The sequence below is a fragment of the Phyllostomus hastatus genome, unplaced genomic scaffold (assembly GCF_019186645.2).
Source record: "Phyllostomus hastatus isolate PE091 unplaced genomic scaffold, TTU_PhHast_1.1 phas_contig_80, whole genome shotgun sequence".
Classification (NCBI taxonomy): domain Eukaryota; kingdom Metazoa; phylum Chordata; class Mammalia; order Chiroptera; family Phyllostomidae; genus Phyllostomus; species Phyllostomus hastatus.
Genome location: NW_025333960.1, coordinates 16,875,118 through 16,947,206, shown reverse-complemented (window position 1 = coordinate 16,947,206; position 72,089 = coordinate 16,875,118). Strand labels below are relative to the sequence as shown.

The following is a 72,089-nucleotide window of genomic DNA, read 5'->3' as shown; positions in this document are numbered from 1 at the left end:
TGGCTGCCAGGTTACATCGATGTTGTACAAACCATTCTTGTCATACTGACAATGGCTGGACTTTTTCCAGACAGACCTCGTATAGCTAAGTGTGCAAATGCAGTCATAGATATGCATATATGCAGCTTTAGGAGGTAATTCCAGTTTTCAAAAAAGGTTGTACCATATTATGCTCACACTGTGGTGCATGAGAATTCCCTATCACATCATTTACCTCATATTTAAATGATCAACATACACATTCATCCTCCTTATGTGGTTGATACAATGTGTGGTTAAGTTGGTTAGAGTGTCCTCCTGTAAACTGGAAGGTCACAGGTTGAACCCTGGTCAGGTCACATGTCTATGTTTAGGGTTTTGTCCCCTAGGGCACATAGGAGAGGAGACTGATTGATTAATGTTTCTCTTCACATCAATGTTTCTCTCCCTCTTTCTCTTTCTCTCTTCCCCTCTCTCTAAAATCAATAAGCTGTCCTTGTGTGATGATAAAAAAAAGAAGGGAAAAATAGGAAGACAACATCAGACACAGGCAAAACATAAAAATTAGTCTAAATATGTGAAAAAAATCATGTGCACACAGAAAATGACATCGGACAGGAGCACAGTTCAGTTCTAGGTGGGAGTGGGAGAGGCAAGTTTCCATAATCATGGGTCCCCCCATAAAGCCCCCAATTGCCAATAATACAACTTGAGATTCTTCCAAGAACTTCATATACCAAGACTATTCTCAGGGGAATTTCATACTTTTCTGGCTCACAACTATTCTGAAAGCTCTGGCTAAATACCTTTCTCTTCACCTTGGGCAAGCAACTAGAAATAATCTGAATCCCAATACATTCCTCGGTAAACCATATTCTTAACCAAAAACCCACATGAGATATTTTCTTGTACTTCTCCAATAAACTGTAAACTCCTCAAGTACAGCATATGTGGTATTCATCTTTTACCACAAATATTAATGCAGTCTATGGAACATAGTATGTGTTCAACAAATGCTTTTTAAATTGAATGGGGTAAAGCAATTATTGTTATTCCTACTTTAGAGATAAGCATGGTGCCAAGCACGTAGTAAGTCCCCTCATTATGGTAGCTTCAACTAAATCTTACTCCTAAGCAATGCTCTCTCTACTACACCAGACTGGAAATCTATTTATTTTGTATGACACCAAGGAACAAAATAGGAAAAGAGATTTCACTTTAATATAAAGAAAACATTTCTAATAGAGATGTCTAAATATAATTTGCTTCAGGAGTTACTACTAATAAAAGTGCCATTTGTGAAATATTTACTATACTTACTCCATTGAACACAGTACAGATTTTGAGTATGCTGAGGAAAGCAGAAACACTTCTGGTCTGTGTGTTTATACAACTGGCAGAAAATGTATAATCACAAAACTAAATGTAAAATTGTAACTCTGATAAAGGTACAAGGTCTCTGATATACTGGAAGGGTAAGGAGACAATCTAAGTACCACTTAAAGTGATACTTAAATTGCCATCAACTGACTGGTTAAGAGTTACTAGGAGAAGATAAAAGGGGGCAGGGCGACTGTTCTAAGCAAAGGCCCCAAACCAAGAGGAAGAGTGATGTGCTTGAGCAGCTACAAGATGGCCATCATGACTGGAACAGAAGCCTAAGAGCAGGGTAGAGGGACACTAGACTGGGCCGGTTCACAAAGAGTTGTGCAGACCTTATTAGAGATTTGGGTCTTTATCCCAACATGAGTAAGTGTAGATTTACTCACTGTAACATTATGACCTTCTCTAGCAATTTTTGGTGAGCATCAAACAAAAACAAGGACACAGAAGGTTGATAATATGAGAGGAAGAACTTTAAGAGTCTGGTAACGACTTCATTGTGATGGTTAATGGCAGGATCACAGCCAGTAGGAAAACAAAATAAATCGGAAGGAATAGGTAATGAGGGGCAGACAAAAATATTGGACTGTTACAATGGGAAGAAATAATTCAATCAACAGGAATAAGCAAAGGTAAGGAAACTATTACCGCCAAAGAAAATTTCAGACTTTACCCACTTTCAGACTAATTTTTATCAAGAAGTTTGGAATGGAAATGAAGGTGACTAAAGAACATCAAAAAAGTAGTATGAAGCCATAATTTTAGAAGGATTGACACCATATAAGTCAGGGCCACTAAAGAAGACTAAGGAAAGAAAGAAGTGGGTAATTTTCAGACAGATGTTGAAGTCAATAAGTAATGTGATGAGAATATCTTGAAGGACAGGAGGTTTGAGTTATAAAGGATGGAAAGGGAAATGTGAGAATTACCAAATAGTATTTTTAGATATTGCTCAGACCTCAAGTCAAGTGTTAGCCAATCCATCACAATGGCAAACAACCCCTCCTAGAAGAATAGCTTCTTTTATTTTTTTTTATTGTTGGCCAATATAGTTGTCTCCATTTTCACCCCTCCACACCCCCCCACCTCAGCCATTCCCCCCTCCAACCCTCAAACCTACCCCCTTTGGCTTTGTCCACATGTCCTTTGTACATGTTCCTTGATGACCATTCCCCTATTATCCCTCTCCCCTCTGCTCTCTGGTTACTGTCCGTTTGTTCTTTGTTTCAATGTCTCTGGTTATATTTTCCTTGCTTGTTTGTTTTGTTGATCAGGTTCCACTTATATGGTGGAGATCATATGGCATTTCTCTTTCACCACCTGCCTTATTTCACTTAACATAATGCTTTCCAGTTCCATCCATGCTGTTGCAAAGGGTAGGAGCTCCTTCTTGCTTTCTGCTGCATAGTATTCCATTGTGTAAATGTACCACTGTTTTTGGATCCACTCATTTACTGATAGGCACTTAGGTTACTTCCAACACTTGGCTATTGTAAATTGTGCTGCTATGAACACTGGGGTGCATAGGTTCTTTTGAATTGGTGTTTCAGGATCCTTAGAGTATAGTCCCAACAATGGAATTGCTGGATCTAAAGGCAGTTCCAATTTTAGTTTTTTGAGGAAATTCCATACTGTTTTCCATAGTGGCTGCACCAGTCTGCATTCCCACCAACAGAGCACTAGGGTTCCCTTTTGTATACAGCCTTGCCAGCACTTGTTTGTTGATTTGTTTATGATGGCCATTCTGACTGGAGTGAAGTGGTATTTCATTGTGGTTTTAATTTGCATGTCTCTGAGGGCTAGTGATGGTGAGCATCCTTTCACATGTCTCTGGACCCTGTGTATGTCCTTGTTGGAGAAGTGTCTGTTGAGGTCCTTGGCCCATTTTTTAATTGGATTTTTTGTCTTCCTGGAGTGGAGTCATGTGAGTTCTTTATGTTTTTCAGAGATCAAACCTTTATTTGAAGTATCATTTGGAAACATATTTTTCCATATTGTTGGTTCCCTTTTCATTTTACTGATGTTTTCTTTAGCCTTGCAGAAGTTTTTTAGTTTGATGAAATCCTATTTGTTTATTCTTTCCTTTATGTCCCATAGTCTATGGGACACATCAGTGAAAAAATTGCCATATGGAAAGTCTGAGATTTTCCTGTCTGTGTTCTCATTTAGGACTTTTATGGTGTTGTGACTTATATTTAAGTCTTTTATCCATCTTGAGTTTAATTTTGTGTGTGGTGTAAGTTGGTGGTCGAGTTTCATTTTCTTTTGTTTTTGTTGTTGTTGGCTGTAGTTGTCCAGATCTCCAAACTGCATTTGCTGAAGAGGCTATTTTATCTTCATTTTATGCTTGTGCCCCCTTTGTCCAATATTAATTGACCATAGAGGCCTGGGTTTATTTTGGGGCTCTCTATTCTGTTCCATTGACCTATGGTTTCTTATGCCAGTACCAGGGTATTTTAATTACACTGGTCTTGTAATACAGTTTGATATCCAGTATTGTGATGCCTCCTACTTTGTTCTTCTTTCTTAAAATTGCTGCTCCTATTCGGGGTCATTTATGGTTCCATATAAATTTTTCAAATGTTTGTTCTATATCTGTAAAATATGTCATTGGTATTTTAATAGGAATTGTGTTGAATCTGTAAATTGCTTTGGGTAGTATGTACATTTTGATGATGTTAATTCTTCTGATCCATGAACATGGCACATGCTTCCATTTGTTTGTATCTTCCTTATTCCTTTCTTTAGTGTTGTATAGTTTTCTGAGTACAGGTCTTTTACCTCCTTGGTTAGATTTATTCCTAGGTAATTTATTTTTCTTGTTGCTATATCAAATAGGATTTTTTCCTGATATCTGTTTCTGATATTTCATTGTTGGTGTGCAAAAATGCCTTTGATTTCTGAATATTGACTTTGTATCCTGTTGTTTTACCAAATTAAGTTATTAGGTCAAGTAGTTTTTTGGTGGAGTCTATAGGGTTATCTATGTAAACTATGTCGTCATTTCCAAACAATGACTATTTTACTTCCTGATTTCTAGTTTAGATGCTTTTTATTTCTTCTTGTTGTTTCATCACTGTGGCTAGGACTTCCAATACTATGTTGAATAGAAGTGGTGAAAGCGAACATCCCTGTATTGTTCCTGATCTTAGTGGGAAAGCTTTTAGTTTTTGCCCATTGAGTATAATGTTGGTTGTAGGTTTCTTGTATACGGCCTTTTTATGTCGAGGTATGCTACCTCTACTCCCACTTTGCTAAGTGTTTTTATTATAAAAGGGTGCTATACTTAATCAAATGCTTTTTCTGCATCTATTGATATGATCTTGTGATTTTTGTGTTTTTTTTTGTTAACGTGATAATACAATTATTGATTTGTGAATATTGTACCATCCTTGCATCTCTGGGATGAATCCCACTTGGTCATGGTGTAAGATATTTTTAATGTATTGGTGCATGCGGTTTGCCAATATTTTATTGAGGATTTTAGCATCTACATTCATGATTGACATTGGCCTGAAGTTTTCTTTCTTTGTTGTGTCTTTATTTCATTTGGGGATTAGGATGATGCTGGCTTCATAAAAAGAGTTTGGGAGTCTTCCATCTTTTTGGATTTTTTGGAATATCCAAAAAATGTGTCAAAAGTATGTGAAAGATAGGGGTTAGCTCTTCCTTAAATGTTTTGTGAAATCATCCTGTGAAACCATCTGGTCCAGGGCTTTTGTGTGACAAGAGTATTTTGGTTACTGCTTCAATTTCATCAGCTGTCATCAGTCTGTTCAGGCTTTCTGCTTCGTCTGCATTCAGTTTCAGAGGACTATATTTTTTCTGTAGAAACTTGCTCATTTCACCTAGGTTTTCAAATTTCTTGACATATGGTTCTTTGTAGTAACTTACAATTTTTTGTATTTCTGTGGTATCAGTTGTAATCTCTCTTCTTTCATTTCTGATTTTGTTTATTTGGGTCCTCTCTTTTTTTCTTGATGAGTCTGCATAAAGACTTGTCAATTTTGTTTATCTTTTCCAAGAACCAGCTCCTGGATTTATAGGTCCTCAGAATTGTTCCTTTAGTCTCTATGTCATTTAATTCTGCTCTGATCTTGGTTATTTCCTTCCTTCTACTCACTCTGGGCTTTGTTTGTTGTTGTTTTTTCTGTTCTTGTAGATGTAGGGTCAGGCTGCTTATTTGAAATGTTTCTGTCTCTTTTAGGTAGGCATGTATCACCATGAACTTCCCTCTCAGGACTGCCTTCTCTGTGTTCCATAAGTTTTGGACTGTTGTGAGTTCATTTTCACTTGTTTTCAGAAGATTTTTGATTTCTTTCCTATTCTCATTCTTCACCCATTCATTGTTTAATAGCATGGTATCCAATCTCCATGAATTTGAGTGTTTTTAGTTTTTTTCCTTTAGGTTGCTTTCTAGTTTCAGACTCTTGTGGTCAGTGAAAATGCTTGATATGATTTCAATTTTCTTGAATTTGTTGAGGCTTCTTTTGTGTCAAGTCATATGGTCTATCTTTGAAAATACTTCATGTGCATTTGAAAAGAATGTATATTTCACCTCTTTTGGAAGAATGGTTCTATATATATCAGTTAAGTTCATTTGATCTAGGGTATTGTCCAATGCTGTAATATCCTTGTTGATGTTTTGTTTGGAAGATCTATTCATTTTTGATAGTGGGGTTTAACATCCCCTAGTGTAAGTGTGTTGCTGTCTATATCTTTCTTGAAGTCCTCCAAGATTTTCCTTATATATTTGGGTGTTCCTATGTTAGGTGCATTTATTTTTATAATGCTTGTGTCTTGGTGGATTCTTCCCTTGAGTATTAGGAAGTGTCCTTCAGTGTCTGTTTTTATGGTCTTTGTTTTGAAGTCTATTTTGTCTGATATAAGTATTGCTACCCTGCCTTTTTTTGCCTGCCTGCCCATTTGCTTGGAATGTTTTTTCCAACTCTTGGCTTTTAGCCTGTGTAAGTCTTTTGTTCTGAGGTGGGTCTCTTGTAGGCAGCATATATGTGGGTCATATTTTCTTATCCATTCAGCTACTCTATGTATTTTGATTGGAGCATTTAATCCATTTACCTTTAAGGGGTTTTTAAAGTATTTTTTATTGATTATGCCTTACAGTTTTCCCAATTTTTCCCCCTTCATCCCCCCTCTCCCTGCACCCCCAACCCTCCAGCATTCCCCCCTCCTTAGTTCATGTCCATGGATTATACATATAAATTCTTTGAGTTCTCAGTTTCCTATATTATTTTTATCTCTCCCCATCTATTTTATGCCTATAAATTACACTTCTTCTTTCCTGTGTCTCCCCCCCATTACTCCCTTCCCCCTCCCCACTGAAAACCCTCCATGTGATCTCCATTTCTCTGATTCTGTTCTTGTTCTGGTTGCTTGCTTAGTTTTTGTTTTCATTGTTTTTCTTTTCTTTTAGGTTCAGTTGTTGATAGTTGTCAGTTTGTTGTCATTTTATTGTTCATATTTTTTATCTCCTTTTTCTTAGATAAGTCCCTTTAACATTGCATATAATAAGGGCTTGGTGATGATGAACTCCTTTAACTTGACTTTATCTGGGAAGCACTTTCTCTGCCCTTCCATTCTAAATGATAGCTTTGCTGGATAGAGTAATCTTGGATGTAGGTCCTTGCCTTTCATGATTTGGAATACTTCTTTCCAGGCCCTTCTTGCCTGCAAAATTTCTGTTGAGAAATCAGCCGATAGCCTTATGGGAACTCCTTTGTAGGTAACTGTCTTTCTCTTTTTCTGCTTTTTAAGATTCTCTCCTTATCTTTAATGTTGGGTAACTTAATTACAAAAGGTCATGGTGTGTTCCTTCTTGGGTCCAATTTCTTTGAGACTCTCTGAGCTTCCTAGACTTCCTGGACTTCCTGGAAGTCTATTTCCTTCACTAGATTGGAAAACTTTTTCTTCATTATTTGTTCAAATAAGTTTTCTATTTTTGTTCTTCCTTTTCTGGTTCTGGCACCCGTATGATTTGGATGCTGGACCTTTTAAAATTGTCCCAGAGGTTTCTAAGCCTTTCCTCATTTTTTGAATTCTTGTTTCTTCATTCTGTTCCAGTTGGATATTTATTTCTTCATTTTGTTTCAAATCCTTAGTTTGAGTTCTGGTTTCCTTCCCGTCACTGTTGGTTCTCTGTATATTTTCCTTTATTTCACTTTGTATAACCTTCATTTTTTCCTTCATTTTTGTGACCAAGCTCAGTCTTTTCTGTGAGCATCCTGATTAATAGTGTTTTGAACTTTGCTTCTGATAGGTTGGCTGTCTCTTCATTGCTTAGTTCTTTTTCTGGAGTTTTGATCTGTTCTTTCATTTGCGCACATAATTTTTTTTTGCGCACTGTTTATATTGTAAGGGGTGGAGCCTTAGGTATTCTCCAGAGTGGGCCAACCTTGTGCTGCATTGTGGCACTGTCTGTGGGGCAGGGGTCAGAGAGGGAACAATGGCACTTGCTGGCTCTGCTCTGGCCCCGCTTTCCATCACTTGCCTCACTTCCCAGAAGTGGATTGAGTCCTTTCAGGTGCTGATTCACAGGTGGGTGGGTTTGTGTACATTCTAGGACCCTGTGGGCATCTCCCACAGACTCTCCTGTGAGACTAGGCGTTTTTCTTGCTGCCGCAGCCTCCACAGATTTTTACATCCAGACGTTTTGAGTCTTTATCTTCCCAATTAATTAAGCAGTGATTGTTAAGGACTCTTGCTTCCCTGGTTGATCATGCTCTTGTGTACAGCTGTGTTCCTAGCCTGATGCCCCCATTTGCAGGTCTCTCTTTCTTGGCCCTTCAGCAGAGGTTTCCTCATAGTAAGAGAAGGGGAAGACCTTAAGGACACTTTCTTCCATTCTGACTCAGTATCTAGTACTTTTCTTCTGTGAGAGCGTCCCACTCCTTTCCTCTATCCCTTGGGTCCATAAAACTGCAGGAACATTTGTCTAGGTCTACTTTGTAGTGAGATGACCCCTTCTGTGCTGATTCACTTGACCCTGGATTGGCAACTGGCACTTGTTCCATGGGAGAAAATGGAAAAGGAAGAAGTTGACACTTTCTCTGGCATGGCTGTTACTTTCACTTTGATTTGTTGTCTTAATTGGCTACTCTGATACCTGACAGCTCCACTCTTGTTAGTCCAGGTCAGGCCCTACAAGCACACTAGCAATTTTGGATTTTTTTTTGCAATAAGAGATTATGCTCTGCATGTTGAAAAGTAAGAAGCTGAATAAAGTAGAATTTTGTAGAGATTGACAATATTTATCTTGTTCCTTTGGTGCAAACATCAAATTTCTCTCCAGAGGATTCTCCCCCTTGAATCAAAATATTTTTTGAATCTTTTAGCTTTCAGACAAAGAATTAAGAGTTTTCATTAACTTCTATTTTCCTCTCAGGAATGGGAAAGTAAAAAAAAATTTCCCTGCATATTCATTTGGAGTTTTGTTTTAAATGGAAAAATGTCCTGGTTCTCAAACTGCTTAAGATTTAGTTGAAATAAGTTTGAGCTACCCAGTGTCCGGAAGATATTGAGATAAATATTTGTTTATTCTACTTTATACTCTTTGTGCATTTTTACAATGTTTACATGTTTTATATGTTTTGTGTAATATAGCTGGTCTTAGATTTTCAACATGTATATCTCTAAGCTGATGGTTATGAACCTCATATATGTCTTTCTGCTACCCTCTGTTTTGTTTCCACATTTGATTTACCATCACAAAATCTTGGAATAATAAATAGCTCAGTAAAAATGATCTGATTTGCCTATTATTCAGAACTTTACAGAAAATCATTATAAGTTTTAGATGAAAAAATACTGATGGACAACGTTCTCTGCTTTTGCCACCTACCTCTGCCATTGTATGGCATTGTTCAGAGACTTGCCTCATGAATCAGACAGAGCTGTTGTGTCATCCTGTTCCATCCAGTTGACTGGGGAGGAACTGGGGAAGCATTATGGTGAAAAATGGTGGAAAACACTAATGCTGTAGTTCTCTCTGAACAAATGGAATACAGAGTAATACAAAAGAAAGAGGAGTCTCAAACCAGAACTATGGCTGGTATTTGTTGCTCCTTTCATCTTTCCCCTCCTCTCCTCCTGCATTTAGACGTTTTAAACTGAGTTACCATTAGCTTCAGAGTGATTTTTATTTTAGAGAGCTAAGGGAAGAAGAAATAGTAGGACTACCCTTTTAGGAAAGAATTTAGGTCTCAAGAGAAGCAGAGTAGAGCTTTTAAAAAGTTTACTTGTGTTTTCTCCCATCTAGACCATCTGGGTAGAAAAGAAGGATTCTGGGGAGAATATGCAGAAGTTAAAATTGTATATATATCTTAGTGGTTCTTTGCTCCAGAGTTCAAGTTAATACCACATGAATAACACTGAGCTACTAAATGTAATATAGCAAACTCATATGACTTCTTTTCCTTAGTAAATTCTTAAAAGTTTTTAAAAACATTTTTTATGCTGTTCAAGTACAGTTTTCTGTCTTTTACCCCACCCTTCCCCTCCACCTCAGCCTTCCTCACCTCCTTCCCTTGTTTCCACCCTCCATTGTTATTATCCATACGTCCTTTACAATTGTCCCTGTAAACCCTTTACTTTACCCTTTTCTCCCATTATCCCCTTCCCTCTCTCCTCTAGTCACTGTCAGCCTGTTCTCAATTGCAATGTCTTTGGTTATATTTTGCTTGCTTGTTCATTTTGTTGATTAGATTCCAGTTAAAGGTGACATCATATGGTATTTGTCTTTCACTGCCTGACTTATTTCACTTAGCATAATGCTTTCCAGCTCCATCCATGCTGTCACAAAGGGTAGGGCCTCCTTCTTTCTTTCTGAATAGAATTCAATTGTGTAAATGTACTATAGTTTTTTGATCCACTCATTTACTGATGGGCACTTAAGTTACTTCCAGGTCAAAAGGTGGTTCCATTTTTAGTTTTCTGCAAAAATTACATAATGTCTTTCATAGTGGTTGTATCAGTCTGCATTCCTGCCAGCAGTGCACTAGGGTTCCCTTTTCTCCACAACCTCTTCAACACTTGTGTTTGTTGCTTTGTTTATGATGGCCATTCTGACTGGTGTAAAGTGGTATCTAATTTTCGTTTTAATTTGCATCTCTCTGATGGCTAGTGATGCTGAGCATCTTTTCATATGATCTGGGCCCACTGTATGTCCTCCTTGGAAAAATGTCCAGATCATTTGTCCATTTTTTCATTGGGTTGCTTGTCCTCTTAGAGTGGAGTTATGTGAGTTCTGTATATATTTTGGAGATCAGACCCTTGTCTGAGGTATCATTGGAAAATATATTTTTCCATATGGTTGGTCCTCTTTTCATTTTACTGATGTTTTCTTTAGCCTTGCAGAAGCTTTTTATTTTGATGAAATCTCATTTGTTTATTCTTTCCTTATGTCCCTTGATCTATGGGACATATCAGTGAAAATATTGCTCCGTGGAATATCTGAGATTTTCCTGCCTATGTTCTCAGCTAGGACTTTTATGGTATCACAACTTATATTTAAATCTTTTATCTGTCTTAAGTGGGTGTAAATATTTTTTGTGTATGGTGTAAGTTGGAGGTCGAGTTTCATTTTTTTCCTATAGCTTTGCAGCTCTCCCAACACCATTTGTTGAAGAGGCTATTTTTTCTCCGTTTTATGCTTTTGCCCCCTTTGTTAAATATTAATTGACTGTAGAGACTTGGGTTTATTTCTGGGGTCTCTATTCTATTCCATTGGTCCATGTCTGTTCTTATGCCAGTACCAGGCTGTTTTGATTACAGTGGTCTTGTAATACAGTTTGATATCCAGTATTGTGATCCCTCCTACTTTGTTCTTCTTTCTCAAAATTGATGCAGCTATTTGGGGTCATTTATGGTTCCATATAAATTTTGAAAGTGTTTGTTCTATGTCTGTGAAATATGCCATTGGCACTTTAATAGGTATTGCATTGAATCTATAAATTTCTTTGGGTAATATGGGCATTTTGATGATGTTAATTCTTCTGATCCATGAACACGGTATATATTTCCATTTTTTTGTGTCTTTCTTAATTTCTTACTTCAGTGTTGTGTAGTTTTCTGAGTACAGGTCTTTTACCTTGGTGGTTAGGCTTATTGCTAGGTATTTTACTTTTTCTCATTGCTATATCAAATGGGATTTCTTTCCTGATTTCTGTTTCTGATGTTTCATCATTGGTGTACAGAAATGCCTTTGATTTCTGAATGTTGACTTTGTATCTCACTGTTTTACCAAATTCACTTATTACATTGGATAGTTTTTTGGTGGAGTCTATTGGATTTTTTATGTACACTATTATGTCATATGTAAACAAGACAGTTTTGTTTCCTCTTTTCCAATTTTGATGACTTTTATTTCCTTTTCTTGTTTGATTGCTGCAGCTAGGACTTCCAATACTATGTTGAACTGAAGTGGTGAAAATGGACAATCTTAGCTTGTTTGTGATCTTAGTGAGAAAATTTTTAGTTTTTGCCCATTGAGTATAATGTTGGCTGTAGGTCTCTCATATATGGCCTTTATTATGTTGAGGAATGCTCCCTCTATTCCCACTTTGTTAAGCATTTTATCATAAATGGGTGCTGTACCTTATTAAATGCTTTTTCTGCATCTATTGATATGATCATGCGATTTTTGTCTTTGCTTTTGTTTATGTAATGTATTACATTTATTTACTTGCAAATATTGTACCATCCTTGCATCCCTGGGATGAATCCCACTTGGTCATGGTGTATGATCTTTTTAATGTATTGTTGGATGCGGTTTGCCAATATTTTCTTGAGGATTTTAGTGTCTATGTTCATCAGCGATATTGGCCTGAAGTTTTCTTTCTTGTGTCTTTATTTGGTTTTGGGATTAGGATGATGCTGGTTTCATAAAAAGAGTTTGGGAACCTTCCATCATTTTTGATTTTTTGGAATAGTCTGTGAAGACTAGGGGTTAGCTCTTCCTTAAATGCTTTGTAGAATTCTCCTGTGGAACTATCTGGTCCAGTGCTTTTGTGTGCTTGGAGATTTTTGATTACTGCTCAATTTCATCAGCTGTTATCAGTCTGTTCAGGATTTCTGCTTCTTCATTGAGTTTTGGAAAGTTATTAAATTCTTAAGAGTGTTTAAATTGAGATACAATATATTTCAATAAACTACACAGCTCAATGATTTTTTTATGGTCATTCAGTTACAATTGTCCCCACTTTTCCCTGTTGTTCTCTCCTGCCCTGTCCATACCGTACTCCCAGAGACAATCCCCACCCCATTGTCCTTGTCCATGGGTACTTTGTACATGTTTCTCTCCTTGTCTCTGTTACCCACCTCCTCCCTCCCCTCTGGGCCCCATCAGTTTGTTATTTCCATGTCCCTGGTTCTTTTATGCTCCTTTCTTTTGTTGATTAGGTTCCACTTAAAGGTGAGATCACATGGTATTTGTCTTTCTCCAACTGGCTTATTTCACTTCATAATACTCTCCACTTCCATCCATGCTGTTATGAAGGGTAGGTGTTCCTTCCTTCTTTCTGCTGTGTAGTACTCCATTGTGTAAATGTACCACAGTTGTTTGATCCACTCATTTACTGATGGGCACTTAGGTTACTCCCAACACTTGGCTATTATAAGTAATGCTGCTATGAACATAGGGGTGCATAGATTCTTTTGACTTGGTGTTTTGGAATTCTTACGGTATAATCACAGCAGTGGAATTGCTGCACCAAAAAGCAGTTCCATTTTTAGTTTTTTGAGGAAATTCCATACTGTTTTCCACAGTGGCTGTACCCATCTGCATTCCTACCAACAGTGCACTGGGGTTTCCTTTTTTCCACAACCTCAACAGCACTTATTTGTTGATTTGTTAATGATGGCCATTCTGACCAGTGTGAAATTTTTATCTATCTATCTATCTAATCTCCAGGTATCAAGAAACAGAACAAAAAATAAATCAAGACAACATTTCTTTGACTATAGAAGGCTATCTCATGACCTTTCCCAACCAATATTTCCCCACTCTGATGTTTCCACTATCTGGACTTCTGTTCCCATAGATTATTTTCTTATTCCTGACCTTTATGTAATTGGAGTAATAAAATATGTACTTTGTGCGTTATGACTTTTCAGTCATCATTATGTAGATGAAATCCATTCAAACTTCCTCTAATACATTTTTCCTAATATTTTATTTAAAAGTTTCACATATACAGAGACATTGAAAAAATGATTCAGTGAACATACACATACCATCAGAATCTACCCTGCTATCACTTTTCCATACCATCTGTCCATCCATCAATTTGTTTTCCTTTCTTTTTTTTGATGCATTTCAAAGTATGGTGCTGGCATCCTTTATCACAGACCATTTCAACATGCATATGTTCCCTTCAGTATATTCTTATTTCTGAAAAATGTTAGTAAAATCAGTGTGTAATTTTGAGAGAAAAGGTGAAAATTATTGGAATACAGTACTTGAATTTAGGAGTCCTTGTTCTAACATATCTTAACCTGAGCTTAAACATATTTGCCTGTAAGGTAGGAGCTGAAGGAGGAAACAGTTTTGATTTATAGCTTGTTTTCTCATTGGTAGTTGGAGAGAAATGGGGGCCTTCTAGAAGCTCAGGGAGGAAGTGACAGGATTCAGAATTCAGAAAGGGGGATGATGAGATGCAGCAACATAGAGAAAAAGGAATGAGATCTGAGTTGTATTTTCTGGTTTCAGAAAATAAAATTTAGGGAATAGCCTCTTTCACTTAACCCTTAAACTTTGCTCTGGCTAAGTGCATTTTGTTCAGAGGAAAAACTGCTGAAAATAACAGATGTTTAGTCAAAGCATAACAGATGTGTATATAGAGAGTTATTGAGGATAAAATACTTTTTCTCAATTTTTACTTCTAAGGTGGGTAGGCAAGTAGGAAAATATGCAATTTGTTTTTGAAATGAACAGTGGATTTAAAGGGACTTTAGAGATCATGCAGTCTTGATTCAAATTAGAATACCCTCAGGAGGTTTTTAAAACCACCACAGAGATTCTGATATAATCAATCTAGTGTGATGCCTGGACATATGCATTTTTATAATCTTTCCCAGGTGATTCTAATGTGCAGCTGGTTTGAGAACTGATGCAGCTCAAACTTTTGGTGTCTACTTTTGCTGATACTTTAAAAGATCAGATGTAAGAAGGTAAAATGACACTTAATGCTATTTCTTGGTTAACAAATGCACAGTTAAGACCAAGCACAAAGTAAAAAATATTAGTCACCAATTACCATCTGAAGAGAAACCTTTCCACAAATATCTGTGCTTAGAAGAATAAATGGCTTGTTTTCTGATGTCAGCAAACATAATCTATTAGGAACAGGATGTCATGCCACATAAGAATGGTAATAAAAATGGGATGATTCTTATGAGCTTCATTGCCATTAAAATTACTATGTTAAGTATTTTATTTTGTATCCTTAAATTCTAACTTTAAGTCTAATAGATATTTTAATCTACTTTATAAATAAATGAGAAAACTGTGTCTTAGAGAGGAATTTCTTTGAGGTCACACATTGATAGAAATAAGACTCAAAGTCAGTCTGATTTCAGCACTAGAACTTTTACTACTGCCTCCTAAGAAAAAACTTTCCACCATATTTTATTGGTTGCCCCCCGATTTAGCTGCCTCTATGTTCTGTCAGAGGGAGCTTTTACTACTGAAACTTTAAGAACTCTTTTAACTGTAAGATCCAAAGCTGCATCAGAAATGGACTCTGGTAGGTCAAGCTGATACTATAGCAACTTGTGGTCAAGAATACGAATTTTGGAGTCAGGAGATTCAGGCTCATTTCCCAACTACATTCCTAGTATTCTAACTCTGGACAGCTTTGCTTTTCAAGTTCTCTCCTCTCATTTATGAAATAAACATAAAAATTTCTACTTTTCATTATTATTGTGGATATGGAGATAATTTATATAAAGTGCTATTCAGTCCTGACTAGTGTGGCTTAGTTGGTTGGGCATTGTTTTCCAAAGTGAAAGGCTGATGGTTTGGCTCCCAGTCAGGGCACGTGCCCGGGTTTTGGGTTCAATACACAATTGTGTGCTAGGATGTGTGCAAGAGGCAACCAATTGATGTTTCTCTTTCATGTCGATGTATCCTTCCCTTTCTTTCTCTCTCCCTTCCCTACTATCTAAAAATAAATAAATACAACCTTTAAAAAAATGAAGTGCAATTCAACATATAGTATCATCATTACTTTTCAACCTTATTTGGCGTGTGTATTTAGGATGATCATCACAGGTATGATTGTTGTGAGTTGGTGGAGGGGAATGAAGAATTTAACTATTCATTAGACTTTTGGGAAAGTAAGCTGCAAATGAAGTTTCACAAGGTTTTCATATCCTAAATGAATATGAATGGTTGTTTTGTACTGGAAAAACTGATAAAAAATCAATATAGTTACTTTGAAAGCTACCATTTTTTATTATGAAGAGTGTATGTATAATTATTTGTAATCAGAGTTCTCATCCTCTCAGAAAGGGAGCCCATTAGTCTGCAGAGTTCATGCCTTAAAATTGTCCTTTAAGTCAGGAAGCTTGTTCATAAAAGCACACCATTTTGACTACTTAAAGAAAAATAGAAATCTAATTTGCGCTTAGGTTAATTTCCAATCAACTGTTAGCTTCTTTTAAATCTTCTGTGCATAGATAGGGGCCAGGCCTCTTGATTTGTAGGTGTAAATGAGTAACTTTTTAATTATTCAATAATTTTCAATTATTACTTAAAAAGCAATTAGTATAGTTTATTCCACTGTATCTTTTACCTTTTAAAGTGAAATTTCAATAAGAAAATTAGATAAATTAGATGATTTTCTTCATGCTATATGGTTATATAAAATAACAGAAGAATCACTGGCATTTTTGCCAATGATTGCCGAATTGCCAATGATTTGCCAAGGGTGATATATTTCTTTGTAGGACTTCATTTTTTTCTCCACTGAGTATTCCTGATTCTTAGGGAAAAATCATCTGGAAAGCTTTATATAAAAGAAAGCATTTCTTTTTTTGGTGTTTTGAAAAGAGACCAGGGGACAATAAGAGAAGCAGAGAGTTGAATAAAAGAAGGGAATATGTCAGGCTTGGAGATGGGTGTATGTATGACTTAGTAACTATTGAGTTTCATTATCAGTGAGTATTTCATTGTGGGGAACTATTATCCTTAAAAAGGAACAGTCAAATTTTGTTTCATGGAGAGCAGAGTTAGTACATGACTCTAGACTTGTAATTTAGGCCTTAGCACTCAAATTAGCATCGCTGATGAATTCATAACCCATTAAAGACAAAAAAATAATTCAACCCCACAGCCTGGCTGATATCTTCCCCCAAGAGATGGCCCCATTTTCTTCTCTTTCACCTAGTCGTTGGTCCTCTTTTATTCTTGCTTTATAATGCCTGTGTAAAACCCCTTTCACCACCTAAATGTATTTCCTATTTATATCCATTTCTTACTATTGTCGCTGATACTATTCTAGACACCATATGTTTCCTGAGTTACTGTAATTGCTTCCTATCAGATTTTACTCAACTGCATATGTCCTTCTCTAAACAGTTACCCTTACTTGCATCTGGAGTAATCTCTTCGAAGCACAAATCTTAATTCATAACCCTCTTTGCTAAGAAAACTCCAGTGGGTTCCATTGCTTTTAGGATAAATACTATGCCCTATATGGCCATGTTGTCTTACCATGCTCCCTTCACTCTTCCTCTCTAGTCATGCCGGTCTTTTCCATTCTCTCTCAAGTATCCTTGTTTCCTACTGTTCTGGGGCATTTGCATATGCTTTTCTCTCTTCCTGGAATGCTCTTTCCTCCCTTTGTCTAGTTAATTCCTGCTAATGGGTCCTAACTTTTCTTGAGAGAAACATCTTTTTTACACACAAATTTATAAGCCAAAATGCAATGGCATATTTAGTCAGCTGACATGGTATACACTAGTGAATTCCAAGCTAACTTCAAATGATTTCATAATACTCTGAAAACATCTTCATTATACTCTCTAATTGTCTTAAAGAGACTTTGTATCAATGGTTTAAAACATTTTGACCAGCAAGTTAACACCCTTTGATCATTCAGATTAACCCTTTCTCTTTGAGTCAATTAAATGACACAAATAAAATCAACTTTTAAAAAATATTCAGGTTAAAAAAATTAAAATGGAGAAGGGAGAATGCTTCTTTTTATCAAATGTATTAGAGCAACATTAGTTAATATAACCACCTTAATTGCCATCACTACCAACACAAATCTCCTGCTTAAATGTTCTCCAAGCACTGGGTAGCTCTCCTTCATTTCACATTAGTGGTGAAATTTTACATTTTTGTAGTTTGTATAATGTCTAGCTCCCAACTAGATTGTAAGGTCCATGAGGGTAGGGTCTTTGCTCTTGTTCACTATTATATTTCTAGCACCTAGCACAATATTTGAAACAGAGCAATTTCTCTAATATATCTTTGTAAATGAAAATTTATCTTGATTCATACTTTATTTCAAGGAAGTATATCTTGCAAAACATATGACTGAGCCATCAACTTTTAGTTCAAGCTCTGTAATCAAGTTTCTTCTAGCCTCAGTGCTTAAATCCTTGTCTCAGCTTTCTGCTCAGTATCCCAGTCCATTCCTGTGTCTCCATCTGGTGATTGCAGGTTTTAAATCTTAGTTCTGGAAACCCAGTTCCTGTGTTTGCTCACTATTTTCCTTATACCAGAGGAGTTAGCTGTTGATCTTTTTTCCATTGGATCCCATTTGGTCTGTTCAGCTACCAATCTCCTACAGTTTTGTTGTGATATTTACCTTAAAAAAAACTCCTCAGAACTATAATTAAATATGTATAAATAACTGTCATACACTGCTCTTTAATTTAAAAAAATTCATTTGTAACTTTACTAGTGAGTCATTGGAAACTGTGACTCAAATTGAGTGAAACCATGAAAGAATACTGTCTCATAACTGGGAGTCCAGAGGTCTTTCAGGGTACTGACATGATGAGGTCATGGGCTCAGTGATGATGCCAATGTCCAGGGTTCTTTAGTGCCTGTTCTCTGTCATCCTCACTGTTTTCTTCACCCTAAGGCTGATGTCTTTTGTGATTTCAAGATGTCCACTAGCGTCAATCAGAGCTGTGTATTTTTTGGTTCATGTCTAGCAAAATAAAGAGAAAGGGACAATTTTTTTCTCCTCAAGCATACAATACAAATTGATTTCTTCCGTTTGATTATACCAACTTTGGTTATATTTCCACCTTGACCAATAATAGTCATCAAATAATACAATGCATTTACTAGCTTAGAAATTACTCAAGACGCCCTCTGGAATTACCTGAATAAAGTCAGGGTTCTGCTAGGATGGAGAAAGGAGGGAGTGGACATTGGGTTGGTAACAGTGCTCATTACAAGTAAGTACTATGGGCAAAGGGCTCAGAATGACACCAAGAGAAAATGACAAACAGAACTTTTCTAAGTTTAGAGACAGACAAGTGAAAAAATAAATACAGTAAAACGTCATGAGTATCAAACAGAAGTGTAAACCACAGGGAGCCCTTTCCTTTTGGAGCATGAGGGTGGGTACAGGGATAGGGAAATCAGTTTTGCTGTTTGTCTTATAGAGTCCTACCTATTCTGTGGTTGATACATCCTGCTGTTCAGTGGCCCTCAAAAAGGAGGACAATTAGGTGACCACAGCAATGGTATTTAACTTTCCCTGCCTTCCCAGCATAAATCTGCATGAAAACTACATTTACAAACCTGTAAATTTAAGCAGTTCTCTAATGAGTGGTTCAGGTAATTTTCCCAAACCATGCTGAGTTTGGGAGAAATTCAGATCTAGCTACATTTTCCTTTGAACCCCATAAAATGAGACCCAACTGCTTAAACCTTGATGGCTGTCCCACATGGAAGCTCATCTGTTTTCTAACTCTTTCTCCCCTGTTTTACTTTCTCTTTAACTTGTTCCCTGTAGGTGTCCTCAGTGCCCTTCTTTTCTCCAAGATATATCTTGGCATGTTCTATGCTTCTCCCTTTCATCCTCTCAAATATTTGAGTCCCAATCCACTTATTCTCTCCTTGTGTTTTACCAATTTCACTGCTTCCATTGGCTAATGAATGTGAACATTCTCTTCTGCTCAGCTCTGCTGGCTTTACCAAGGAAGGGATTGAGGGCCAGCCCTCAAATGAGTACAGCTGGGGTTAGGGAGCAAAACCATAAGGGGTTTGATAGCTGGCTTTCTCCCTAAACCTGAAATTGCTGCCTCTTTATTAGAGAATTGATTTTTCTTCTACATTAAATAAGAAATTAATATTTTAAATATCAACTAAAATATTTAGAATATTTCTTCCTAACATTTTAAAGAATGACTTGGCTTGCCCTCTCTGGTTTATAGTATAAAGCACTGTTATGCAAACTGTTAATGAATGGTATCACACCCAAATTACTTCTCTTGAATCTCTAGGTTTAGTTTATGACCAGTGAGGAGAGGATAGGAGTGGGAACTACAAAAAATTATCTGTAATCTGGTGGTAAGATATGGGAAGTTTCTAGGAGGAAGATGACTTTGGACTAGGCTTTAAAGACTGAGATGTGGAGTTAGAAAAGGTGTGAGGATGGGAAGTTCTGGGACTTAGAGACCAGTAGATAGAAAACATGGAAACATAAAATTATATATTCTCTGTAAGAAATTTATCCTTGAAAGACTGAAATTGCATTTTGATAATTTGGTGATTGTCTCCTCAAATCTTTCTTTATCCTATACAAAACACTTCCTTGTGAAAATATTTTTAGCTGAGTCTAGTATGGCAGTGTTCCCCCAATCTTATTTTTAATTCTTGACTTGATTCTGTAGTCTGAGTGACAAATGAAATTGTGTTTAATGACATTAATTCTTCTAGTTCAAAAATAAAGGTAGGTGATGACATGTTGTGAGTCAAAATCTTAAGAGTAAAGATGAGGATTGGTGAGCAGGAGTACAAAGTAATTTTTGCTGAGGAGAATTATGGCTACTTCATTTTAGTTATGTCTTAATTCTTCATGTGCCAAATTAAAGTTCCAGGCTAAGAAATTAATTTCATATCCTGACGATTTCCCCAAAGTATCAATCATTATATGGTAATTCTCTTAAAGTCTGGAAATATAAAACAAGTCATCCAAATTCTACTTATCAAAATCTGATTGTCTTCTTTGCTGTCTTTTATTGCTTCTCATCCTTTTCTCTTACCTATTGAATACTTTACTGCTAAATGAAGTGAAAGAAGCTAATAGACACCCTGCTCTTCCATTTCATGGAAAGTACAATTAAAATACCTGTAGAAAATCTGTTAAAATCCTTGGTTAGATTTGGGGAGAGTTAAATATGTGTTCTGGCCTGTCTTTTGATGATAATAGAACATTAGAAAGAAATGTAAATAAAATAAAAGGGGAGACTTCTTCATCTTTGGATGGTTGCTTGGTTCTGTGTTTTTGTGCCTGAATCATCTAGTTGGAGAAGATGCTAAAATACTCTGAAGCCTATAGGTAGTTTTGGTTAAAGAATGGCCATTAGTAGATTAATGTTCTCTGAGATCTTCAAAGGAAACTTTATCAAATTATTACAGGGTCATTTGTTATTCTCTTGACCTCCTATCTTAAATCTTGTAAAAAATGTGTTTATATTCTAGCTTTATTGCCAATTACATTAAGTGCCTGACCCATCCAATATTAAATTTAGAAGAGATTTAAGACATCACTCTCTCCATCTTCCTCCTTTTACTCATGGGACAGGCTTAGAAAGTTGGAAGCAATTCCAATTGCATTTTGAAGGATAGATTTAGTACTTAGGAAATAGGATCTTTGTTTTGAGTATCTTTGGTGTAAATCATGGTTCTCCTCCATAGGTTAGATTTGAAAAGTCAAAAAGCAGCAAGTAAACCTGAAGGCTAAGAAAGTCTAAAGGAATATCATCAAAGCCAGGAAAAGTTACATTTCAATTTACAACATGGCCTTAGCCATATCAGGGTGGGTAGCTGATATCCCAGTATGGATAGCTCCATGGGGTGGCTGGGAGAAAATAGCCAACCATAGTAAATGGTAAAATTAAGTTTTCAGAAATCTTTCTTCCCTACTAATCTGCTCCACTACTAAAATTCAAGAATGCTCAATCTTTTATTTTTTCTTAAAAAGCCAAATTCATGTGTGTTTTATTTAATAATATTGGTCTGTTTCTCCTCCCCTCCACAAATTGACTATAAAACAAACTTCATATCATGAAAATTTTTTCACCATGACTGGCATAATGAATTGGAAATATTCTATCAAGGAAATTTGTGGGTCTTAAAATGAAATACAGAACAAAATGAAAACTATATACATAAAATAATCTATTGGCTTTTGGAAATTTATATTACATAGAACTGAAATCATGTGAGAGGTTAATGACTTTAGTCTCAATATGCAAATACCCTGCCAGAAATTTTATTCTCATGGGAGTAATTTAAAGACAATGATCTTTCAAATGATCTTACCTGGAGGGTCAGTCTTTAGTGACAGAACAGCATAAAGGAATGTTGCTACATAACAAATTACAGTAAATGTAGTGACTTAAAACAAGGTCTAACAAGGCTGAGATCAAGGTGTTGGCTATGCTGGACTCCTATCTATAGGTTCTTGGTAAGGCTTTGCTTTTCATCTCATTCAAGTTGCTGGCAGGATCCATCTCCTATAGGCCTGAGGTCCTTGCTGGCTGTAAGCCAAGGACCACTCTCTGCTTCTAGAGGCAATCTGCATTCCTTCTCACATGATCCTCTTCATGTCCAAAGCTCCAAGGGTGGTTGCATCAAGTCCTTTTCACACGTGGGCTCTCTTTAACTTTACCTTCTGTCATCATCTATAGAAAACTCTCTTTTAAAGGGTCCCTGTGATTAGATTGGGCCCACCTGGTAAACTTCCATATTGATTTATAAGGTGACATAGGATATTTGAGGAAAAAAGAAGGCAGAAGTGTAGGAGGATATATTGCATACCTTCTCCCAGAACCAAATTGGAAATAAAGCTAAAAAGAGGACTGGACCCCTCAAATAAACTCAAGACTACCCGCAAAGGAGGCTTTTAACCAAGGATGGGGAAAAAAGCAAAAACAACACAACCTGTAGGAAGGGCTAGGTCATTAAAGGGGGCTGATGCATTCACAAGGGCAGCAGGCTGAGGTGGTGGCATGGCTGTTAGAGCTTTCTCTTCAAAGGAGAGAAGTGGGAAACACAAACTGGACTCCCAAACAGAGCACCGGTACCAGAATCCGGTACCAGGCCTGTACCAGACCAAATAATACCCAGCAGTGGAAAGACTATGGTTTGTCTCTGCTGGGGACACGCTGGAGGCAAAGCTACTATTTTTTTTCTTTTTAAATTTTTTGAAATAATTTTAAAATTCATTTTTAAATACAGTTGTCTCCATTTTCCTACCACCACTCTTTCTTAATTCTTAAAGAGACCAAAGCACAGGTTTTGCAACTACTCACCTTGGGTCCCAATTAAGGGAAGGTTGTGTGGACTGCAGTTTCTTAAGGAATGCTTGGTGTGGGAGGCACTAGGGAGCTACGTGAGGGAGTGTTTATGGGGCTTTCTGTGTTGGGATATACCTGGATTCTTCAGCAGCCATCTAGCTTGAGAAGAGTAAGCTCCTCCTAGGTCAGGGGGGTCAAATCCATTTTCACCAGGGGCCACATGAGCCCTGAGGTTGCCTTCAAAGGACCGAATGTAATTTCAACTCCTTAACAGTTAAGGAGTAGTTACACTTATACAGTCCTAAAATTATTTTGGCTCTTTGAAGGCAACCACGAGGCTGATGTGGTCCCTGGTGAAAATGAGTTTGATACTTCTGTCCTAGGGGAAAACAATTACTGCACCCTGTGGGATATTTCTCTCCCCAACCTCTGGAATCTTGCTTGCTGAACCCTGCATCTTTTTTTAAAATGTGGTTTGTTTGTTTTGCTTTGTTCCATGTGGGTTTCTTTTCTTTTATTCTCTTTCCTCTCATTGTGCATCTTAACCCCAGCTGAGGAGACAGCAGCATAAACAGACTCAGGTAAAAGACCTGTACTCAGAAAAGTAAAGGACACTAAAGAAAGAAATTAAGGAAGATACAAGTAAGTGGAAGCACATACTGTGTTCATGTGCTGAAGAATTAACATCATTAAAATGTCCATACTATCCAAAACAATCTATAGATTCAATGCAATTCCTGTTAAGATAGCAATGGCATATTTCAAAGATCTAGAACATATGTTTCAAAAGTTTATATGGAACCAAAAATGACCCAGGATATCCTCAACAATCTTGAGAAAGAAGAACAAAATTGCAGGGATCACAATACCTGATATCAAACTACACTACAAGGCCACTGTAATCAAAACAGTTTGGTACTGGTATAAGGACAGACAAACAGATCAATGGAACAGAACAGAGAGCCCAAAATCAACCTGTGTCTTTATGGTAAATTAATATTTGACAAAGGAGACAAGAGCATACAATGGAGTAAAGATAGTCTCTTCAATAAATGTGTTAGGAGAACTGGACTGGTACATGCAAAAAAATGAAACTAGACCATTGTCTTATACCATACATCAGAATAAATTCAGAATGGATGAAACTTAAATATAAATCATGATACCATAAAAATTCCAGAGGAAAAATAAAGGCAGTAAAATTTTGGATGTCTCACATAGCATTATTTTTGTCAACATATATCTTAGGGCAAGGGAAATAAAGGATAAAATAAACAAATGGGACTACATCAAATTAAAAAGCTTCTGCACAGCTAAAGAAAGCATCAAAATGAAAATGGAACTGACTGCATGGTAGAACTTATTTGCCAATGACATGTCTGACAAGAGTTTAATCTCCAAAACATATAAAAAATTTATGTGGCTCAGCACCAGGAAGACAAATAATCCAATTGAGAATGGCCAAAAGGTCTGAATGGGCACTTATCCAGGGAGAACATACAGATGACCTATAGACATATGAAAGGAGGTTTAACATCACTAGCCATCAGAGAGATGCAAATGAAAAACCAATGAGATATTACTTTACACCTGCCAAAATGGCTATCACTAATAAATCAACAAACAACAAGTGCTGGTGAAGATGCAGAGAAAAGGGAACCCTAGGAAACTGTTGGTGGGAATGCAGACTGGTGCAGCTACTGTGGAAAACAGCAGAAAACTAAAAATGGAACTGCCTTTTAATGCCATGATTCCACTGCTGAGAGTTTACCTGAAGAATCTTGAAACACCAATTTAAAAGAATTTATGCACTCACATGTTCACAGCAGCACTATCTACAATAGACAAGATTTGGAAACAGTCTAAGTGCCCATCAGTAGATGAGTGGATTAAAGAATTGTGGTATATTTACAGAACAGAATACTGTGCAGAAAAAAAAAGAACTCCTATCCTTTGCAACAGCATAGATGGAACTGGAGACTATGATGCTAAATAAAATACACTAGTCATTGAAAGACAAATACCATTTTGACTTCACTTATAAGAGGAATACAATGAAGAAAATAATTTAGTGAGCAAAATAGAATCAGAGGCAGACAATCATGGAAGAGACTGGCAACTGGAAGAGGGGTGGGAGGAGATAGGGACTGATTGAAAGAAGGTGAAGGGATTAGTTAAAGAACATATATGAGGTCTCTCTGGGAAGGAACAATGTTCAACCACTGTTAATGTAATAAGAATGTTTTGTGATATGGATGTAACTGGCATCCACAATGAGTGGAGTGGAATACAAATGGCTGACAAATGATGACTTCACTGTACTAGTCAGTGGGGATGGAAGATGTCGTTGCATGAGCTATGCACTGTGTGGCCATCACATTCAAAATTACTGAGTGAGCAGAGCAATGATTCTTCATCAAATTTTTCATTAAGCTTGAACTTTCCTCTGCAGAAACCACTCAGATGATTCAAAAGGCCACAGGTATGAACAACTGGTGATTGGCAGTTTTATCACGACAACGGGCCTCCTGATGCATCATGTCTCATGCAGAGTTTTTTTGTGAAACATCAAATCACCCAGGTAACTCAGCCCCACTACAGCCTAGATTTGGTACCCTGTGACTTCTGGCTGTTCCCAAAACTAAAATTATCTTTGAAAGAGAAGAGATTTCAGATCATCTCTGAAATTCAGGAAGAAAGGATGGGCAGCTGATGGCAACTGGAAGAACTGTGTGAAGTGTCATTGTGATACTTTGAAAAAGACAATGACTGAGGCATCATTGCCCTATGTATAATGTTTCTTGTATCTTGTATCTTCTTCAATAAATGTCTCTATTTTTCTTATTTTGTGGCTGGATTCTTTCTGGATGGGCCTCGTCGTATGAAGGACCCATTGATATGGACAATGGTGAGGGGACTGGTAATGGAAGTGGGGCATAGGCTGGGTAGAAGTGAATGAAGAGGAAAAAAGTGGGACAACTGTAATAGCCTAAACAATAACATATTTTAAAAAATAAGGCAACATAGGCCATATTTTATCACATTTATGGGGTCTACCTACACTTAAAGGGGAGGGAGTTATACAATAATGAGGGTCATTGGAGGCCATTTTAAGAGGTCTACCCACCACAAGAAATAAGCTTGGATTTCTATAACCCACATAAATACTTTTCTTTAAAATCCCAAGGCCTGAGCTAAAAATTGAACAAATGTTAGATTTTGCATGTTTTTATCCCTAAAGTGTTTTCTGTAGATCTGTACTCTGAAGAGCTTTAAGCTTTTAAGTTTTTAGGCCAATTAATTTTTTAGTTTAGTATTTATTTCTTCCTGGTTATGAATAAACTGTAGTCATATATTGATATAATATGTATACATGGATGTACATAAGGAATATAAATACCTATACTAATATTTCTGCCATATTTAATTTTAATCTTATTTTCTGTGCACATGTGTCACACATTAATTTTCATTCATATTTTTGGCCACACTATCTATATTTTTGCATCATTAGTTTTCTTTATTTTTATATCATAATCATTCCCCATTCCATGTAACACTTTTTTTTTAAAAAAAAGGTTTTATTTATTTATTTTAAGATAGAGGGGAAGGGAGGAGAAAAGGAGAATGAAACATCAGTGTGTGGTTGTCTCTTGTGTGCCCCCTACTGGGGGCCTGGCCTGCAACCCAGGCATGTACCCTGACAGGGAATCCAACCAGCGACACTTTGGTTCACAAGCTGGCACTCAACTCTCTGAGCCATACCAGATAGGGCCCAAGTCACACTTTTCATAGGGCATGCTATTAATAGCTGCATAATAAATGTTGCCTGTTAATCTGTTTAATTTGTGTTTTGTTGATCTAGATCAATACTAACTTTCCACAAAATGGAAAATATCTACTACATTTTAAAGATTCATGCTTCTACATTATTTGCATAACAGTGAATTTTTTTGCATAATGTCTTTTCTATAAGTGGATGCTTACTACCTTTTTGTCAATCACATATATGTACAGATGGTAGGAAGTTCTCTAGTGAAAATTTAAATTCTTTCCTTATACAATTTTCTTTATTTATTTAGAATAAATTTAGTACAAAAGTAAAAAAAGAATGATATGGTTAAAAATTTAATCAATCTTTGATTTATCCTTGAATAAAACAGATCTGTTCAATAATAGCACATTGAAATATGTGGCTTAAAGTAATTTTCGATTGCAAATGGAAAGGAAATGAAGTCTCTAGGAGCAAGTTGCTCAGCATCAAGTTGCATTGCCATTTAAAGCAAACTTATCTTTGTATTATGATTATATATTCCATAGTATGAAATTTTCTGAATATTTCAGTTTCAGTTCTGTGGAGTTTCTATTGTCAAGCTATTATTTGTTATTTGTTCACTTTAACTTCATTAACCTCGAATAGTACATTTTTGGTAAGAAAAGACATTCCTTATATTATCCATGAATTTTTATTTTTGAAAAGGATTTCTTATGTCTCACATTAATTCTGAAGACTATAATGACATGGTTCATATTATTTTATTAAACTGGTAGTATTCCAAACTTGATAGTTTAAACTTTGTGAATCTGTAGTGGTTTCAGAAAATTTTGTGGAATCACAATTTTAATTTGACTGCCTCCTCTTCATTTTCACTTCAGATTCCACTTGCTCTGATTTTAAACTATTTAAGTCAGTAGATTAAGAGAACACAAATATATTTCCAAGCCACAATGACCTCACTCCCCAAAATAGATTTCCAAAGAAGAAGAGGTAGAATGTGCTTATTCTGTTATCCCCTAATTGCTTTTAGTTCCTGCAAAAGTTCTGTTTTGTCCAGGTGGTTGTTTTGTAGCATGTTGTGCTTTCCAAATCTCTTGAAATATTTACAGATGATGAATCTGCAGCCAAAAACACTCAATAAATAGCACCTGCAGAATGTAGACTTGGTCTAAATTTGGAAGTCAGAACTGAGGACTGGTGGTTTAGATAGGTCTAGGGAATGTGATTTATGGAGGAAAATTTCAGAAATCTGACATATAAGCTTGAATCATATTTATAACCTAACTGCTAGATTTTATAGCAGCTTATTTATACAGCCTATTTTGTACAGCCTATTTTATCATTTTATTATAGTTTCAATTGTTTTTAAATGAAACATATCAGGTTACCAATCTTTTAGTAATTAAGAGATTTTGTAAATGTTACATATTTTCAGAACTGTACCTTTAAGTTAATGTGGAGCTGAAATTAAGGTTTCCCTGTAGTTATTACCCAGCCGAGTTGGCTGCTCTTTGTCTCTGTTCTCATCCTCCATCCAGTAATGTGCTTGTAAAATATTTAACAACTGGTTGGAAAAATAAATAAAGAAAAGCCCTGATTTGTAGTATTTGCTGATTTCCATGTAATACTTCCTCCTGATTTCAAGATACCAAAGATTTAACTGCCAGCTTGCAAAATTTCTGAAAATTTAATAATTGGCTGATGAGGTGGTATGATGAGCTGGTGTAATTACGAACTGCTTTAAGTCTGCTACAGCTCACCACTGCCCGAATCTGTACCATCTCCTGACATGTACTCACCTGTCTTAGACATTCACACTTTAAGAATATTTATCTTCCACACATTTTGGTAATTTTTCCATGTTATTATTGTGTTAGATTCATGGAAAAGGTGAAACTTTAAGAAGGTTTTCACACTTCTAATTTTCATGCAACAAAAGTACCAATAGCAACTGCCTGTCTTTGAATGGGTCCTTTGTGTTGAGAGCAAGGGATCCTATTTTTAGGGAGAAAATAAAGTTTATTATCCACCCAGCACACCCCACCCCGAAGAAATAAATAAATATGTGTGAGAGAGAAAAGGAAAGAGGAATTTTAAACTAAAGATAAAGTTTAGTTTAGTGCTATTTATTTCACCTTATAGCATTTACATGAACTTCTGAAGTGTAGGTACCTTGTTCCTGGCAAAGAGTAGGTTCTCAGAAAAGCAAGCTGAAAGAATGAGAAGGTTGCTGTCTGGCCTGAAGATGGTGAGTCACTTAGACTCCTCTAGAAGCTACAGGAGCTTTCTGAGAATGTTTTACTGAGAGGTCTTATGATAGTGAAGCAGAATAAGAGAAAGAAAATAATGTGAAAATGGTGTTATCCCTTTCTCACTGCTCTCATAATGAACTAGACCTCAGAGGTTTGGGGCTTCAGTCTTCAGCTGTGATTTATTAGGCCACGTAAAGGCAAAGACATGGTAGTGAGAACTTTTGAGCCATTTAGTCAATTCTGGTTAGGTCAACTAGCAAGAGAGAATGAAGACTGCCCAATTTTCTGTTCTCTTGGCTCTGTCAACATGTCATTTATTTACTAGTATTTTTGAGTGATTGTGATTTAATTCACCTGGGCTCCCAGAAATACATGATTTTATTGTATGGACCTCTCCAGGAACATTGAAGGATCTCAGTGATCATCAAAGCCATGGCTAATATTTAATATAGTGAAAATATGAGCCCCTTTACATTCTCTTAGATAAAAATAATTATTCTTGTGATGCAGGTAGCTCAGGTTTTTGCTTAAGTTGTACTTTCACCATGATTAGTTTTTTTCTTACAAATTAAAATTCAAGGAAAGTGGAATTTTTGGGTGCATTTAGTATAATGGGAAGACTTGAAGTTATGTTGGAAACATAACTTCAATTTTAGAAATTCTTATTGTATTTTTGTTCCCAGAAACAGTTGCATATGCCATCAGAATTGGATTGATTTTTCGTTATAGAAACATGAAAATAGTCTTTGTTAATTTCTCTATTCCTTAGGCAGGATAATAGAGTCATCAATTCAAATCAAAACAAAGGTTTTATAATTAAATCTGAGGGAATAATTGGGTTAAAATGTGACTGAGTAAGTAAAGGTTGGAAACAGATGGAGCTCAAAAGCAAACAAATTTAATCATGGAGATTAAAGTTGTCAATATGTATGTAATATTCTTAAACTTAGAATAAATTTCACATATTTAAAACTCATACAGATGTCTAGTCACTTTTGACAGGTTTATTGAGGTATGCTGACATGCAATAATGTATATGTATTTAAAATAAAATGTGGTTCAACCCTCACCCCTGTCCTAAGGCAATCATTGAAATAAGAATATTCTCAAATTTTATATAAATTGAAGAATATAATATGTAGTCTTTTTTGTCTGCATTCTTATACTCAGCATAGTAATTTTGAAACTAGTAAAAATTTAAAAAAAGATTTTACTTATTTATTTTTAGAGAGGTGGGGAGGGAGAAGGAGAGGGAGAGAAACATTAATGTGTGAGAGAAACATCAATTGGTTGCCTCTCAGATGCCCCCAGTTGCGGACCTGGCCGAAAACCCAGCCATGTGCTCTGACCAGGAATCCAACTGGAGACCTTTTGGTTTACAGGTTGGCACTCAGTCCACTGACCCACACCAGCCAGGGCCTGACCCATGTTTTTTGGTGTGTATTACATTTTATCACTTTAAAAAATTTTTAAAAATATGTTTTATTGATTATGCTATTACAGTTGTCCCTTTTCTCCCCCTTTATTCCCCTCTACCCTGAACATCCCCTCCCACCCACATTCCTCCTCTTTAGTTCATGTCCGTGGGCCATATATATCTATATTTCCTATCTATTCTTAACCTGCCCCTGTCTATCTTCTAGCTACCATTTATGCTATTTATTCTCTGTACCTTTTCCCCTCTCTCCCCCTCCCACTCCCTCACTGATAACCATCTATGTGTTCTCCATTTCTGTGATTCTGTTCCTGTTTTAGTTGTTTGCTTCATTTTGTTTTTGTTTTCTTTTAATGTTTGGTTGCTAATAACTGTGAGTTTGTTGTCATTTTACTGTTCATATTTTTTATCTTCTTTTTCTTAGATAAGCCCCTTTAACATTTCATATAATAAGGGCATTATGATGATGCATTCCTTTAACTTGATCTTATCTGAGAAGCACTTTTCTCTCCCCTTCCATTCTAAATGATAGCTTTCCTAGATAGAGCAATCTTGGATGTAGGTCCTTGCCTTTCATGACTTGGAATACTTCTTTGCAGCCCCTTCTTGCCTGCAAGGTCTCTTTTGAGAAATCAGCTGACAGTCTGATGGGAACTCCTTTGTAGATGACTGTTCCCTTATCTCTTGCTGCTTTTAGGATTCTCTCCTTCATTTTAATCTTGGCTAATATAATTATGATGTGCCTTGGTGAGTTCCTCCTTGTGTCCAACTTCTTTGGGATTCTCTGAGCTTCCTGGACTTCCTGGAAGTCTATTTCCTTAGCCAGAATGGGGAAGTTCTCATTTATTATTTGTTCAAATAAGTTTTCAACTTCTTGCTCTTCCTTTTTTCCTTCTGGCACCTTTATGATTCAGATGTTGGAACGTTTAAAGATGTCCTGAGGTTCCTAAGCCTCTTCTCATTTTTTTGAATTCTTGTTTCTTCATTCTGTTCTTGTTGAATGTTTCTTTCTTCCTTCTGGCCCACTCCATTGATTTGAGTCCTGGTTTCCTTCCTGTCATTGTTGGTTCCCTGTACATTTTCCTTGATTTCATTTAGCATAGCCTTCATTTTTTCATCTAATTTATGACCAAATTCAACCAATTCTGTGAGCATCCTGATAACCAGTGTTTTGAACTGTGCATCTGATAGGCTGGCTATCTCTTTGTTGCTTAGTTGTATTTTTTCTAGAGGTTTGATCTGTTCTTTCATTTGAGCCATTTTTTTTTTTTTGTCTGAGGGTGCCTGTTACATAGTGAGAGGCAGAGCCTTAGGTGTTCACCAGGGCGAGGCAATGACCTCGCTGAGTTGTGATGCTGTATGTGGGGGAGGGGTCCGAGGAGGAACAATACATTTGCTCTACTCTCTGTGGGATTTCAGTCACTTTCCCTACTACCCACAAGCAAATTGGGTCCTTCTGGTGCTGGTTTGAGGTGGGTGGGTTTGTGTATGTTCTAGGATCCTGTGTGTCTCTCCAGCAAAATCTCCTGTGAGGCTGGGAGTTTCTACCACTGCTGCTTCAACCCCCACACATGTGTTCAATCAGAGGTTTGAGGCTTTATTTCCCTGAGCTGGAACCCTGGGCTGTCTCACTCCACAGTTGTTCTTCCCAGTTTATCTGCATGGGAATGTGGGACTGCACAGTCCACAAGCCTCTGCCTCGGTGGGTCTGCCAGCCACAGCCTTGTTGTGAGTCCTCTCTGCCTGGGTGCCTATGTGCACTCCTCCTACCGGTGTGAATGAATGTTTATTCTTTAACTCCTTGGTTCTCCGACTTCCATACAGTTAGATTTTTTTGTTAGTTCTGGTTGCTTTTTGTTTTTAAATTTGTTGTTGTCCTTCTTTTGGTTGTGGGAGGAAGCACAATGTGTCTGCCTATGCCTCCATCTTATACATTTCATCAGTTTTCATTGCTAAGTAGTACTTCATTGCATGGATATGCCACAGTTTATTTATCCATTCACTTGCTGAGGGAGATTTGGATAGTTCCAGCTTTTGGCTATTACACAAACAGCTGCTATGAAATTTTGGAGACAATTTTAGGAATGGAATAGTTAGGTCATATGGTAGCTATATGTTGAAATGTTAAATACTTTTTTGAAGTGGCTTGCACTATTTTACCTTTTTACCTTCTCATTAGTAGAGTGAGAGAATTAACTTGTTCTAAATCCTTACTAACACTTGGTACGGTTAATCTTCAACTTTGGTTATTCAAATACATGTGTAATGGTATCTCATTGTGATTTTAACTTGCATTTTTTCCTATTGCTTTTGAACATTTTTTTGTGTGCTTATTTGTCCTTTTATATCTTCTTTGATGAAATGTCAAAATATTTGCATTTTTTTAGATTGGAATGTTTGTTTTCTTATTTTTAAGTTTTGAGAACTCTTTATATATTCTGGATATAACTCCTCTATCAGATATGTGATTTACAAGTATTTTCTTCCAATTTGTGGCTTGTCTTTGCATTCTCTTAACAGTGTCTTTCAGAGCAGAAGGCCTTAATTTTGATAAAGCTTAATTTATCAATTTTTCTCTTGTGGACCATGATTTTGGTATTCAATAAATCTTTGCCTAAGTTAAATTTAAAAAGATATTTTCCTATAATATTTTCTAGATGCTTCATAATTTTATGTTTACGTTAAGTCTATGAATCATTTTGAATTATATTTATATCATGTGACTTATAAGTTTAAGTTTATTTATTTATTGCATGTGGACATTTGACTGTTCCAGTACTGTTTTTTGAATAATAGTAATAGTATTTGTCTTTACTAAATTGCTTTTGTATCTTCTCAAAAATCAACTGACCAAATATGAGTGAGTATCTTTCTGGGCTCTCTATTCTGTTTCATTAATCTATTTGACTATATACCAATACTACCTTATCTTAATTACTGTAGCTTTAAAATAAGTCTTGAAGTAAGGAAGTGTGAGTCTTCAAATTTTATTCTTGTTATAAAGTTGTTTTGAGTATTTTCCTATTTCCTCCAGCTCCAGCCACTGGCAATCACTTTTCTACTCTCTGTTTCCGAGTTTTGCTTTTTTTTAAAACATTTTTTATTTTTTTTTAAGATTTCACATGTAAGTGAATCCATCTGGTATTTGTCTTTGTCGGGGTTATGTCACTTAGCATAATGCTCTCCAGTTTCACCAATGTTGTTGCAAATGGCAGGACTTCTTTCTTCTTTTTAAGAATGAATAAGAGTCCACTGTGTATGTGTGATTCACATTTTCTTTCTTCATTCATTTGTCAATGGACAGTTATGTTTTTTCCATACATTGGCTGTTGAGCATAATGCTGCAATAAACATGGGAGAACAGATATCTCTTCAAGACAATGATTTTACTTCCTTTGGATATATATCAGGAAGTGGAAATTGCTGGATCATATGATAGTTCCATTTCAATTTCTTGAGAAACCTTTATACTGCTCTCTGTAATGTCTATACCAATTCACATTCCCACCAACAGTGTATAGATGTTCTCTTTTCTTTACTTTCTTGCCAGTATCTGTTATTGCTTATTGTGAAGTGATATCATATTGTGGTTTTGATTTGCATATCCCTGATTCTTAGTGATGTCAGGCACATTTTCATGTACTCTTTTGGCCATTTATGTCTTCTTTGGGAAAAGATCTATTGAAGTACTTTGACAAGCTTTTAATTGGGTTATTATTTTTCTATTGAGTTGTATTAGTACCTTGTGTATTTTGTATATTAACCCCTTACTGGATAGGTGGTTTGCAAATATTTCCTTTTATTCCACAGTTTGCCTTTTTATTTTGTTGATAATTTCCTTTGCTGTGCAGAAGCTTTTTAGTTTTTAAATTTTTTTTATTTTAGTCATTGTTCCAGTACAGTTTTCTGCCTTTTGTTCCCATTCCAGCCCACTCATCCATCCCTCCCCACCTGCCTCCCATTCCACCCTCCATAGTTTTTGTCCATGTGTCCTTTATATTTGTTCCTGTAAACCTTTTCCATTCTCCCCTGAAATTCCCTCTTCTCTCCCCTCTGGTCACTGTCAGTCTGTCCTCTATTTCAGTGTCTTTGGTTATATTTTTCTTGTTTCTTTGTTTTGTTGATTAGGTTCCTGCTAAAGGTGAGATCATATGGTATTTGTCTTTCACTGCCTGGCTTATTTCACTTAGCATAATGCTTTCCAGCTCCATCCATGCTGTTGCAAAGGGTAGGAGTTCCTTCTTTCTTTCTCTGTGTAGTATTGCATTATGTAAATGTACCACAGTTTTTTGATCCATTAATTTACTGATGGGCACCTAGGCTGCTTCCAGCACTTAGCTATTGTAAATTGTGCTGCTATGAACATTGGGGTGCAAAGGTTCTTTTGGATTGGTGTTTCAGGGTTCTTAGGATATAGTCCCAGCAGTGGAATTGCAGGGTCAAAAGGCAGATCCATTTTTAGTTTTCTGAGGAAGTTCCATATTGTTTTCCACAGTGGTGGTACCAGTCTGCAATCCCACCAACAGTGCACTAGGGTCCCCTTTTCACCACAACCTCTCCAACACTTGTTGTTTGTTGCTTTGTTTATGATGGCCATTCTGACTGGTGTGAAGTGGTATCTCATTGTGGTTTTAATTTGCATCTCTCTGATAGCTAGCGATATTGAACATCTTTATATGTGTTTCTGGATCCTCTGCATGTCCTCCTTGGAGAAGTGTCTGTTCAAGTCTTTTGTACATTTTTTAATTGGGTTGCTTGTTTTCTTAGAGTGGAGTTGTGTAAGTTCTTTATATATTTTGGAGATTAAACCCCTGTTCGAGGTATCAATGGCAAATATAGTTTCCCATACAGTTGGTTCTCTTTTAATTTCGATACTGTTTTCTTTAGCTGTGCAGAAGCTTTTTATTTTGATGAGATTTCATTTGTTTATTCTTTCCTTTATGTCCCTTGCTCTAGGGGACATGTCAGCAAAAAAGTTTCTGCATAAAATATCTGAGATTTTCCTACCTACATTCTCATCTAGGACTTTAATGTTGTCATGGTTTATATTTAAGTCTTTTATCCACCTTGAATTTATTTTTGTATAACGTGTAAGTTGGTACTTGAGTTTCATTTTTTTTGCATGTAGCTGTCCAGTTCTCCCAACACCATTTGTTGAAGAGGCTATTTTTACTCCATTTTATGTTGCTTCCCTCTTTGTCAAATGTTAGTTGACCATAGAGACTTGGGCTTATTTCGGGGATCTCTGTTCTGTTCCATTGGTCCATGTGCCTGTTTTTATGCCAGTACCAGGCTGTTTTGATTACAGGGGCCTTGTAATACAGTTTGGTATCAGGTATTGTGATCCCTCTTACTTTGCTTTTCTTTCTCAAAATTGCCGCAGCTATTCAGGGCCATTTATGGTTCCATACAAATTTTTGAAGTGTTTGTTCTATGTCTGTGAAATATGCCATTGGTACTTTAATAGGTATTGCATTGAATGTGTAAATTGCTTTGGGTAGTATGGACATTTTGATGATGTTAATTCTTACAATCCATGAATACAGTATATGTTTCCATTTGTTTGTGTCTTCCTTGATTTCTTTCCTGAGTGTTATGTAGTTTCTGAATACAGGTCTTTTACTTCTTTGGTTAGGTTTATTCCTAGGTATTTTATTTTTCTTGTTGCTATATCAAATGGGATTTTTTTCTTGATCTCTGCTTCTGCTGTTCCATTCATGGTGTATAGAAATGCCTTTGATTTCTGGATATTGACTTTGTATCCTGCTGTTTTGCCAAATTCATTTATTAGGTCAAGCAGTTTTTTAGCAGAGTCTACAGGATTTTCTATGTACACTATCATGTCATCTGCAAACAGTGACAGTTCTGTTTCCTCCTTTCCAATTTTGAAGCCTTTTGTTTCATTTTTTTGTCTGATTGCTGTGGCTAAAACTTTCAATACTATATTGAATAGAAGTGGTGAAAGTGGACAGCCTTGTCTTGTTCCTGATCTTAGTGGATATGATTTTAGTTTTAGCCCATTGAGTATGATATTGGCTGTAGGTCTCTCATATATGGCCTTTATGATGTTGAGGAATGCTCCCTCTATTCCCACTTTGCTGAGTGTTTTTATCATAAATGGGTTCTGTACCTTATTAAATGCATTTTCCGCATCTATTGATATGATCATGTGATTTGTCTTTGCTTTTGTTTATGTGATGTATTATACTTACTGGTTTGTGAATATTGAACCATCCTTGCATCCCTGGAATGAATCCCACTTGGTCATGGTGTATGATCTTTTTAATGTATTGTTGGATGCGGTTTGCCAATATTTTGTTGAGGAGTTTAGCGTCTGCGTTCATCAGTGATATTGGCTTGAAGTTTTCTATCTTTGTTGTGTCTTTATCTGCTTTTGGGATTAGAGTGATGCTGGCTTCATAAAAAGAGTTTGGGAGTCTTCCAACATTCTGGATTTTTTGGAATATTTGTGAAGGATAGGGATTAGCTCTTCCTTAAATACTTTGTAGAATTCTCTTGTGAAACAATCTGGACCCAGACTTTTGTGTGTTGGGAGTTTTTTGATTATTACTTCAATTTCATCTGCTGTTATTGGTCTGTTCAGGATTTCTGCTTCTTTTTCATTGAATTTTGGGAGATTATATTTTTCTAGAAATTTGGCCATTTCATCTAGGTTTTCAAATTTCTTGGCATACAGTTCTTCATAGTAATTTCCTACAATCCTTTGTATTTCCATGGTGTCAGTTGTAATCTCTCCTCTTTCATTTCTGATTGTGTTTATTTGGACCCTTTCTCTTTTTTTCTTGATGAGCCTGCTTAAAGGCTTGTCGATTTTGTTTATCTTTTCAAAGAACCAGCTCCTGGATTCCTTGATCTTTAGAATTGTGCTTTTAGTCTCTATGTCATTTAATTCTGCTCTGATCTTGGTTATTTCCTTCCTTCTGCTTGCTCTGGGCTGTCTTTGTTGTTTTTCCTCAAGTTCTTGTAGATTTAGGGTTAGGTTGTTTGTTTGAAATGTTTCTATCTTTTTTTAGGTGGGCCTGTATCACTATGAACTTCCCTCTCAGGACTGCCTTGGCTGTGTCTCATTAATTTTGGGTTGTTGTGAGTTCATTTTCGTTAGTTTCCAGAAACTTTTTGATTTCTTCTCTTATTTCATTCTTCACCCATTCATGGTTTAATAGCATGCTATTCAATCTTCATGATTTTTAGTGTTTCATGTTTCTTTCCTTGGGGTTGGTTTCTAGTTTCAGTCCTTTGTGGATGGAGAAAATGCTAGATATAATTTCAATTTTCTTGAATTTGTTGAGGCTTGCTTTGTGTCCTATCTTGTGGTCTATCTTTGAAAATGTTCCATGTGCATTTGAAAAGAATGTGTATTTTGCTTCTTTGGGATGAAGGGCTCTATATAAATCAGTTAAGTCCATTTACTCTAGGGCATTGTTCAATGCCACAATATCTTTGTTGATATTTTGTTTGGAAGATCTGTCCATTTTTGACAGTGGGGTGTTAAAATCCCCTACTATAATTGTGTTGCTGTCAATATCCTTCTTAAAGTCCTCTAAGATTTTCATTATGTATTTGGGTGCTCCTATGTTGGGTGCATATATATTTACAATGTTTATGTCTTCTTGGTGGATTCTTCCCTTGAGTATTTTGAAGTGACCTTCTGGGTCTCTCTTTATGACCCTTTTTTGGAAGTCTATTTTGTTTGATATGAGTGTTGCTACCCCAGCTTTTTTTTTTCCTGTTCGTTTGCCTGGAAAATTTGTTTTCAGCCCTTCACTTTTAGTCTGTGTAGATCTTTTGTCCTGAGGTGGGTCTCTTGTAGGCAACGTATGTATGGGTCATGCTTTCTTATTCATTCAGCTATTCTATGTCTTTTGATTGGAGCATTTAATCCATTTATGTTTAAGGTTATTTCTGATAGGTATTTATTCACTGCCATTTTCGTACCTGTCTTTCTCTCTCGCTCTCTTTCTCTCTCCTTTTCCTTAAAGCAGGCCCTTTACCATCTCTTGTGGAGCTGGTTTATTGGAGGTGTATTCTTTTAGACTTCTTTTGTCTGGGAAGCTTTTTATTTGACCTTCTGTCTTGATTGAGAGCCTTATTGGGTAAAGTAGCCTTGGTTGCAGACTTCTGGTTTTCATTACTTGGAATATTTCTTGCCAATCTCTTCTGGCTTGGAGTTTTTCCATTGAGAAGTCAGCTGCTAAGCTTATTGGGGCTCCCTTGTATGTTACTTCCTGTTTCTCCCTTGCTGGTTTTAAGATTCTCTCTCTTTGTCTTGGTATTTTGCCATTTTAATTATGATATGTCTTGACTTGCTCCTCTTTGAGTTCCTCTCGACTGAAACTCTCTGTGTTTCCTGGATTTGTGTGACTTTTTCTATCATCAAATTAGGAAAGTTTTCCATCATTACTTTTTCAAATGGGTGTTCTATTCCTTGTTCTTCTTCTTCCCCTTCTGGTATCCCTATTATACGAATATTATTATGTTTCATATTGTCTTGCATTTCTCTTAATCCCTCTTCATTCTTTCTGAGCCTCTTTTTTTTTTCTTGCTCTTTCTAGGTGTTTTCTTCTACTTTGTCCTGTAGCTTGCTGATCTGATCTTCTGCTTCACCAATCCTGCTTTTCATTCCTTCTACTGTGTTCTTCAGTTCAGAAATTGTATTCCTCATTTCCTCTTGGCCCTTGTTGAGAGTTTCTATTTCCTTTTTCATGTGGATGAGTTTTCAGTGAGTTCATTGTAGCTTCCCTGTAGTTTCTGGTAGCTCATTGTGAGCTTATTGAGCTTCCTGATGATCTTTGCTTTGAACTCAATATCTGATAGTTGAGTTACCTCTATTTCATTTAGCATTCTTTCTGAGGCTTCATCCTTTCCTTTCATTTGGGGATTGTTTCTTTGTCTTCCCATTGTTTGTGAGACACTTCTTGTTAGACTCAGCTTCTTAAATTGGTCTGTTCTGGCTCCCTGGTTTTGTGGTGTGAACTTCTGTGGTAGAATAGCAGAGAGTTTCAGGGGTGCAGTTTCCTTGATCTCCCGAGCTCACTGGTCTTAGGCTGTGATTTAAGTTGGCTTTGTGTTTGACTTTGGGTTTTGATTCTTGTTTGGTCTTTCTTTGGTGGTTCCTTCCCACCCGCTGGTTAAATAAGGGTCTCTCTGTCCACCACCTCTTGTATTTTATTGTGCTGGTGAGGGCAGGTTGTGTTGAAGCTGGTTCTTCCATGTGTATAAGGTTTTAAGAACTGTCTCTTGCTGTTGTTCAGTTGCTTTTATTGGGTACTGTCTCTACTGTTTAGTTGTATTTCCAGATAGGTCCTGGATTGAGGTTTGTGTGGTTACTACTCCCTCCTTCACCTTCTTCTGTTGTTATCTTTTAGTGGTTCCTTTGTTGTTGGGTTTCCTCTTCCAGTGGGTATCCTGGTATTCACCACCTCTACCTACTCTTTTTTTGTGATCAGTTGGAGGAGTAAGGCAAAATGGTTTAAGACAGCAAGAGAGTATTCTATGATATTTACAGTAGCAGCAAGTAGAGAAGAGATAGGAGATCCTTTGACTATGTATAGTGTTAACCATGATCTTCCACCCAGCTTGCTGATTTTTAGAAAGGATGGAAAGAACATAAGACTCTTGTTGGGGAATAAAGGATTGTGAGTTGGACCTAGAAAGCAGTGAGGTTGTGGGAGGTCAGATTCTGAGGTAAGCATAAGGTGAGCCTAAAGGATAGTAAATAGGTGTAGTGTGTGAGAGAATAGAGTTAACCACTACAGTAATAGAGTTCAGAAAACTTTGAAATGGGCTAAGATCTGGGAGGGGTGTTGTGAAGTAATTACAATCGCATGGAACTGCAATTATTTACAATAATATTAGGGCAATAGTCATATGATAGAATCTATGAGATCTAGGTAACAAAAATAGGGAGTACAGAACCTCGAGTAGTGTGCTAATGGGACACAGGTGGGTTAAAGCATAGTAGATTAGCAATACACTATGAAAGAGATATCAGAGGAAAGCTGTCAGTTCATATAATATAACCAGCCTAGCAAAGCAGACTATACAAAAAGAAGAGGGATACAAAAATACTATTTGAAAAAGATGTAAGAATACTGGAAAAATAATAATAATACAAATATGCAATAACTTGCAGGTTCTCTGTAATAGCAGAGTGAAATTTGTCTCACTGTCCCAGCTATTGTGATGCCCCTTCTTTGGGTTGAAATTTGGTCTTTTCACAGATCCAAGATTTTGTCTCACTTGTAGGTATTTAGAAAAAAATGTTAAAAAATAAAAATAAAAAAGGCAGATGAAGAAAGGAAGAAGAGATAGAATTGGAGGAAAGGAAGGAGGAAGGAATAAAATAAGAAAGCAGGAAAGAGAGCAAAAAGAAATCAAAAGAGAATAAAAACAATAAAAATTAAAAAATTAAGAAGTCTTAAAAAATAGAATAAAATTAAAAAGTCTCTTGGTTTCATAGTGGCCAAACCAGTTTTTCTGCTCTTGCTGGCTGCGGCAGGATGAGGGGTGATTAGTATGGATTTTCTTCCTCAGACAGTGGTGCGTGCACTGGCTTCCGCACTGTCTGGGAAGCTAACGTGGGTCCTTAGCCTTGCGCTCTGGGTGTGGGAATCAGGCCTTTCCCCAGGGTTACTGCTGTGGACTGGGGTGCGGAGATGCTTTTTCCATGCTCGCAAGTGCCTGTGCGCCCTATGCTGGGTGGCAGGGAGGCTGGAGCAATTGATCACTTTAGGAGAATTCCCCAAAGAGTGTCTGTCTTTTCTCTCCTTTCTCTTGAGAAATTCCTCCTGTTCAAGCCTGCCGCTCCACTCAATGGCCTGGCTTCTCTTGCAGCCAAACTCTCCAGCCAGACCGGTGTCTATGGGGATCAGGGCCCCGCTGCGCGACCCAGCCCCTCTGGTGTCCACAGCCTCCAAAGGTGCTCACAGGCCTTGTGTGTTTGCGAGCACCTGGATTCCTCCCAGTGCCGCTCAGACCTTATTTGGCTGGGGAGGGAGCAGTTGTCCCGGCTCTCTCCCAAGGACTCTGTGGCAAACCCAGCAGTGGGCACTAGGCCTGGGGCTGCAGCCCCCCGGACCCTGCACTGGTCCCTGGGACCCTACCTTGTTGCAGCACTCTTCTTAGGGTCTGTTTTTTCGGTCCTGCCACAATCCTTGTTCCCCTGTTTTCACATATGCTGAAGTATGTTGGTTGCTTGCTTCTCTACTCCATAGATCCGCCAGGATTTTCTCCCCTGAGCAGAAGGAAGCTGAATCTGTTCCTTCCTACTCTGATGCCATCTTTGCATTCTGACCTGTAATTTTAATGAGCACTTTCAAGTTAGAAAAACTGTAGCTATGTCCAACAACTGTAATAGAATAACAATAAAAAATGATTAAAAATAAAAAATAAATTAAAAAAATGAAAAATACTGTAATCATAAAAATATTTGTTTCTGCATTGTTCTCCTACTATTCTAAAAATACTTTTGTTAGACTTTCCAATGATTTTAAGTTATAGTCTGTGGATCAGCTTTTAATGCCAATATGTAAAGAATGAAAAGACCCAAAATTTGAAATGAGACTTAAAGGATATAACTTGACTAAAAGGAACAAATATGTACAAATAATAACAATATGGTATCTAGTAATTAGGTTTAAAGTAACCCAACTCTGAAATATAGTCACAATTCTCAGAATGAATAGAGGCAAAAACTCTGAGTAAATAATTGACACAAAGGTCATGCATCAGAGTTTATGTATTATGTCTTTAACTTTACAAAGTCTATGAGCTTTTACTTATAGTCTGTTTCTGCGTTTGGCACTAAAAAACATTTCAGAAGTTGGTAGAGTTAATAAATGGTCTAAAAATTTAAGAAAATAGTGGCTAATTTGACAACAAGAGAATAGATAGAAACCTATAGATGTAGATATGTAAATTAAGAGTGCCTCTGTTTGGGCTCTTCAGTGTAGGGCAATGACCTTTGAGAGCATTATATTATTTTGCTATATATTATTGATATATTCATATATATTATGATATATTCATTTATAAAGATTACCCTGAAACATGAAAAAGGACGAATAGGTGACGCAGACACTGGCCGGCAGTGTCCATGGCATTATGGATGAGACATGAGACATTCACACAGACTACCGAGTGCTGTGGAGGAAAAGGGATGGCACGGCTACCCTCTCAAGGGAAGGGCACCTCAGAGTTGCCTGGCACTCTCTCAAGAGGAGAGCACCCTGATCCTCACTTTGATAGGTTTTTATTGGGTTCGTTTGGACAGGAATGCAGGTAAAGTTCATTAATCATTGTCAGGCAGTAAGGATCAAATAATAGATAGCATTCAAAGAACTACCAGGGCTTATTCTGAGTCAGGGTCTGTTAGCTGAAGAACCATAAAACTTTGAGGAACAAACTCATTTTCTGATCAGACCCTTATCATTTGAAAGCATTCTTATCAAAGCAGGTTTCACAGGAGTTTACTTGTTCTTTCTTAGATCACCCAGGGATCCCGCCCTTTCCAGCACTGGGATGCACCACCCTCTGTCATTGTTTCAGGATTAAGTCAGGCAGAGGAAGCAAGGAAGCCAAGAGATTAGGAAACTTCTTGCAGGCAGAATGAGGACTCAGGCTTTGTCAAAGCCCAGGGGTGAAGATCCATCACCCCCTTTCTCCATAGCCCCCCAAGTCCTTCCCTGGGGCCTCCACATGATCATGCCTGTCTTAGGCCGTTCCCCCCTTGGGGAATCTTACCATCATTGGCTAACTGATCAAGCATTGGGGGCCAGTTATGGAAAAAGGAGCAGAAGTGGCACTTCTGCCAGGGAGATAAGCTTTGTCTCCTTAGTGGTTTATGGTCCGAAGGTTGCTCACTCAGCCTTAGGCTTGGGGTGGTTACAGCTTCTAAAACCAGGCAGGGTGGTTCCCAACAAATAGGGAGAGGATTAAATTGAACTTGAGCACAATCTGGAGAATCTACCTTTATGGGTTGCCTTATTCCACAAGTGAGTTGCTAGATAAGTGAGTTGATACACATCTGTATTCACATTGTGCTTTTTCTACACAATGTGCACTCCACTTGGTAAGTCATTCCATTATGCTGTAGTTTGCAGACTTTCCCACTGCCTTTTTCCTTTTGGAGACCAGTCAGGTAGAACAGATTGGGGCTTGGTGACTTTATAAATAGAGATGGGTCAACAGATTCCATTAATAGCAGAAGTGTCCTAAATCTTTGGCCATGACTCAGATGAAATCATAATTTAAAATTTGTAAATATGGACAAATTTCAAGGTAAAATAAGATGGCAAAAACATATATATCTTTATGCCTCTAATTATAGAAAAAAGATAGAATTTATATTTTATATCTGTAATTTGATTTGAAAACACATTTAAAAAAATCCTTGCCTGAGGATATGTTTACTGATTTTAGAGAGGAAAGGAGAGGGAAGGTTCAGGGGTGAGGAGACAGAGAGAGAGAGAGAGAGAGAGAGAGAGAGAGAGAGAGAGAGAGAGAGAGAGAGAGTTCTGTTGCCTCCCATACAGGCCCAGACTGGGGGATTGAAACTGCCACCTAGGTATATGTTGTGACCTGGGATTAAACCCACAGCCTTTTGGTATACAGGATGATGCTCCAATCAACTGAACTGCCTGGCCATGTCTGAAAATACATATTTCCTAGTGTAACAAATTGTCTTCTGTGTTGATGTCTTATTTTAAGCAATATAAATTCTTTTTAAAATTAAATTTATTGGGGTAACATTGATTAATAACATTTGTTTCAAGTGTACAGTTCACTAGTATATCATCTATACATTGCATTGTGTGCTCACCACTGAAAGTCTGGTTTCCTTTCATTACCACATATATTTAAAATATTTATTGATTGATTTTAGAGAGCAAGAGGAAGGAGAAGTGGTGGGGGGGGAGAGAGAGAGAGAGAGAGAGAGAGAGAGAGAGAGAGAGGGAGAGAGAGAGAGAGATTGAGATTTGTCTTCCACTTATTTATGTATTCATTGGTTGATTCTTGCATGTGCCCTGACTGGGATGAACATTGGCATATTGCAATACTCTAACCAACTGCATTAACTGGCTGGGCCCCATTTACCATATATTTGTCCCCCTTTACCTTCTTTAACAAATTTTTAGTATATATATTTTTTGTACCACTGGATATGGATCACCACAAACATTTAATTTTTCACTTGAGCTATGGAGTGACTGGATTTTTAAAATTAAACAATAAAATCTCATTAAAATTTTAAGAAACATTTTAAAACATAAAAGGGAACATTTTAAAATTATGTCTATATATTCTGTAAACCAACAGCAAGATTACCATTGTAGTATATTTTATTAATAAAATAGATAAATTCTCTTATTTGATGTATCATTTCAATTTATTACAGAATGTAAACAAATAAGAATTATAGGTCTTAATCCCTCCCCCTACACTTACACACACACTTTTAAAATTGAAACCCAGCTCTCCTCCGCTACTCTCCCTGCTAGGCTGCTCAGGCTACAGGCTTCCCTGAGCCCACTCCAAGCTTTGGGTTCCAGCTAAGCCAGTGCTACTGTTGTCTCCTTCCAGCCACCATCATGATCATCTACTGGACCTCATCAGCCATGATAAGATGTTCTCTGATATCTACAAGATCTGGGAGATCTGGAGACTGATTGTGCTTGGAGATAGAGTGAAACATCAATGACTCGCTTATTGGTGGAAATGCCTCCACTGAAGGCCCAGAGGACGAAGGTACCCAAAGCACTTTAATCCCTGGTGTTGACGTTGTCATGAACCATCATTTGCAGGAAACCAGCTTCAGGAGAGAAGAAGCCTAGAAGAAGTACATCAAAGAATACATGAAATCAATCAAATGGAAATTTGAAGAACAGAATCCAGAAAGAGTAAAACCTTTTATGTCAAGGGCTACAGAACAAATCAAGCATATTCTTGCTAATTTCAAAAACTACCAGATCTTGATTGGTGAAAACGTGTGTCCAGAAGGCATGGCTACCAGGACTGTGTTGAGGAGGGTGTAGCCCCATATATGATTTTCTCTAGGGATGGTTTAGAAATGGAAAAATGTTAACAAATTTGGCAATTTGTATCTATCACCTGTCATCATAACTGCCTGATGCTTTTCATCCACACAGCAGGACTAGGACAAATGGTACTGATGTTATCTTGAGTTCTTCATTTATTTTGACCTTGATTTATTTGGAGCAGAGGCATTGTTTTTAAGGATAAATATGATGTGTAGGTTGTCTAAAAATAAAATCTGTTTAAACCAAAGTAAAATAAAATAAAATAAAATAAACCACAGCATCCTTTGGGATTGCAATAGGTTGTGTTGGGGCATTTCCCCCAGCAATTAATATAGTTAATACTCTGTTCTCACTAAGTGTTCAATAAATATTTGTTAATTGATTTAATTTTTATTCTAGAAAGCATTTGTTTAATGAGATAGATAAATATTTGAGTAGACGGAAGTATTTTAAATCATCAAATTGGGTGGGACATTCTTTTTAAATGATTGCATTTTATTCATTTGGGTACAAATCACGGTAGGTACTTTTGAGAAGTCTGGTGTTGCTATATACACTCTTGTGCTCCCAGAAATATATTTGTCACTAGCTTTTTGCTTTTCTTTTTAATTTCCACCCACTTTTGCTGCTCCTAAATAGAAAAATGCTGTCCTGATTACTCTTTCAATTTCTTTTTCTTTAAATATATTTTATTGATCATGCTATTACAGTTATTCCAATTTTTTCTCCCCTTTATCTCCTCCCACCCTGCACCCCTCACCCTCCAGCATTCTCTCCCACCCCCTTAGTTCATATCCATAGGTTGTATGTATAAGTTCTTTGGCTTCTCTATTTCCTATACTATTCTTAACCTCTCCTTGTCTATTTTATTCTGACCAATTATGCTTCTTATTCCCTGTACCATTTCCCTCCATTTCCCCCTTCCCACTGATCTCCATTTCTGTGATTCTGTTCTTGTTCTAGTTGTTGCTTAGTTTTAGTTTTTGATTTTTAGGCTTGGTTGTTCGTAGTTGTGAGTTTGTTGTCATTTTACTGTTCATAGTTTCTGATCTTCTATTTCTTAGATTAATCCCTTTAACATTTCATATAATAAGGGCTTGGTGATGATGAACTCCTTTAACTTGACCTTATCTGGGAAGCACTTGAACTGCCCTTCCATTCTAAATGATAGCTTCGCTGGCTTGGATGTAAGTCCTTGCCTTTCATGATTTCAAATACTTCTTTCTAGCTCCTTCTTGCCTGCAAGGTTTCTTTTAGAAATCAGCTGATAGTCCTATGGGCACTCCTATGTAGGTAACTGTCTCCTTTTCTCTTGCTGTTTTAAGATTCTGTCCTTATCTTTAATCTTGGGTAACTTAATTATGATGTGTCTTGGTGTGTTTCTTCTTAGGTCCAATCTCTTTGGGACTCCCTGGGCTTCCTGGACTTCCAGGAAGTCTATTTCTTTTACCAGACTGGGGAAGTTTTCCTTCATTATTTTTTCAAATGAGTTTTCAATTTCTCATTCTTGCTCTTCTTCTTCTGGCACCCATATGATTCAGAAGTTGGAGTGCTTAAGGTTATCCCATAAATTCCTAAGCCTGTCCTCATTTTTTAACTCTTGTTTCTTCCTTCTGTTCTGGTTGGATGTATCTTTCTTCCTTCTGGTCCACACCATTGATTTGAGTCCTGGTTTCCTTCCCTTTACTGTTGGTTCCTTGTATATTTTGCTTTATTTCCCATTATGTAGCCTTCATTTCTTCCTTCATTTTGTGACCGAACTCAATCAATTCTGTGAGTATCCTGATTACCAGTGTTTTGAACTCTGCATCAAAAATGTTATCTGTCTCCTTGTTGCTGTTTCTGGAGTTCTGATCTGTTCTTTCATTTGGGCCATACTTCTTTGTCTCAGAGCACCTTTTATGTTGTAAGGGATGGAGCCATATATATTCTCCAGGGTGCAGCAACCAGGGTTTCTGCATTGTGGCACTGTCTGTGTGGCAGGGGTCAGAGAGGGAACAATGCTGCTTGCTTGCTCCTCTCTAGCTCCACTTTCCAACAAACTCTCCTGTGAGCCTGAGAGTTTCTTCCACCTTTGCTACCCCATGCAGTAGTTTATAGCTAGAGGTGTTGAGTTTTTAGTTTCCTGGTCAGCAAGTCCTGCCTTGCCCACCTGGTCCTCCAGCCACCACCTTGCTGTGTGTTCTCTCTGCCCAGCTGCCTGTCTCCACCCCTCCTATATATCTGGATGAAAGTTTCTTTAAATCCTTGGTTGTTGGAGTTCCATGCAGTTTGATTTTCTGTCAGTTCTGGTTGTTTATTGTTTTAAAATTGATTGTTATCCTTTTGGTTGTGTTTGAGGAAGTGAAGTGTTTCTACCTACACCTCTATCTTGGCCAGAACTCTGTGGGGGATGTTTTGAAATGGTCTAGTTCAACTGCCTCATTTTACAGATGAGAAAAAAGCAATACTGAGAGGCTGAGTGATTTATAGTCAGTATAAATGCCAGTTTTTTACCCCATTGTATAGTTCTCTGGAGTTTTCACATTGGTTAAACTAAAATTTGAAGACTTACCTGTAACTGTTAGTATATTAGAACCATGATGGGTTATGATTCAAGATGGTGAAACAAAAGCTGTTTCAAGATGCCACTTTGCTAGAGTATCATCAATTCCATCAAATAAATGCAGTAGCCATTTAATTTTCTCATGCAAGTTCTAGCAACAGAGTGAAAATTATTATGCTTCAGTTCAGGCTCTTATATATATATTTTTTTAGTTAAATGATGCCTCAAAAATTTCCCTATTATGGGTTGACTTGCCTTTATATAGAAAATTGTAAGGGCAATTGTGGTTATTTTACTTTTACCTCTGAAACTTTTGGAACTAGCTATATTTGAACTCTTGCTGGTAATTTTAGCAAAAGGATGATGGTGTGTTATGTGAACATATATATATTTCTATTTAATAATATATCCTCTTTGGTGAGTTTTCCACTGATTTGAGAAATTTCAAACCATCTATGGCAATTTTTTTGCCTCAAAATTAAATTTCTTCCAAATCTGATTATGTTTAGATTAGGTTATCTAACTGAAATGCAATACTAATTCATGTGGACAGGGTGCTTACTAAATCTTATAAAACATTTGACTTTTTAAAAATAACATACTATAGTATTATGTTTCCACAAACACTTTTTAACAGATATTTGTTGAAATTCAAAGAACCATGAGTAAAATATTTAGTCTGAATATTTTTTGCAACCAATAAAGTTCATTTTCCCGTGCATATCACAATAGCTTTGAGTTCAGCCTGGCTACTAATTGCTACTTATTTAAATGGTGAAATTGCTTCTTGATAATTTAAAAAATTATTTAGCTATTTAACAGAGCTCAATCTTCATGTCTAGAAAATAGTGATGTTAAAACTTAGTGAGCGATCCTATGTGCTCTCATTATTTCTAGTTAATGATAATAACAGAAACCTCTAACAATGCTTTCATATTTATATTTCACTGGTTTCTTTTACTTTTGTTATGTCAGTTCAAAATTCAGAGCTTCCAACTGTTGAAATAGACTGTCTTTAACCACAAAAAGCACAGCTTAGCCCTAGCTTCATTTATTTTGAATTAAGCGAAGTTGGCACCATCACTACATAGATGAATGGCTTTTGACTAAATTGTGTTGTTCTCCTCAATAGCAAACAGCTTCCCCCACCCCTCTGAACAAACACTGTCACTTTTATTACCAATCATTAATGGTTAGACATGAAGCTGGCTGTTCTCTTAATGTTACCCCAGTGATTACATATTCATTTACTGAATGTGAATAACAAATAGGCTGTGTCTTGTCTACTTGTGATCATTTTCAGATAACAATCTGCAGTCAGATTGTTCCTGACCCCTGACTCCATGATATTGCTTGTGTGGTATCATCCTATTTGTTAATTCATTCCTTGATCACATAGCTCTTATGCCTAATACATTTTCCTCACACTTTGTAGCAAATTTCCATTATCCTTATAACCCAAACCTCATGTATTTACCTTTGTTAGAGTCGGTTTTAGTAGTGACTACATCAGTACATAGTAACACAGGAATAAGATTCTTAAATAAGATACAGGAAGGAAATGCTGGGCTATATTCTTATTTCTTTACACCCTAGAGACTTGGCAGGGGAAGATGCTATGCCCACTGATTCTGTTTACAGCTAAACATTTTTAGAATCTTAGAATTTTCTTTTTTGTAGTTCTTCATATTGTAAATACATTGGAAAGCTAATAAAACAGATTTCCTGTAAAAGAATCAATATAAAAATAGTCTGTAAGAATACATGCCACCATCTGTGTTTTCTTATCTAGAAATTGTATCCCTGTCTCAGATAGACTTTCAAATTATTATGTTATAAATATTAATTTATATGTATGGAAAGAAATTAGAAAAAGTGTAAAAGTGTGTCTGTGAATATTATATATATATAAACACACACACATGTATATTTAATACATACACAGTTTTGGATGAGAATTTCTTCTGTCTTGGCAGATAATTTCAATTTGAAGTTTCTTCTTGCAATATGGTATAACCAGAGTATATAATAAATTTTAAAATATTCTCTTTTTTCTTTGGTACATTTTTAATTTTATTTTTTATTGTTGTTCAAGTACAGTTGTCTCCATTTTCCCCCCACCACTCTCCCCCACCCCACACACTCCCACCCTCAATCCTACTCCCCTTTGGCTTTGTCCATGGGTTCTTTACACATGTTTCTTGATGACCATTCCCCTTCTTTCCCCCATTATTCCTCTCCTCCCAACCCCCTGGTTACTGTCAGCTTGTTCTTTATTTCAGTGTCTCTGGTTATATATTTTGCTTGCTTGTTTGTTTTATTGATTAGGTTCTACTTATAGGTGAGATCATATGTTATTTGTCTTTCACCACCCGGATTATTAAACTTAGCATAATGCTCTCCAGTTCCATCCATGCCATCACAAAGGGTAGGAGCTCCTTTCTTCTTTCTGCTGTGTAGTATTCCATTGTGTAAATGTACCATAGTTTTTTTATCCACTCATTTACTTTTGTGGTAGCTGTTTTGTAAGTCAAAGTTTAGTGATGGGGATATAACTTCAACAACAACATCTTCAAGGACCCACAAAACCACTCAGAAATGTATTTTGCTTTGAATAACATATGAATGTGTATGTAATATACAACTATCATATATTATGATATGAAAATAGAAGTAGACATTACTTATTAAGCAAAAAAAAAGCTAACATGGCATTTTAGTCAATAAAATAGGCTAATGCTGAAAGGAAAACAAACAGGCAAATATGATTACATTTGGCCCAAGTTGCTATTCTAGTAAAAGTGAACCATATTTCCCTTTTAAAATGGCCCCCACCCGAGAGAGCAGAATTAAATGACATAGACACTGAAAGAACATTTCTGAGTATCTATAATCTAGAAGCTGGTTCTTTGAAAAGTTAAACAAAATCAACAAGGCTTTAAGCAGATTGTTTCAGAAAAAAAGAGAGAAGACCCAAATAAAGTCAGAAATAAAAGAGAAGAGATTAGAGCAGATACCAAAGAAATACAAAGGAGTGTAAGAAATTACTATGAAGAACTATATGCCAAGAAATTTGAAAACCTAGGTGAAATGAGCAAGTTTCTACAAAAAAGTATAACCTTCCAAAACCGAATGAAGAAGAAGCAGAAAGCCTGAACAGACTAATAACAGCTGATGAAATCAAAGCAGTAATCAAAAATCTCTTGGCACACAAAAGCCCTGGACCAGATGGTTTCACAGGAGAATTCTACAAAGCATTTAAGGAAGAGCTAACCCCTAGTCTTCACATACTATTCCAAAAAATCCAAAATGATGGAAGGTTCCCCAACTCATTTTACGAAGCCAGCATCACCCTAATTCCAAAATCAGATAAAGACACAACAAAGAAAGAAAACTTCAGGCCAATATCACTGATGAACACAGACGCTAAAATCCTCAACAAAATATTGGCAAACCGCATCCAGCAATACATTAAAAAGATCATAAACCATGACCAAGTGGGATTCATCCCAGAGACACAAGGTAGGTACAATATCCACAAATCAATTATGATACATCCCATAAACAAAATGAAAGACAAAAGTCACATGATAATATCCATAGATGCAGAAAAAGCATTTGATTAGGTACAGAAACAATTTATGATAAAAACACTCAGCTAATTGGGAGTAGAGGGAACATTGCTCAACATGATGAAGGCCAAATACAAGAAACCTATGGCCAACATCATACTCAATGGGCAAAAACTAAAATCATATCCACTAAGATCAAGAACAAGACAAGGATTTCTGCATTTACCACTTCTATATAACATAGTATTGCAAATCCTAGCCACAGTAATCAAACAAGAAAAAGAAATACAAGACATCCAGATTGGAAAGGAGGAAGCAAAACTGTCACTGTAGATGACATTAGTGCACATAGAAAATCCTATAAACTCCACCAAAAAAATACTTGACCTAATAAGTGAATTTGGTGAAACAGTGGAAAGTCAATATTCAGAACAACAAAGTCAATATTCAGAAATCAAAGGCATTTTTGCACACCAACAAAGAAATATCAGAAACAGAAATCAGGAAAAAAATCCCATTTGATAGAGCAATAAGAAAAATGAAGTACCTAGGAATAAACCTATCCAAGAAAGTAAAAGACCTATACTAAGAAAACTACACTGAAGAAAGTAATTAAGGAAGAGACAAACAAATAAAAGCATATACCATGTTCATAGATTGAAAGAATTAGTATCAAAATGTCCATACTACCCAAAGCAATGTATAGATTCAAAATTTATTTGGGACCATAAATGGCCCTGAATATGAGCAGAAATTTTGAGAAAGAAGAACAAAGTAGGAGGAGTCACAATACCTGACATTAAACTGTATTACAAGGCCATGGTAATCAAAACAGTTTGGTACTGGCATAAAAACAGACACATAGATCAATGGAACAGAATAGAGAGCCCAGAAATAAACCCAAGTCTCTATAGTCAATTAATATTTGACAAAGGGGGCAGAAGCATAAAATGGAGTAAAAATAGCTTCTTCAACAAATGGTATTGGGAGATCTGGACAGCTACATGCAAAAAATGAAAGTTGACCACCAATTTAAACCATAAACAAAAATAAACTCAAGATGGGTAAAAGACTCAAATATTACTCATAATACTATAAAAGTTCTAGAGGACAATATAGGCAGGAAAATCTAAAGTATTCCATGCAGCAAGTTTTTCATGGCTACATCCCCTAGGGCAAAGGACGTAAAGGAAAGAATAAAGAAATGGAACTTCAAAATAAAAAGCTTCTGCAAGGCTAAAGGAAACAGCAAAATGAAAAGAGGACCAACCATATGGGAAAACATATTTGCAAATGATACCTGAGACAAGGGTATGATCTCCAAAATATATAAAGAACTCACATGACTCCCCTCCAGGAAGACAAACAATCCAATTAAAAAATGGGCAAAGGACCTGAACAGACACTTTTCCAAGTAGGACATACACAGGGCCCATAGACATACGAAAGGATGCTCAGTATCACTAACCATCAGAGAGATGCAAATTAAAACCTGAGTGAAATACCACTTCTCACAGGTCAGAATGGCCATCATAAACAAGTCAACAAACCACACAACTGCTGGGGAGGTTGTGGAGAAAAGGGAACCCACTTCACTGTTGGTGGGAATGAAGACTGGTGCAGCCACTGTGGCAAACAGTATGGAATTTCCCAGAAAACTGAAAATGGAATTGCCTTTTGATCCAGCAATTACATTCCTGGGATTATTTCCTAAGAATCCTGAAACACCTATTCAAAAAAATCTATGCACCCTAATGTTCATAGCAGGTCTATTTACAATAGCCAAGTGCTAGAAGTAACCTAAATGCCTGCCAGTAAATGAGTGGATCAGAAAACTATAGTAGAAAAAAATATTTGGTACATTTACTCAATGAAATACTACACAGCAGAAAGAAAGAAAGAGCTCCTACTGTTTGTGACAACATGGATGGAACTGGAGAGCGTTATGCTAAGTGAAATAAGCCTGGTGGTGAAAGACAATTACCATATGATCTCACCTATAAATGGAACTAATCAACAAAATAAACAAGCAAGTAAAAATATAACCAGAAACATTGAAATAAAGAACAAACTGATAGTAACTAGAGGGGAGATGGGAGAGGATAACGGGGATACAGTGTGAAGGGTCATCAAGAAACATGTATAAAGGACACATGGAGAAAGCCAAAGGCAGGTAGGGTTGAGGGTGGGAGGTGGCAATGACTGGAGTTAGTAGGGGTGATGGAAAAAAAAAGAACAAAATGAGGTAATGGATGTTTAGATTTACTGTGATGATAATATTGTAATATGTGCAAATATCAAATCATTTTGTTGTATCCCTGAAAGTGATATAATTCTAACTGTACCTCAATAGAAAATAAAAAAAATAATAAAATAAAATGTTCCCTCTTTTTTGGTGAGAAATCAGTAGAAATGCATTTCAGAAATTCCCTTTGGCTTGATTTATTGACATTGAAGCTCTATGCCTGAAGAAAATCTCTTTGCAAACCTAATTATTTAGTGGTTAATATGAGTTTTCCCCTATGTTTTTCTAATTAAAATGGTTTTATTTTGCATAATATTTATAGGAGGGAAATATTTGAAAATGAAGTTTGATAATCTCCTTGTCTTTTATTCACATAGTTTAATTTCCCACACTGTGCAAGGTAGTTTAACTGGGCAACTTAGGAAAGATTGTTCTGGAAGCAGTGGAATGGAGCAGTAACACTGCAAGAACATCCATAAAGTCTTCTTCAGTTGTTTAGATGGAAGTAACTGAACAAAATTAAGGTTAATTTTTTCCTTTCTTTATCTTTTCACTTACTCTCATTGTTTTAATGAGCAGTTAGCTTGCTAGTAGACTTAGCATGGGTATAGGAGTCAACAGTTCTCCATTGGGTGTTGACTCAGTTGTGCCAGGAAGGACTACCCATCCAAAAGAAATCTCTCCTACTTGCACTGAATCCTTTAAAAAGGGGGACACAACTTTTAATTTTACAATTAGAGTTGAAATCTGGAGGCAACACAGCAAAATTCAACTCATACTAGTGTTGGGGTGATTAGTTGTCACCTCTTAAATATAGGTTTAGAGGGAAAGGATATACTTAAAATATGAAAACCCTAATGCCTGGAGGGAGCAGTTAAGGAGTCATAGTGGGGAAAGTGTGTTAAAAGGGAGCCTGAGATGCTCTGGTAAATATGTATATTAATAATTTCTAATATGTGCTCTTTGGTCAGAAAAATAAACAAAATAATTCCACCAAGTTAGGTTGCCATGTATGTGTTCTGGGTAGGATATCTATGTGTAAACAAGTTAAGAAAATGCTTCTCCAGAACAATTCATTCCTTCTATGGTAAACCTAAGACATATGATACAACAGGTGGGACAATTTGCTTAAAAGCCTAAAACACCATCTCTGAACCTCCATTAGCTGGAACCTCTGCTTTATCTACATCCATCTGAAGACAGCAATATGACACCCATGGTAAGAAATATCTTCATTTCCTACATGTGTGCATCCAGGCCTAAGGAATAGCATGAGACTGAACTTATGGCAGAAGCTGGAGCATTATCTAGAGCCTGGTTTTCAGCTTGCTTTAAGAAGTACCTTTCACTGATGCTGTGGTTCTTCCTGATTTATTTCACACCTAATCTTCATCTTTCTGTGGTGACATTATGGCAGCAGTCTCCAGCCTGACTACCCATTAGAATCACCTGAAGGAATTTTCAGACATGCTAAGGTGTAGGTTTGTACCCCCGGTACCACTTCAATCAGGGTTTCTGGTGGTGGGAATAAATTTTAGTTTTTCAGAAAGTTCCCAGTTAAGTCTAATCGTAGTAAGGTTGAATGTCATTGTGGGCTTTTTTGTTTTGTTTTGTTTTTAAATTTATGAAGGCATAGATGAAACTAGTTTATGGTGTTCTTGGAAAGAATCTTGGTTACTGAAAAATAAAAAGTATATTAATATTTTGAAATGATGTGGAAGGTCTTTTTGTACTTAAGACTTAAAATTTGTTTTTAAATTGTGGCAAGTTTCATTAAAGAAAATTAACAAATAATGTACTTATTTGACTATGGAAGGAAGAACATATAGATTTGTTTATTTATTTATTTATCCTCACCTGAGGACATGCTGATTTTAGAGAGAGGGGAAGGGAGGGAGAGAGAGAGGGAGAGAAACATTGATGTGAGAAACATTAACTGGTTGCCTCTTGTATGTGCCCTGATAGGACACTGAACTCACAATCTAGGCATGTGCCCTGACTGGGAATCAAACCTGTAACCTTTCAGTTTATAAGATGACACTCCAAAAGCTACATGGTCAGGGCCATGTAGGTTTTATACAAATATTGTATATTTGCACACAGTAGTTGTAGAGGGAGTAACAATTTCATGTTTTGATTAAAGATGACTTAGGTTAAATTCATTAAATATTAGCAGTGTTGAAAGCCACTAATTGCCATAAAACATGGTATTTCCCTTATGAATGTGATATGTGCACAAACTAATGTGTCTAAATGAGATTGTTATCTGAAAGACTATGACATGTGTCCAGAAAAAATTTGATAAATTTACTTAAACTTTTATTCCTACTGCTAGTCAAATATCTTAGGAAAAAAGTCCTTAAAAACCACATCAAATCAATCCTTAAATTCTGTTTTTTTAAAGATAGCAAGTAGACATATACAGTGAAAATACCTACATATGTTAAATTTAAATATTCCTCCCACATAAAATATCAATGAAGTGATATTTGACATAAGGCAAATTAGGTCAAGTGTACAGGAAGTAACTGTGCATATTCAGGTAGTTTCCAATTTTATTCCATATTTAGAATTTTTCTTAAGACTTTGATTCTACATTTAGAATTTTTTTAAAGATGTATTGAGTTTTGGCTAAGATGGGGGAGTAGGTAGAAGCACTTTGCTTCCTTGGACATTCAGAAGAAGGATACCAACCAATTTAAAAACAAAAAACAAGAACTGTCAGAAAATGAGACTGCATGGAAGTCCAAAAACCAAGGAGTTAAAGAAGAAATATTCATCCAGACTGGTATGCCAAGACAAACAAATATGTCCCAAATGAAAGAACAGATTAGAACTCCAGAGAAAGCTAAGCAATAAGGAGGTAGATATCCTATCAGTTTCAGAGTTCAAAACACTAATAATCAATAGGCTCACAGAAATTATTGAGTTCGGTCACAAAATGAAGGAAGAAATGAAGGCTATACAAAGTGAAATAAGGAAAATATACATGGAACCAACAATGAAGGGAAGGAAACCAGGACTCAAATCAACAATTTGGAACAAAAGGGAGAAAGAGACATTAGACCAGAACAGAATGAAGAAACAAGAGTTCAAAAAATGAGGACAGGCTTAGGAACTTATAGGACAACTTTAAGCACTCCAACATCTGAATCGTAGGAGTGCCAGAAGGAGAAAAGCAAGAGCAAGAAGTGGAAAACTTATTTGAAAAAATGATCTAGGAAAACTTTATCTGGTGAAGGAGCTAATTGTGCAAGTCCATGAAGTTCAGAGAATCCCAAAGAAGTTGGACCCAAGAAGAAACACACCAAGACACATCATAATTAAGTTACCTGAGATTAAAGATAATAAGAGAATCTTAACAGCAGCAAGAGGAAAGGAGACAGTTACCTATAAGGGAGTGCCCATAGACTGTCAGCTTATTTCTCAAAAGAAACCTTGCAGGCAAGAAGGGGCTGGAGAGAAGTATTTGGAGTCATGAAAGGCAAGGACTTACATCCAAGATTACTGTATCCAGCAAAGCTATCATTTAGAATGGAAGGGCAGATAAAGTGCTTCCAAGATAAGGTCAAGTTAAAAGAGTTCATTATCACTAAACACTTATATGAAATGTTAAAGGGACTTATCTAAGAAATAGAAGATCATAAACTATGAACAGTAAAATGACAACAAACTCACAACTATCAACAATTGATAGTTGTTGATAGTTGAACCTAAAAATCAAAAGCAAAAAGTAAGCAAACAACTAGAACAGTAACAGAATCACAGAAATGAAGATCACATGAAGGGTTATCAGTGGGGAGGCAGAAGGGTAGAATGGATTGAAAAGGTACAAGGAGTAAGAGGCATAATTGGTAGGCAAAAAATAGACAGGGGGAGGTTAAGAACAGTGTAGTAAATGGAGAAGCCAAAGAACTTATATGTACAATGCATGGACATGAACTAAGGAAGGGATACTGGAGTGTGGGGAGGGGGTACAGGATGGAGGGGGATGAAGGGGAGAAAAAATTGAGACAACTATAATAGCATAATCAGTAAAATATACTTAAAAATATTTTTTTCTTAGGAACAGATAACTAGGTTTGAGTTTATTGAGTGAAAGTTTAAGAACATTTTTAAAAACTCTAATGCATATTGTTAGTTCAGTTTGTTCATTAGATTCCACATATGTGTGAAATCATGTAGTATTTGTTTTTCTCTGACTGGCATATTTCAGTTAACATAATGTTCTAGTGACATAGAGACAGACTCATAGAGAGCAGGCTGACATCTTGGGGAAAGGGAATGGGAGGATGGAGGAATTATGGGAAAGAAAAAGAAAAGAAGAAATTCTGGACATGGACAACAGTGTGGTGATTGCGGGGTGGGGAAGGGAGAATGGAGGTGGAAGAGGGTATGGGGGATAAATGGTGATGGAAAAAATATAAATATAAAAATACTGCTAGATAAATTTCCAAAATAATTTTCTAATTTACACTTTTACCAATGTGTACAAAGATCTGCTTCATGGCAAATTCTCTGTAGGCTACTAAAGCCAAAGGTGAGGCAATACAGTTGTACCTGTTACCTGTGAGGGGTTGATTTCCAGGACCCCCACAAACACCTAAATCTGTGGATGCTCAAGTACATCATGTAAAATGGAGTAGTTTTTGCATATAACCTACTCACAATCTTTTGTATACTTTAAATCATTTCTAGATTACTTATAATACCCAATACACTGTAAATTCTATGTAAATATCTGTTATACTGTGTTGTTTAGGGAATAGTGACAAGAGAAACATCTGTATATGTTCAGTACAGTCACAATAGTCATAGGCCTAACTACATAGTACACGTCAGCAACAATGTAACAGTTTTCTTTTTTTTTTTTAACTTTCTCAATTCATGGTTGGTTGAATCAGTGGATGTGGAACTTGTGGATATGGAGGGCTGATTGTATAAGGCAGACCATTTTTTTTGCAGGCTCCATTAATGATCTGCCTCTTACTTTTTTGCTATAGGTCAACTCTGTTCTTTGGGAACATTAGATGAGTTGATGGAACTTCCCCTTATTCATCTTCCAGTCGTATAGTTTTATTTTAGGATGCATACATTTGGCTAGATGTTATTGCTTTTTCTAAATCTTTATCAATGAGTGTGAAAGTTTGCAGAAAGTTGTACATGAATGTTGTCCGTCTTAAATTTTTATCATTAATTTTGAGAATGGTGTATATGTTAGGGTACATATGTATGCAAATATACATACATATATATGATGAGTAATACTGTCAAATACAATTTTTTAAAATATTTTTTAAAATTTTGGAGAAAGAATTTTTGGTATTTATTTACTTTATTTTTATGGAAGTATTTATACTTAGGTTCTTAAGTGCTATCATTTTGTTTTAATTTTATTTTTAAATCTTTTTAATTGTATTTTTTTACTTTAAGTCCCCATATACCACCCTTGCCCCAGTAATCACCATACTGTTGCTCATGTCCATGAGTCCTTTTTCCTTTTTGCTCAATGTCACCACCTCCTAACATCCCCAACCCCCACTGACTAACAGTCATCTGCTCTCCATCATATAAATCTGTCCCCATTTTCTATGTTAGTTCAGTTTGTTCATTAGATTCCACATATGTATCACTTCTTGGCCTTTTGGCTAAGATCAAGTGTAGTATTTGATCTTATCAGTTTATGTGCTATCAGTTTGAAAGTAAAGTATACCAACTTTACTACCACAGTTATGGGGCTCTGAAAGACTTAACAGAGTATGCTGATGCTTTAGCCATGTTAATAAGTAACATTTCATCCTACTTTAAGACGTGTTTTCTATTTTCATATGTAAAATAGAGTCTAGGTGCATACCAGGTATTTTACTTTTCTCAAAGAAAAAGATCTAAGACTCGTGTCAGAGCATCTATCGTACTGCATACCATTTTTACTGTCTTATTTGCATATCAGTGGCTGGACTTCCATTGTTTTAAGTTTAGTCACATCAATCATTTTAAAAGTATCTGATATATTTTTTTGGCCTCATCATATTTCATGCATATGTTGGAAATTTAAGTTTTCCTTTCCCACATTATTTGTCTGATAACTATTTTTTCTCTTGAGTGATGTTTCTAATACCCAGCCGTCACTCTAGTGGGATTATTTTGATCAACATCACTTAATTGAACCATTTTTTGCTCAGCCTCTGTACTGAGTACAATATGACTTTTCTTGACATATTACTAATAGGCCCTGGTTCCCAAACATCTTTTCTCTACCTAAACCTTTGCTGCATTTTCATAGCCTTGTTCTATATTGTACACCTAATTCTTCCATGCTGTTACCCATTACTTTTCTTTGTGATTTATTTTGTTTTTACATATGTATCTTTGAAGAGTGGAAAATTTATCCACTCATAGATTGGTAGATACTTTGAATTGTTTTGCTGACAAAAGATTTTTAATATTGTTTTCTTAGTTTTATCCTTTTTATATCAATGGCATATATTTGAGACTTGGTAGTTGTGTGTGAAGACTGTGATTTCAGGGCAACAATATCTTCTTGAACAATAACTTTATGGTGTAGTTTACTCATGATACTGAAACTGATGGATGAATCACACAGAATATCTAATCTAACAATTCTCTACTTTTCCTGTCACAACACACGTGGAGGTTACACAGCAGTCATATCAGTAACAGTGCTTCAGTATAGCAGGCCTCAACAGAAGTGAGAACGGTACGGTTTTAGAAGTAGGGTAAAAACCTTGGGGAGACAGCACGGTTATTTAAAGTTCTAGGGAGGCAGCCCTTTTATAAGACAGCACTCTTATTCAGCACTCTGAACCAACACTGTCATTTTAGAATGGAAGGAATTGGATACACTAGTCTGTAAGTTTTATGTTTATATTGTTTACCATGATACCCCTAGAATTTTGCAAAGTAGTTTCTTAGTAAATATCTATTGAAAGAATGAGGATGATACTGAGTTACAGAATGGTGATTGATTTGAGTGAAGTCAAATGTCTAGTAAGTTTTATGGCTGAGATTTCTAGATTTCTTCCTTTGTTCTTTTGTTCAATTCTATTCTGCTTTATAAGCCATTCACTTTTTCTCATTTAAAAATTTTCCTTAGTTTTTTGATCCATTCATTTACTGATGGGCACTTAAGTTGTTTCCAGCACTTGGCCATGTGGAGGAGGGCAAAGGGAGAAAAATTGAGACAACTGTAATAGAATAACAATAAAAAATTATTTAAAAATTTGCTTGCTAGCTGAAAACTAATGACATCAGCAGTAACAAATACTGAAATAGTGCTTCCTATGTGTTAGACCCTCTTCTAAATCTTCACACAAATGCTATTACTATTAATAACACCAGGTACTATTATCCTCAGTTTATAGCTAATGAAACTAGCAGAGGCACAGAGAGATTAAATCACTTGACCAAGGGGACACAGCTAGTAACTTGCTATGTCTTTTATACTGACATTGTTACTCCAATATTCAAAGCACATTTTGGGACTCTTATCTGTATAGTTCTTCTTATGCCTGGTCTATGTAAACAGTTGAAAGGGAAGAGCTTTTCACCTTTTATTAACTTGTCAAATATTTATTGAACACATGTTCTTTGCCAGAACTTGAGCTAAGTAAAAGGCAGTAAATGATTATGTTAAGACATAAGTGTTATTATAGAGGTATTCATTTATTCAATTATTTGAGAGATTGTGGTGCATCCAGTGCTGTGTTCTAGGTGTTTTTGGAAAATCATTGATTAAGAGGCAATGCCTACCTTCAAGAAGATTTTAGGTAATGGGATCACTGGTGTATAAGCACTTAGAATACAATATAATACATGATATAATGGTAGTATGCACAAAGTTCATTAGGAACATTAGGATAGTGTGTCAACTCTTCTGAGTACACTCAAAGCCAATTTATTTGGCTTTGGGGATAATGTGGGGATAATGTTGAATTTTGTCCTGAAGGATAGTTAAATTTTCTGGGTGGTTAAATTAAGACAGAAAATGCCAAGAAGAGTCACAGAACATGTGACTCTGTTCTGTGATGGTATGAGTATTACTGAGTAACGAGGATGGACAGGCAAGTGAGGGTTGGGTTATGAAGGATCTTACATACTATGTAAAGGACTTCTTCTGCTTGGGTCACTATTCTTACCCCCTGATGTCCTTCCCTAGAATCCCAGTTATGTCCTCTGAATAATTGGGCTTTGGATTTCTTCTTACCTTGACTACTCTATCTGCTTACTTCTCTTGGCCTTGGTTGATCTTCTTGGTCTTTGTCTCTGAAGCTTAGTACATTCTTTTCCTTTTCTGCTTGGAGCTCCTGAATATGAGCTGGACATCTTGGAATTATCCAGGAAGTGAAAAGTCACATGCATGACAACTAGGAAAATTCTTTCCTTATGGAAAAAATTGATCACTTTGGAATTGTATTGTTTTACTACACAAAGAACTGGCTTGATCATTTTCTGTCCCAATTTCTCATCTTATTTGAGTAATATTCTTGTCTCTCATCAGTAGATTTTTTTGTAGTATTATAGAGTAGTAATACATACACAATTATCTCTTATAATAACAACAAAAATGATGGCCAAACATTCTTATGACAACAAATTACGATGTCCTATTTTTTTTCTGACAATATTTGATGGTTAGATTATTCATGATCTTCTGTTTCTTCTTTTCTAGCTCTCTTGCTACTCGCTGTGGTAAATTTTCCACTTTTGCCTTCTATAATTTCCCTAATAAGTTCTATATAATATTATATCTGTGTTTTTAAAGTATTACATGAGTTTTTTTGAAAATTATGCCTAATTACCTTCTGTTGCTTTGTATAAAAACTAGGACAAATTTGCAACAACCTGGATGGCCCTTGAGGACATTCTGCTAAGTGAAATGTCAAAAGACAAATATTGTATGATCTCATCTGTATGTGGAATATAAAAAAAAATCCCACCAAACTCATAGATACAGAAAATGGATTGATGTGTTGTCAGAGGCCAGAGTGGGTTGGGGTAGGGTGGGATGGGTGAAAGGATCAAAGTGGTCAAAAGGTATAAACTTCTGGTTATAGAACAAATAAATCCTGGGAATGTAATACACAGTGTGGTGACTATAGTTAGTTATAGTGTATTGTATATTTGAAAGTTGCTAAGACATCAGTAGATTTTAGAAGTTCTTAACACAAGAAAAAACCTGTGACATGATGGATAGTAACTAGACTTGTTATGGTGATCATTTCAAAATATATACATATATCAAATAATTATGTTGTACACCTGAAATTAATATTACATCTCAAAAAAAAAAAAGAAAACCAAAACCAGCACATCTAATCTTTTTGCCTCTAAACACCATTAGGCACATTTTGTGAAATTCTGTTTTGGCATTTAAAAGGGAAGACTTTGGTTGAAGACCCAGAGTAAAGTTTTAAAAGGATAAGATAGCAAATTTAATAAATTTAGCTGAGATATACATGTCTATGTACTTAGAATTTGGGATTTGTGGCCAGATTTCACTTCCTTACGTGATCAAAACTGTAAAATCACTTAGCTTTCTGGCAAGGAAAAGGTTTCCCAGGTTTCCAGTTTCTGGATAGAGTTAGAAGTAGAATAGATTTTAATAATTATACAAATAGGATTAGAATTATAAAAAGTTATATTCTTTTTCAGTGGAAATCAAAGAAAGCCAAGCATCTCAATCCATGTTTAGATGCAACATTAAGCAATGGGTTCACTCATAATTACTATAGAATTTCTTCTTGCCAGATATACATAACAATGGCTAACTTTATTTAAAAGACAGCTGGAAATACAAAGTCTATATCAAGCAGTACAATTCTGTGGAAAGAGCATTTTATTTCTAGTCAGATGTGTTAGGCTCTATTTTTGCCTGTGTAACCTTGGGAAAGTCCTTTGGTATGTCTGGGCCTTTTCTTCTCATCTGTGAAATGAAAGGTTACAATAGATGATTCTTATGGAAGTTTCACAGAAAAATTCCATAAATGTATCCCCCAAAAAAGGAGGTGTTAGTGGTGGGAGACACCATCCCATGCCTCTGACCCTCTAAGGAAAATACGCACACACACACACACACATACACACACACACACACACAAACGTGGGCAATGTATTCCCTAACTTAGGTTTGGCATCTAAATAGCATAAACGTACTCTTCACAAAGTGTCTCAAGCTTTTTAAATTTTATATTAAGGACTTAAAATATTTTACTCTAATTTTTTGTATTTTTTACTTTTGCTAACAAGACGATACATGTTATTTATTTGCTATTAGTACCAAACTTTTGTTAAAATGCTAATTGTTAGTACTGAGCTGTGATCGTTAGGGTAAATCCATCTGCAACAAAACACCCTGCTTTGGTGCCTAGATAAATTGTTTTATAGTGAGAAGAATGACCATAGAATAACTCCTGCAAGGACATTATCAAAAAAGTTTAAGGCTATAAATACTTGGCTATCAAGGGGGCAATTAAATAAATTTAAATATATTTATGCCTTTGCTAGGGTGATATCATGCTGGTACATCATATTTTTACTGGCTTAACATTTTCTAATTTGAGATGGAGGCCAAGTAAGAATATTGCTGCAATGTCACAGTGTATAATTATTGGACAGCGAGCAGGCATTTTTAAAGGAAATTTCACACTATCTCTGAGACTAGTGTCATACATTGCTAGTTTGAATTAGTTTGTGAAAGTTATTTATATATAAGTCACTTTAAATTAATGAGAGACAGCATTTCATTAATAAGTTAGGCAAGAAAATTTGTTTGCAAAGGTGATAATAGCTATAAATAGGTACGTTAATCAAAGAAAAAATTACATTTTTATTTTCTTTTGTGACAAATTACTTATAAATTATTTTCTGCCTTTTATATTTTTCATTGGAACCTAAAAACCAGCTTTCAGTATTCACTGGGAAGCAAGTAGCATGGTGTGGGCTTAGCTTAGCTGCATGACCTTTCCTGTTTTCTCTTGTTTCTACAATGCAAGTCAGTTCCACCAGGGTGTCCTGTGCCATTTCTTCCATTCTAACCCTTGACTCCATTTCCTATAATAATGTTCAAGTAACACTTGGCTTGGGGATTTGTTGTTGTAAGAGGGGGACCTCCATATATATCCTAAACAATATAAAAAGGGACAAATGACCAGGATAATCCTAACATCTCTATTACTCACTATGTAATATGTATATTTTACATTCTTAAAGAGTATCTTAGACAAGACTACGGTAGCCTGATTTCTCAAGAATCCAAGTAGAAAATGAAGCTATGTTGGTAGGATCATGGCAACACAGGCAGGGCTTAGAAAATGTGCATGGTCAGCAGACAGAGAGCTAAATAGAGCAAGATTTTATAGAAACTGAAAATAAGTAAAGGCTTGTTTAGAAGCAGGATCTACAGACAAGGAAGCTTGGGGTTTGGTTAGCAGGCTGATTCTAGGCGAAAATATGGAAAAGTAAATCAGCATCATGAACAGCTCCCCAGTTGCCTGCCTTTGGGTGCAGGTATTTGCACCAACAGCTGTCTCTGGCAGCACAGGTATGAACAGTGGTGATTCTTAGCGCAGTCACTACAGGGTTGCTAATGTGCCAGTAACAGTATCACACTCCAAAGTGGACTTAAAGTTGATCATGGTTAGTGAATGATTCTTTGTGTGCACTTTAGAAGTATAATAGTCATCCCTGGCTGGTGTGGCTCAGTGATTTGAGTGCCGGCCTGCAAACCAAAGGGTTGTCAGTTCGATTCCCAGCCAGGGCACACTCCTGGGTTGTGGGCCAGGTCCCCAGTAGTGGGTACACAAGAGACAACCACACATTGATGTTTCTCTCCCTTTCTTCCACCCTTCCCCTCTCTCTAAAAATAAATAACTAAAATCTTAAAAAAAAAACCCTTGGCCTCAACGACATGATAATATCTTATGAACTTCTATGGAAATTGAGAAGCAGTAAGTCATGATGGTTAAGAGTACAGACATTCTTGGCTTTGATTATCAGCTTCCCTCTCTAGTTATCTGAGTTACTTAACCTTTCCAAGGCACAGTGTCTAGGTCATGAACATACTCCATTTATAACACATGGATGAAAATAATAGTGCTGACACTAGAAGGTCCTTGAGAGAATTAAATGTTAGTATTTATTATTATAATAATAACAACAGTAATAAAAATTGTCATAGTAAATGGTAGTTACTATATAATTCTACTTATTCCCTCAAACTAACTGGTCACAACATCACATGGACCTTAGGATCCTGGTGAATGTCTTAAGTATGCCAGGCTTATTTGTATGAAAGACTTTAACAAAAGTTAGTGGGCACTACTTACATGAGAGAAGGGTGGTAAAGCCTCTACGTGTCAGCTTATATAATAGCTACTGTTAAAGTACTTAATACAAATTGAAGAAGAATGGCAAGTGTAGAGGTATAAATGTGTCTGGTTCCTTGAGTGACCAAAACTAAGATTGGCAGCTTCAGATTAGGGATGTGCACAGTGATTTCAGTATCACCTCTTTTAGCTTTGGTTGCTTCTTACTCATATAAGGAAATACCTTAAACAACCCTATTTGAGTCTACTGTATAGTAATACAGTAAAAGTATTTGAATGAGTTGGGTAGAAATAGTAATAATTTTGCTATAAAAACTCATAATTCCAATAGTGAGTTGTGCATGACTGTAGTGAGAAAGAGAGAGCCAGATGTTGAATTGTCAGGATTGTTTTGGAACTGGAATAGCTTACGTTTGAATTTCAGATTAGAAGCTTACTTCACTTTAGGCAAGTCACTGAACTTCCTTGAACCTCTGATCCTTCCTCAGCAAGATCCAGATAATATTTATTTTGAGAGTTGTTATGAAAATTAGAGATGGCACATAGAGGGAATTTAATAAGTGTCAGTTGTCATTATTTTAATTAATGTACCCATTCAGCCAGTTGTTTGAACCAAGTTTGCTTCTGTTAAAAATTCTCTTCTTTTGATTATGTTCCAGTTAGTGAGATCATATGGTATTTGTCCCTCACTGCCTGGCTTATTTCACTTAGCATAATGCTTAACAAAAGAAAAAAGCAAATGAAATACAACCAGAGTCATTGAAAATAAGAACAATGTAACAATAGCCAGAGGGGAGGGGGGAAGGGACAGACTGGAGAAGGGTTTTCAGGAACTACTATAAAGGACATGTGGACAAAACCAAGGGGGAGGGAGGTGGGTTTGGAGAGGCTGGGGAGAAAATACAGACAACTGTAATTGAACAACAATAAAATAATTTTTTTAAAGATTTTTATTTATTTATTTATTTTTAGAGAGGGAAGGGAGGGAGATGAGAAAGAGAGAGAGAGAGAGAGAGAGAGAGAGAGAAAGAGAGAGAGAGAGAGAGAGAGAAACATCAATGTGCGGTTGCTGGGGGTTCTGGCCTGCAACCCAGAAATGTACCCTGGCTGGGAATCGAACCTGGGACACTTTGGTTCCCAGCCCACACTCAATCCACTGAGCTACACCAGCCAGGGCTACAATAAAATAATTTTTAAAAAATCTCTTCTTTTGTGGTTTTACCAGAGGTAAAAATTATTCCTTTAAAGAGTCTTCTTTAATAATGACAAACTTTTAAAGTTAAAATGTTTTTAGGGGTATTTATATAATTTAATTATATAAGTGCACATTTCCATACTTTTTGATGACATATTTAATTGAAATATTAATAGTTGCTTTTGGACATTTCCATGAACAATGTTCATATTTTATTGCTTTTTCAGGTCATGTGACGGTATGTATTTGTATGTTGTAACTGAAAAGTCTACATGGCTTTTGAATTTAAACAGAATGTTCTTTTCATTAACTTTTACATTTTGGTATTATTATATTTAAAATGAACTTCTCCCTTTCAGGGAAAACACGTTTTCCTTGGTGGGATGAATCACTGTTGACTGAATCATCTTCCTCTCAGGGCGGAAGCTCGGTCTAGTGGTTCAAGCTGTGATGTGTGAGTCAGTTGTTCTGGTTTCATTTCCCTTTGGCTCTTCAGTAGTTGATTAATTCCCTTGTCCAATGGAGATGTCACCTCCTTATGTATACTTCACAGGGGGACTGTCAGAAGTGATGAATTTTTGCATGGGAGGGTCGGAAATGGGATGATGGGAAAAAGTGAAAAAATGTCAGTCCTCATTTAAAGCAACATATTTGGTCCTGGGCTTTTCTCCTGGATCAGCATTGACTTCAGGGATTTAGTGGTAACTCAGAAGTGGTTGGATATTGGGACTTGAATTGCAGACCAGAGGAGATAATTACCTATATAACTCTTCTCCAGTGGTGACACTGAAATGACTTAATAGGCAGTGAAGATTGATTGCTAATCTGACTGTTAAAGCTTTTATTACAGTGGTGTTTTCCTTTTAAACACCATTTAGCTGAATATTTTCTCAGTATGATTTTATTCTCTGACAGAAGGGGTATGCAGAGCTAATAGCAAACATATTGTAGTACTTTACATTATTCACTCAGCAAGCTCTCAGTTGAAAACAGGCTGTAGATTTTGTACTTAGAATATAGAGTAAGGAGGGCTTTAAAGCAAGCTCTGTGTAATTTATTTTTTCTGTTCCCCCCAATTTTATTATCCCCCTCCTCCCTGCACTGCCCCTCCCCCCAACTCTCCAGCATTCCCTCCCACCACTCAGTTCATGTCCATAGGTTGTATATAAGTTCTTTGGCTTCTCCATTTCCTATACTATTCTTAATCTCCTCCTGTCTATTTTGTCCCCCATTCTCCCCCTTCCCCTTCCCACTGATAATCTTCAATGTGATCTACATTTCTGTGATTCTATTCCTGTTCTAGTTGTTTGGTTAGTTTTTGGTTTTGTTTTTTAAGTTCAGTTGTTGATAGTTGTGAGTTTGTTGTCATTTTACTGTTCATATTTTTAATCATCTATTTCTTAGATAAGTCCCTTGAACATTTCATATAATAAGGGCTGGTGATGATGTACTCCTTAAACGTGACTTCTTGGATTAAGTCCTTGCCTTTCATGACTTCTAATATTTCTTTCCAGTCCCTTCTTGCCTGCAAGGTTTCTTTGAGAAATCAGTTGATAGCCCTATGGGAAATCCTTTGTATGTAACTGTCTCCTTTTCTCTTGCTGCTTTTAAGATTCTCTCCTACCCTGGCTGGCGTAGCTCAGTGGATTGAGCGTGAACTGCCAACCAAAGTGTCGCAGGTTCGATTCCCAGTCAGGGTACAAGCCTGGGTTGCAGGCCACAGCCCCCAGCAACCGCACATTGATGTTTCTCTTTCTTTCTCTCTCCCTTCCCTCTCTAAAAAATAAAATAAAAATAAAATCTTAAAAAAAATTCTCTCCTTATCTTTAATCTTGGGTAACTTAATTATGAGGTATATTGGTGTGTTCCTGCTTGGGTTCAACTTCTTTGGGACTCTCTGAGCTTCCTGGACTTCCTGGAAGTCTATTTCCTTTGCCAGATTGGGGAAGTTTTCCTTCATTATTTTTTCAAATAAGTTTTCAATTTCTTCCTCTTCCTCTTCTTCTCTAGAACCCCTATGATTTGGATGTTGGAGCATTTAAAGTTGTCCCAGAGCGTTCTCAATCTCTCCTCATTTATTTCAATTCTTTTTTCTTCATTCTGTTCTGGTTGGATGTTTATTTTTTCATTTTGTTTCAAATCCTTGGGTTGAGTCCCTGTTTCCTTCCCTTCATTTTTGATTCCCTGTATGTTTTCCTTTATTTAAATTTATATAACCTTCATTTCTTCCTTCATTTTGTGACTGAACTCAGTTATTTCTGTGAGCATCCTGATTACCAGTATTTTGAACTGTGCAACAGATAGGTTGGCTATTTCCTTGTCACTTAGTTCTTTTTCTGGAGTTTTGATCTGTTCTTTCATTTGGGCCATATTTCTTTGTCTTGGCACACCTATTAGGTTGTAAGGGGTGGATCCTTAGGTATTCACCAGGGCGGGCAACCCTGTTTGCTGTGTTGTGGCACTGTCTGTGGGGGAGGGGTCAGAGAGGGAACAATGTCACTTGCTGGCTCTGGTCTAGACCTACTTTCCATCACTTCCCTCATTTCCCAGAAGTGGATTGTGGCCTTTCAGAAACTGATTTTCAGATGGCTGGGTTTGTGTATGTTTTAGGACCCTGTGGGCTTCTCCCACAAACTCTCCTGTGATTGTGAGAGTTTCTCCCACTGCCACAAATCCTGCAGATTTTTATATCCAGAGGTTTTGAGTCTTTAGTTTCCCACATGGAAATCCTGGGTTCTGCAGTCCGTCTTGCTTCCCAATGGTTCTTCCCAGCTTATTGGCTCATGAATGTGGGACCAAATGGTCCACCAGCCACCGCCTTGACTGTGCGTCCTTTCCACCTCAGCTGCCCATGTCTGCCCTTCCTACCAATCTGAATGAATGTTTCTTTAACTCCTTGGTTGTTGGACTTCCATGAAGTTTGAATATCTGGCAGTTCTGGTTGTTATTTGTTTTTAAAATTTTTGTTGTCCTTCTTTTGGTTGTGCAAGGAAATGAAGCATTTCTACCTATGTCTCCATCATGGCCAGAACTCCTGGGCTACTTTCTCTGTGAAGTTGGATGATGCTGGCATTATCTCCAAATCTTTGGCATGCATGTAAGTACATGAGTAGATCCACCAAGCTCTGTGTAATTATACAGCTATTTCCAAAAGAATCTACAAAAAGAAGAGAATTTCTTTAAAAATATATCAAAAGAATTATAAATTCAGCATTAGAATAAGCTAGTATTTACTTACTAAATAAGGATATGCCAAAGCACTCCTCTAAGTTTTATGATTTGATATATTGTTTATTAACATGTATAGGCAAGGTATTAGGAATCAACTTGTGTACATCCATTTTTGTGTCAAATTATTGTTTAATCTTCCCCCAACCCTAGGTTCCTTGGATGTTAAATGAACTTTTTTTTCTCATAGTATTTTCTCCATATATAGTGTTTGTGGGGGGACTTTCATCAGAGCCTGAATTTATGTTGTATCTTAGTTTGGATTCACCTAGAAGGAGATCTTAAGACAAAGACTTGAATGCAAGCCATTTATTTGGGAGATGGTTCCAGGGAATATGAGAATGAGGAAGAGAGTCAGAAAAGAGAAGGAAGCTGAGTGTGTTGACAAGCAAGTTATTACAGTGTGTGACTGTAGCCCAATCTGCCTGGGTATTTCTGGGGTACATGTAAAACCTGCTGCAGAGTTATCCTCACAGAGGGTCGAGGAAGCTGAGGTATTTATCTCCAGCCAGCAGTGGCTGAGGGCCATTATCTGGGGCATTAATTCTCTCACAGCTTACCCATACACAAATAGAGCATGCTGGCATGACCAGAAAGAACTCACAGGCAGGGAGACACAGGTATTTCTGAGTAGTCCTCAACATGAGAGGTGGTGCCAGGGGCATATGAGCAGGCATGGACATGGTTTGCCACATACTCTTTTCTTCTTAGTTATTTTTTTGCTGTCAAAAATTTCTCCCAAATCTCTAACAATACTTTTTATTTTCCCAATTTTGCTTTTTCTTTGGAAGTATTGCCATGTTAGCTTATTATCTTTTTAAAAAATTGTAGCAAAATATACATTTATCATATTAACCATTTTTAAGTGTACAGTTTAGTAACATTAAGTACACTCACAATGTTGTACAACCATCATCACCATCCATCTCTAGAATTTTCTCATCATTCCAAACTGAAATTGTGTACCCATCCAGGGGTGTCCAACATGTAGCATGCAGGCCACTTATGGTTCAGGATGGCTATGAATGTGGCACTAAACAAAATTGTAAATTTAGTTAAAACCTTTTTCTTCCTAATCAGTTTTTGTTAGTTTTTGTGTATTTAATCAGTGGCCTAAGACAGCTCTTCTTCCAGTATGGCCCAAAGACACCAAAAGTTTGCACAACCATGACAGGGAACAGATTGATGGTTGCCAGAGGGAAGGGGGTTGGGAGGTCGGGAGGTTGTGTGAAAAAGGTGAAAGGATTAATAAATACTAATTGGTAGTTCCAAAATAGTCACTGGGATGTGGAGTAAACCATGGGGAGTATGGTCCATAATGTTTTAATAACTATGTATAGTGCTAGGTGGGTACTTGAAATATTGGGAAATTGCTATGTGTATGATGGTGGTTTTTAAAGCTTAGATTCCAAAGCCAGACAGTCTTGGAGTTAAATTCTGACTCAATATGTTTGTCTTTGGGAAAATTACATGACGTCTCTACCTGTAAAGATGGAAAAAAAGTAATTTAGGATTTTCATGGGATCTAAATGTTCATCATGCAATTGTGTGTTATATAGTAAGT

The 72,089-nt window shown here is 36.5% G+C and overlaps 1 non-coding gene and 1 pseudogene across 1 annotated transcript; both read left to right on the top strand.

The window, feature by feature from the left end:
• The first annotated feature begins 44,946 nt into the window (after positions 1 to 44,946).
• Positions 44,947 to 45,475, top strand: LOC123826371 (annotated as a pseudogene).
• Positions 45,476 to 59,386: 13,911 nt separating this feature from the next.
• Positions 59,387 to 59,579, top strand: LOC123826492. Its single transcript, XR_006787064.1, has one exon. It is a non-coding gene; the product is annotated as a U2 spliceosomal RNA (small nuclear RNA).
• The last annotated feature ends 12,510 nt before the right edge of the window (positions 59,580 to 72,089 follow it).